Genomic DNA, 72,089 nt, shown 5'->3' with positions numbered 1-72,089 from the left:
GGTTTCAAGTCTCAACAACTTGCATAAAAGTACTTATGTCACAGGAAAGTTTTAACATGAATGCTGGTCTTTCTGGTTTAGCATTTCTTTTGTGTGAAGGAAATAAATAACTATCCTACAAATGATTCTTAGTGAACATCGAATTCCTTTGTACTTGACTCTATATGGAGACCCTGAAAACATAAAGCCGAACCTAAATCTTAAGTCATTTTCCTCAAGGTTCAGAAGTGAGACATATAAGATCCCAAAGATTATATTATCAGAGGCAAGGCTTTCCCAGGTCTGAACCTGGTCCATGAATATATGGGTCCAGAGCAGAAATGGGTCCCTTAGTTAGAGAGGAAGAGTTTCCTTGGTTTGCTCTCTTTAGAGCATACTATATAAATTGATGAGTCTATACCCTTCTCGCATATGGCTCAATTCTGAAAGGACAGGCTTAGCAAACCATGGGATATGTTCTACCCAAAGGACACCATAATTAATCTCCATAATATTATTTTTGTGTTTGAATTCTCTATGATCTTATCTTTCCCGTAATCTCTTCTTCATGATAGATTGTCAGCTCTTTGAGAGTAGGTAGTTTCTTTTTTCTTTTCTTTTTTTGGTCCTTATATACTCCTATCACAGTTCCTAGCATTAGGTGTTATTCCAGAAGTGAAATACTGTACCCTTACAGAAATCTTTTGATGTTATAAGAGGAGAAAATTTTGTAGAATAGAATAACTTAGCCATGGGATTTAATTTTGAATGAATACTTTAAAATTTGAAAAAATAAAACATGAAGACTAATTTCATTTAAATTTAAAGGTTTTTGCATGCTCAGCCACTTGAAAGTATTGGTGGGGGGAAGACAGCTGTCGTACTTATAAAAATGAGTATATCAGTTCTAAAATCAGGTATATGATGTTATCTGAGCTGAGTAAATATCCTGAACTGGAAGTTGGGCTTTCATTATCATAATGTTTTTATTTATTAGATTTATTGGATGTGCCTGCATGGTAGCCCCTGAGCACATTGACAGAGATTAATAATAAGAAGCAGTAATTTATTATTTCTGAAAGCCAACAGTGCACTTTGCATTGTACTAAACATAGAAAATAAAGTACCTGCCCTACAGGCCTTCTTTTCAAGTTAGATGCATTGAATATTTTACTGCTCCTCCTCCCCTTGCAAGTAACCATATCAAATAGGAATAGTTAAATTATCAGAGATGCAAAGCTCCTCAGTTTTAGTTGATAGGGTCTGGGGAGTGATGGAGAGAAGTGGGTAGAGGAATGGAGACCTTTACTATATGATTGCTTTTTTTTAAAGGCTTTCAAGAGGCCTCCTCTTTTCAAAAGGGTTTCAAAGAAAAGGTTGGATTGCCAGAAAAAGTTCATTTATAACCACATAAGAGATCAAAGAAAATCTTTAAGCACTAGACTTAAGCAAATTGGTGAGAAAAACAGAAAATGAAAAAATGTATAGATTTTGGAACTCAGAAACTAAACCCCCTCATTTTACATAGTAGGAAACTGAGGCCCCCAAAAGGGCCTCAACGACTTGACAAAATCACAGAAGTAGAAATATAGTGTTCAAGTGAAGAACTGTGCAATTTTAAAGGTGACAACAAAAAATATCAATTTGATGAAGATAATACAACTGGCAAGATATCCATAAATTAATGAGTAAGGGTAACAAAGATTAAATGACAGAAGATAGTAGTTTTGATAAAGTGAGAAGAAAAATGTAAATTTTTTAATAATCATTAATTAGATGTAGAAATGAGTAAGCTCAATGTGAAACACTAAAAACCATGTACTAGGGATAGTTTTGAAACAGATTATATTTTCTTGGTATTATGGAATAATACCCATATTGTCACTTCAAGAGGTCCTAAGGCCAAGATCTTCCAAAAAACTTAATGCTTCATCCCTTAGAATGGCTTGCCTACTTTGTCTGATCCATTCTGTAATAGCACTATTAGGGGAGTCAGCAAAGGACCAATGAGATTGGAAACTTATCTGAGAAATGAATTCTTTTTTTTAAGATTGGAAATTTTTTTATTTTGTTTTTTTGGTGCAAAACAATGCCTATGACTTTGGAAAAGGTATTTTTATTTTATTTTATTTTATTGGTGGCAAGACAATGTCTATGACTTTGGAAAAGGTGAAAGCAACCCCTCCTTTTTTTTTCCTTTCAGTTAGGAAGATGCACTAACATCAGGTACATGCTGCTGTGAATGCGTCACTGAAGCAGTGGGATACTGAAGGCAAAGCAGTCCAAGCAAATCATTTACTTTGTTGTCTCCCTTGTAGACAAACATTATGAAATGGGTGGATTGGGGGTGAGGCAGGGAGAAAACCTCAAAATATCTTGGATTGCAGAACACAATGTGTTTAGAAAGCATGTACCTCTTGTAGACATGTCTGTGTTAGTCACTTTAGCAGTAGGAAGGATGTCAAATCTATACTTATTGAAATAATGTCATCAAAGGAGAAATAAATATTAATGAATGAGGAGGTGGATTATATCTCTTAACTTAAATATTTAGTTCAGGAAACATTTTCAAAATTAAGTCCAAACTGGCTTTGTGCTTCTTCCTCAAAACTACCACATGCTACATTTCTGTAATACTGGCAAGATGTCTGTAATTTTTGCTCTTTGTTCCCTTTTCAGCATGATTTCTCTGCCAGAGAGCTTTTGGGGTAAGGAACCTATTAAAACTATTTATCATATGAATTCTGATTTTGGCTTTGGAGTACATTATCTCATTAATTAAGAGGCAGAAGACTCATTACTTTGGGTCTATCTTCACTGAAGTATATAAACAGCAACTCGTCATTACAAAATCATCTGCTATTTTTATGTTTCTCAAGATCTAATTCTCACATTCATTATTAAAATGTAACATAGTACAAAAAAGTTCAATATAGTGAATAATTTTACTATTGGTTTCTTCTTCCAATCCCTTTATCCCCATCTAATCTCAATTCCTAATATTGTTTAGCAATATACAAAGACAATCTTATAAGGTGACATCTGTGATATAGAAAACACATTGTAAAGTTTGATACTTTGCAATGCAGATGTATTTCAATTAAAAAGAAAAAGCTTCCTTCCTTGAGGAATACATGATAAATTAAAGCAAACAAATGAGTGCAGGATAGGTTATTTTGATAGCCACATAACTTCGGTTTTAGTTTCTGATCATTAGCTTTGGCAATCATTAGCTTAGCTAATGAAAAATAAAATATTTATGATACTGAAAATGTTATAAGCCCCTAATGTCGGTGAGTATTTGTGTTCCATGAATATCGATTCAGGATGGATCAAGTATAAGCAAGCTCCCAGACTCTGAAGTGGGCTTTCAAATTCTCTGACCCTTCGACCTCACACACGATTGCCTTAAATCTTCATAGGCTCAGTATAGTCTTTTCATTCCTCCAGTGGAGATAAAGGAGATTGATTCCATAGCCAATAAATTACTGTGCAATATTGCACAAGGGTTGAGGCCTTTAACACTAATCTCCTGAATGAACCTAAAAGGTCACAGCAATACCTTTGTGGACCTCACAATTTCAATCGATGTTTTTGGTCATTTTTTTCCCCCTTCTGATGGCTGTACAATGGTCTCCATTCATCTGGGTATTGCTTTTCACCATAAAACTCATTACATTTCAACTAAACTCAGCTCAATTCCATTTTTGGTTTATGAGCCATTAAAATGATGGATTAAATGTGGAAGTAAATTATGATTCTGTATTTGTAATAAACTTGACTTTAACCCTGGGATGAAGTTTCTTGTTCCTTAAGTCAGATGTGGTTGGGAGTTCAGAATAGGCAAGGTCAATCAAACCATGAGTGAGTCCATAGTCACAAATTATATTTATGTAGCAGAGGTTATATTATTTCCAGCTAGGGATCATGGGCTTTGTGTCTCCAGGGGCTCCTACATCCAAAATATTTCAGGGTGGCCATGCCCATTAAACTGAAATACTTGAAAAAATAGAAAAATTATTCAGGGGAGGTATGATCCAGACATAGCAGCAGAGAGAAGCAGGTGGTCTCTTTTCTTTCTTTCTTTTTTTTTTTTTTGCTGAGGCAATTGGGATTAAGTGACTTGCCCAGGGTCGCAAGCTAGGAAGTGTTAAGTGTCTGAGGCCATATTTGAACTCAGGTCCTACTGACTTCAGGGCTGGTGCTCTATCCACTGTACCACCTAACTGCTCCAAGGGTTTCCAAATGACAGCTAAGTGAATTTATTTTCCTCCTATTGCCTGTTTTCTGTATAATTTATATATCAAAGTATAAAATAAATATAGTTTATATATATAACATAATATAAAATAAAAAATTTTAAAAGTATAAAACTTTGATGCTTTTAGATTCATGAGGCAAAGAGTTATAGAATCATAGATTTAAGCCTGGAAGAGGCATTAACAGTCACAGTCATTAAGTTTGAGCCAATAGCTACTTTAATATTAGATCAATTTCTATTGACCATTCCCCCTTAAATGAAAGCAATGGGCACTGCTATACAGAAAGAGGCAGAGCTGGAGAAACATGTTGCCAGTTCTTTGGGTACCAGAAAGCTTGAGTGTAAAGGTCTGAAACTCTGAATATGTGCACTTGAATCAGACAACCAAGCACTTAAGGCTAATTGCCTATTGAACAATAACTATTATTATCTATTATCTATTATCTAGTTAATGCTAGCTCAATGCTTGGGGTAAGAAGAACTGTGGGAGGGATTAGGAGGTGGAGTGAGACAAGCCAGAGTCACTTTGCAGGAGGACGAGGAGAAGGGAGGTTGTGGAGAGTTTGTGGCAGTTTTGTCCATCCCCGTCACTTCTCCCCCTAAAGACCAAGGACTTTTGCTCATCCTGACTCCGGCTGATTCTGAGCCCTCCAGGGAGCTAGCCCGGAACTTACATTTGAAATCCCCTTAAGTTCTTTGCAATGCTAGGTAGGGATGATGCTTGAATGGAGTACCTGAATAATTAGACTCAGGTACCAGGACTAGCTGGGGGTCACATTGGCAGTCACATCGCTAATTTTATTTTAGCCCTATAATTGTGGATATATTATTAACCCCATTTTACAGATTCCAGACCACTCTTTGGAGATGAGATGCAAACACAGGTATTCTCATTCCAATTCTGGAACTCTCTCTACTGGACCACATCATCTTCTACAAAAAGTTTCTGTCTGGCGGAGAAAGAAATTTCAACATCTTTACCGGCAGTGGTGACTTGACTTTATTAACCATGACACAATCCAATTTGGTTGTTAAGATGACTGAAATAACAGACTCAATGTGTTCCAGTCTGGTGATTTCAAACCATAAAGCCTGTGCCTAAGTGTGTTTTGCACTGGAATATTTCCTCACATTTCTCCACAGTGGTTTCTCTGGAGATTGAGCATTAGCCCTGAAGGAAAGTTCAGGTTTTAGTCCTTTTAGGTTAATCTGAATCATTCCCATTTTCCAAAAAGGCTCTCAAATTTGGAAAGAATAAGACAAGGAGAGAAGGGAAGACCTTTTTATTGTTTTCCACAAAATCCACTTATTTTTTATTATGCAAAATTCAAAGAGGGTAAGTTACATTGTTAACTGGACCATCATTAGCTAGATAATTATCTTTTGCTAATATTAGTACCCAACCCTCAAGAAAGAATTACTATTTGTAAAAACTAAAACTTTTATTTTCTCCTTTAGTAAGAAATGGTGATAATAAATGCAAAACTATTGTAGATAAAATCTAATTATAACTTTTTTGAATGTCATATTTCATACCTATATTTTGAAAATTTCCACTTAAGTTGGGGGCTTTCTATTTTAATATTCAGTTTATTGTAATATTTATTTTTTGACAGCTAGGTGATCTTGTGGCTAATGAGGTCATTCTAGTCAAAAAGATCTCCTGAATCCAAATGCAGCCTCAGACATTAACTAGCTGTCTAATTCTGGGCAAGTCATTTGATCTCTACCTGTCTCAGTTTCTTCAACTGTAAAATGGAGAAAATAATCCTACCAATGAGATATTCACAAGGCATTTAGTATAGTAACTGTGGGTGCTTCATAAATGCTTATTCCCCTTCCCTCAAAATTTTTAAACAAGAATAATTATGTCTAAGATATTTAGACATAGATAAAAACTCAAAATATTCAAATGCATCTGTAATCTCATCTGTTTGAATGTTCCCTCCAATAATGCTAATAGTATCTTCCATGCCTAATCATATGTGACATCTGTCCATGTTTTCCTATGGGTTTATCACAGTGAATTCACCAATTATAAGCCTTCCTTGCTTTCTGTTGACATCACAAGAGCAGTAGTGGAGCATTTGGTCTATCAACTTATCATCCATTGCTTTTGCCATATTTCTGATCTATCATACGTTTACCTGATGATGTCCTTCTGTTGTTGTTTGAAATTCTTCACTGAATATATGTTGCATCCTTCTCATACATACTATGTTGAATCCTGCTCACATATACTATGTATGAACTTTTCTGTTGCCCTCTCAGACATTTATTTTTAATTCCTTGAGAAAATCAAGTTTTATTTCTTTATACAACAAAAATGGTAAAAATCAGTTAAAATGATGGGCAATTATTTCAAAAAATGCTTGAAGTAATTAAAGGAGCTATTTGTGAAGACAATCTGACCCTCTTTCCTTCCCTTTTATTATTCTAGGATAAATTCATTGTCCATTTGTACTTCTCATAGATAGACTGATAGATAAATGTAGATATATGTTTTATATGCAATACATATAACATACATACATATATTATGTATGTAAATTTGTGTGTTTGACTATGAATGTACCTAGACACACACATTTATTCTGACAAACAAGTACTTGTAGTTGCCTAGCCAATGAAAGTTATAATCAAGGCAATAGAAATACTTCACTTGATCTTTCTTCTGTTGATAGTCAAATCAAACTATTTTGGATGGTTACCTGTCTTTTCCAAGAAGTTCTTCAGAACTCAAACCATTATTATGAAACAGCAATCATGAAAATATTTAATGCAGGTTAAAAAATAGAAAGTCAGATTAGTGAAATAGATTAAACAAAGAAAAATCAGAAATAATTGAACTCAATAACCCAATATGTGATAAACTTGAAAATATAAATTACCTAGGAAAGGACTTCCCATTTGACAAGAACTCCTGGGAAAACTACAAAGCAATTTGACAGAAATTAGGTTTAGACCAACATTTTCCATCATCCAGTACAATAAACTCAAAATGGCTGTGTGACTTGCATAATGAAGGCCAACACACACACACACGCACACACACTCAAATCAGATACTATGCACACTATGAATAGAAGTTTGAATTCTTCACCAAACAAGGGAAAGAAGCAATTACAAGAGTTAAAATAAATAATTTGATTGCTTGGAATTGAAAAGCTTTTGCAAGGAATTGCATAGAATTAATGAAATTAAGATAAGAGAAATGGTTAACTGGAAAAAATAATTGGATTAAATATCTCATGGGAGTGTGCTATCCAAGATTTATAAACAAAGAATAGAAATAAGGTAATTTAAGGATGCTAATAGGACAACAAAAGAAGAAAAGTGGGAAAAATTTACAAATATTTTAAAAATAAATTATCTTTTTTTATATCTTCTAGATTTGCCGATGTAATCTTATCCTTTATACTTAAAAAAAGAGTAAAAAGAATTCCACAAAATTAATATATCAAAGTTCATTTGTAATGCTACAAACCAATAGTTCCCCATCTTTGCAAAAATAGGAGGGTGATGCTTTCTCCACTTTATTTTCTAAGGTGAAGTATTGTCATGAAAATTTCTGCCATTACTAATATATAAGAAGCCAAAGGATTTGGATTTGATTAGATAATTCACTAAAGAACTAAAGAAAAACCTGCAAGTTTTCACCCCATACCTAGTAAACTGGCAAAGATGACAAAAAAGGGAACCATCATATTGGGAGAGATTCGGGAAAGACAGGTACACTTAAATGTGTTATAAGGATTCTGACATATCCAATCATTCTTTATAACTTTATGAAGCAAGTGACTAAGATGTTTATATTTTTTTCACTTAAGAGATCACACTAGTAGGCATATACCCAAGAAGGTGAATGACAAAAAGAAAAGCATTTATAGCTGCCCTTTTGTAAAACAGAATATTAAATAGATGCTTGTTAATTGGAAAACAGTTATACAAGTTGTGGGGCATAAATACAATTATTATTTTACCAATAGAAAAAAATAATGAATATAGAAATGTACAGGACAGTTTTCATGATTTGGTAAAAGTGAATAAGACAGGAAAACTAGATACTAAAATAATGTGAATGGAAATCTCTTTCCAATATTCTTTACCTTAACTGTTTCTGTATCAAGCAGCGCCTCTTATAATCATATGTCAGCCTTCTTTGTAAAATCTTAGAAATGAGTTTATATTTTAACTTTGTCATCTCTCTTGGCAAGTAAATCAAGTATTTGCTGACTAAAGCAATGCTCTTTTGGTCTCTGAATTGCTAATTAACTTACTGAATTATGAAATGGAATAGGCATTCCTGGTTCTTTGGTACTTGTCAAGAAAATCCATGATGGGACTTCAATCACACTTAAGAAGAAAGAAAGAAAGAAAAGAAAAGAAAAGAAAAAAGAAAAGAAGGAAGGAAGGAAGGAAGGAAGGAAAGAAGGAAGGAAGGAAGGAAAGAAGGAAGAGAGGGAGGGAGGGAGGAAGGAAGGAAGGAAGGAAGGAAGGAAGGAAGGAAGGAAGGAAGAAAAGAAGGAAGGAAAGAAGGAAGGAAAGAAGGAAGGAAGGAAGGAAGGAAAGAGAAAAAAAGAAAGAAAGAAAGAAAGAAAGAAAAAATAAAGAAAAGAAAGAAAAGAAAAGAAAAAAAGAAAAGAAAAGAAAAGAAAAGAAAAAAAAAAAAAGAAAGAAAGAAAAGAAAAAAGAAAAGAAAGAAAAGAAAAGAAAAAAGAAAAAAAATGTATTGTCTGCTTAAAGAAGTCTCAGCCCAGAGGCAAGTTAAAGAAAGGGGGAAAAAAGGAAATTGACCGCTGGCAGTTACTAGACGAGGGACAGGATGCCTTCAGTGGTCACTGCCAGTATCCTACGTGTGAGCACCCTGCTTCAAAGGAGGGAGATCCTTAGAGAAGTGGCAGCAGAATAACCTGTATCCACAAAGAAACAAGATGCTCCTGGAGTTTTATGATTTGGGATCTTTTTTCGATTGATTGTGAAAGGGAAAAGCTGCAGAAACACGTGGATGAGTCAGTTTTAAAGGAAACCATTTCCTTGCAAGTAAAAATAGGGTAGGTTTGGGGGTGGATTAGAAAAAAATTAGCTGGACATAATTAAGAATGCTAGAAGCAAATGAGCACTGGAGTTCCAATAAACTCCAAACAAGCAGTTAAGGGGACCTTTGGCGTCACCAGATCCAGAGTAGTTTTAGAGCTTAGTGATTTTTCCATGTCTAGAAGTCCTGGAGGCGGAGCCATAGCTAGGGAGCAGGAAACTGGGGTAATTGTCTCCCCAAGATTCTTTAAAGAGGGAGCTTCACTGCTGAGCAGAAACTACGGGAGGAGGCCATTGGGTAAGAGGCTGGCTTGTACATGAAAGCCTAAGGCTAATGAACACCCTTCTGTAGTCTCCTTCTAAGGGGGCTCCACCAAAAAGAGCTGCCATCACTTTGTCTTTATAGGTGGTCTTGGAGAGTTGCTGTGGCTGAAAAATTAATCCTTCTGTTACTAGTGTGACTTTGTCTCTCTGTCTTTGTCTCTCTCTCCCTGTCCCTTTCTATCTCTGTCTCTCTGTCTCTGTCAGTCTCTCTGTGTTTCTCTGTCTTTGTCTCTCTCTCCGTCTTTCTGTTTCTCTCTGTGTCTTTGTCTCTCTCTCTCTCTTTTTCTTGGTCCCTCTCTGTTTCTTTCTCTGTCTTTCTGTCTTTGTCTGTCTGTCTGTCTGTCTGTCTCTCTCATACACACACACACACACACACACACACACACACACACACACACTGCCTTTGAAGATTATGAGTTACCTCCATAATGAGGCATGAAGTAGGAAAGATTTTTCCGGGAACTCAATCCCCTAAGGGCTCAAATCCTGCAAAGGACAATTGATAACAATGCATATATATAGCATTTTGAGATTAACAAAGTGTTTTTCTCCCAACAATACTGTGCATTGATTAGTGACTACTGTATTAGCTCCATTTTAATGATGAAGAAAATGAGGTTCAGAGTGCCTAAATGATTTGTCCATGGTCACACAGATAAGTTTCAAATCAAAATAATGTCTCCTGACTCACGGTCCAGTGTTATATCATTATCTGCATCTTTATATTTCTGCCTGGAGAGGTTAGTAGGGAAGTAAGGCCATATTGATAACATTTAAAGTTTAGTGAAATAATCATCATTATTTATTATTGTATACATTTATATTTTAAATATCCTATCTCCTAACTTGAAATTGTTATATAAACATTAACATTAATATTTAGCAAGTATATGTAGAAATAGTTATATAAAATATATAGAAATTTTAAAATTAAAAATCCAAAGTGATAGATATAGCACAATATTTTTATTTGTGCTCAGTTTTTTCCTGGCTGGGAAAAATCTAAACATTGGATATAAGCAGACAAATATAAAACAGTTAGTGGCAACTACAAAATGCAATATAAACTAGGAGGAAATTAGGTTGATAGTGCAGACTTAAACATACAAAGCTATACATCTCTACCTGCTGTCTATTCTTCTATTACTTAGGCTTCCTTAATTTTTTGAAATTATGGCATCATCTGTTTTTTTGTAATTAATTTACTATGTATATTCTTTGCTCTTTGCTTGACTGCTCTGGATCCCCCTCATTTGTCCTACAACTCAGATTTCTTTTCAGCAAGGATTCCAACTCTTTCTCCTTGACTTAATTCAAGGGTTCTCTTCCCCTATATTTCATTCTTTGGGAAATAGGCCAATGTATCTTAATAATAGGACTAGGACAGAAATATTTGGTCTTAAAAGATTTCATTAATTCTCAGGCACAATGAAAGTTATATTAGATGAAGAAAATGGATATCTGCTATGTTTTCCATTTAAAATCAAGAAATACTACAAATGATGTATTTTTTTAAAGAACTCTTCAGATAAGTGGTTTTACATATAAACACTAAACTGAATTTGACTTAAGAGATGAAACAGTACAAATAGCAGGGACTATTCACTGGTGCCTATTCATCATTCCCCTAATATATATTCTCTCTTCTTATTATAATGTAAAGTCCTTAAGGACTGTATTTTATATATTTTTTTATTCCCAGCACTCAGGATTGTACCAGACATATAGTTAGCATATAATAAGTGTTTTTCATTCATTCTTTTCAAATTTTAAAGTTAAAATTCATTTTACAGTATCATGATATTTTTACTTTTCTATAATGGAGGAAAATTGGTTAATCCAAACAGATTGGATCAATACTTTTAAGAATACGATGTTTCTATTAATCAGAAAAATGCAAATTAAGACAATTCTGAGACACTGCTTATACACCTCTGAGATTGGTTAAGATTTTAGGAAAAGATAATAACGAATATTGAAGGGGATGTGGGAAAACTTGTACACTGATACATTTTTGGAGGAACTGTGAAAGGATCCAGCCTTTTTGGAGAGCAATTTGCAACTATGCTTGAAGAGTTATCAAACTGTGCATACCCTTTGACCCAGCTGTGTTTCTCCTGGGCTTGTATCTCAAAGAGATCTTAAAGGAGGGAAAGGGACCCACGTTGTAAAAATGTTTGTGGCAGCTCTTTTTATAGTGACAAGAAACTGGAAAGTGAGTTGCTGTACTGTCATTGGAAAATGGCTGGATAAGTTATGGTATATGAATGTTATAGAATATTATTGTTCTATAAGAAATGATCAGCAGGATGATTTTAGAGAGGCCTGGAAAGACTTACAAGAGCTGATGCTGAGTGAAATGAACAGAACCAGGAGATCATTGTATACAGCAACAGCAATATTATATGATGATCAATTCTGATGGACATGACTCTTTCCAACAATGAGATAATTCAGGCCAGTTCCAATTGTTCAGTAATAAAGAGTAATCTACACCCAGAGAGAGGTCTGTGAGAAATGAATGTAGATCACAACATAATATTCTCACTTTTTGATGTTGTTTACTTGCATTTTGTTTTCTTATTCCTTTTCTTTCCTTTTTGAACTGATTTTTCTTGTGTAACAAGAGAATTGTATAAATATGTTTATATATATTGGATTTAACATATATTTTAACATTATAACATATATTGGATTGCTTGCCATCTAGGGGAGGGAGTAAGGGAAAGGAGGGGAAAATCCGGAACACAAGTCTATGCGAGGGTCAATGTTGAAAAATTATCCATGCATATGTTTTGAAAAGAAAAAGCTTTTTAAAAATACAATACGTTTATTTTGGTTGACATTAAAAACTGATTTTTGTTGTATTAGTGGAATAAAAACACTTGCTATTTTAAAACAAATGTAGAAGATATATACTGAAAAACACAGTTTTATTGATGTTTTTTGGTTTTTACCACAACTACAATACTTCAATTTCTACTATAACATCAAAGAAAGAAAAGGATTAAACTGGTATTAAATTGCCACCTACTGGACAAAATAGAAAAGTTACGTTTTTTTGAACCTGTAACAATGAAATTATTGTAAATATTATCATGGATTATTGCTAAAATGGCTATCTAGAAAGCAAGTTGTAACATAATCTGAAATAAATAAGTTTTCTTTCTAAAATATTAGGCTTAAAATGTATTAAAACTGAAATTATTGTATATTCAAGAGTAATATTCTCTTGCCAAATATTTTACAGAATATTGGCACTAAATGAAAAAAAAAAAAAAACCAAACAGAATTATACACCTAGTTTTCAAAGTTCAGCATTTAGCTGAGTTAAGTTTCTGTATAAAGGGGTCTTTCCCAGTCAGTCCATACATGTAGTCTAACAGTAGATAAGGCTTCTTTATAAATAACTCAGCTGAACAAATCAGTAGAGTCCCCCATCTACAACTCAAAATTTCTACACATACTCTTCTACCACATACCTGTTCTCAACTGCAGTGCCTTAATTAAAACCGAGGACTCGTTTTATTAAAAGGGAGGAAACATTCATTATGTAAGTCTCTCTGAAGGTAAATCCAACTGTTTTGGTAATTGTTGTTTATCCTTCGTCCTCAAAGACAACTATGACATCAGGAAGATGAAGCCATGACTTGCAAGTGAGCTGGATTTATGTGAGGGAGGCCTGATCAAGGTCCCCTGCCTCACTTTCCCCTCCAGAGCCACCTGGGCCAGATGCAGATCAGGAGACTGGAGATGGCCCTGGATGCAGTGCGAGACCTTAGCCTTTTTAAGCTAAGATCTTACCCAGGTCTCAGTGTAACTGAAGCAACACCCATTCAATAATTAAGACTAGCTAAGAAATGATAAATCCTAGATCCAAAGGTTTTTTTCCCAAATTATTTTGCTGTAAGTCAAGGATGGCAGACACTGTCCCCTGTATTCTCAATTTTGCCAGAATCCTGTCTTATTCTCTCATTCCTATGCATCTTCTTAGTTCTTCCACTGTTTTTTCCATCTGTTGAATATTCCACTGCCATTGTCTTCTTTTCGCCTGAAGCTTGTTCACTTGACAGTGTAAGCGCTTTAAAATAGCATCATACCTTTTATTTTGTACCTATTGAAACAAAAAGTGCCATTTAATAGGATGTATAATAAATAATAAATATGGATATAAAAAGCTATCTACTTTAGTAAAGAAGTCTTAGCAATAAGCAGTACAGTCACGTACTGTGAATTAGTACAGGATTGGAAGCAAGAGAGCTGAGACCTGAATTCTTCCTCTACTAATTTCTAGCGATGTGACTCTGGAGATGTCATCTGATTTCTATAACAGCTCATCTATAAAATGGGGATACTGGAAGAACTGATTTTACAGGATTGTTGTGAGAATTATATAATGTGGAGGAAAGTATTTCGGAACACCAATTTGTTGTTGTTAGATTATTTTTCAGTTGTGTCTGACTCTTAGTGACTCCATTTGCGATTTTTTTTGGCAGGGATAGGAGTGGTTGCCCATTTCCTTCTCCAGTTCTTTTCATAGATGAGGAAACAGAAACAAAGAGGGTTAAGTGAGTGATTCAGGGTCACATAGCTAGCCAATGTCTGAGGCTGCAATGCCAGAGAAATTGAGGCAGGATAGAGATTAGAAAGTTTGTAATAATTTATTTGAAAGAGAGAGATTGTACTGGGGGCGTGCTGCCCCTAGGGCTGATGTCCAAGGCATCCAGTATTTAATGTGTGCTTCTCAGGAAGTATATATGCATGTGGCTCTAAGCTACCAAGGGCAGAGTCAGAGCACTGAGAGCAGGAATGGACAATCAATCCAGTTCTGACAGGGTGGGGGGAGGCACTGGACATTCTGATAAGTTGGAATAAAGAAGAACAATGACAGAATGGAGGAGGCATCAGACATTCTGATAAGTAGGGAAGGGCTGGGGTCATGATGTCTAAGATAGAAAGTCTTTCTCCTTATCTGGATCATGATGATTAGGAGAGAGGGGTGGGTGTTGCAGGATTGAGCAGAACAATTAGGAACTGAGGCAGAACAATTCAGGGAAAACGAGGCAGGACAATTTAGGGAAACTGAGTCAGAACAATTAGGTAAACTGAGTCAGGACAATAAAAGGGAACTGTGGCACAACATTCCACACTCTCTTTTTTCTGAATATTCAAATCATTGACTCACCTTCCTCTTGATACCCGTAAGGTCTAGCACCATAATTTTGCAACAACCCTTTGTGAACCAAAATAAAACTAGAAAAATGCAAGGTCTTATGGCAAGGACAAGTCTTTCCTTGATAACCCCAGAGTTAATCAGCAGTACAAAGGCTTCCTGTTGCAAGCACGTCTGGTTGGGGAGCATCTCAGCCAGAGAATCCAGTTTGAGATGGACAATTCACTGTGAGTTAGGTCTGTGATCATTTGTGAATTAAACTCAGCCTCTTCTTACAGAGCAGCAGGGCTCAAGGACTGAAGACCCATTCAGAAGGGCGACTCGCTCCAGGGGAGAAGGAAGGATAAGGCTTGGAGTAGCTCCACCTGTCCCCACCCAGAGGAACAAACAGGGCTGTAGAAAGGATCCAGATTTCTGAGTAGAGTGTCAGAGTATGCAAAGTTAGATCAAGGCAGGCAAACCCCGAACTTTTAGAGGCCTGGCACCAAACTGCAAGATCCTTTGAGATTGCTAAAATATTAATTAAGGAACAGGGTTTACAGGACTGGAGAAACAGATCAAAGAGTCCCAAGATAGGTGTCTGATTTCTGGTTGTTTCTAAAAAATAATCCCAAAAACTGAGTCTGCCAGGGCAATTCTAACAGAATAAGGGTCCCAAAGCTAAAGCATAGTAAAAATGAAAAAAAGAAGACTGCCAGAAAGCTTTCAATTCAATCTGAACTAGTGAGATAAGGAGTATGGCAGAAGTGCCTAAGGCAAACTAGGGGTTCCCATTCTTTCAGGTATTGAGAAAAATCCACCAGTTTCCCCTATTTCCTATCTCTTCCTTCCTTTTTTCTCATGGAAAGGAATTATCAAATAACCATACCACATACATAAATCCCAAGAATGCCTCAAAATTCCTATACATAACAGACTAGTACAGTAAGTTTCCTAAAAATCCTCCAAATATAACAACAATGGTTACACAAGTTTAACAATTTCCATCCCAAATCTTAAATACACAGTAATAGCTGACCCACTGAGGGTTTAACAGTCATTCATCAAGCATTCCCAAATTCCTCATATCAGTCCAAAGTATGCTAGGAGCAGGGGCAATGGTCTCTCATTCAAAACCTGCTTCATGCTGAGGATGGGCCGAGATGCTCAGTCCAGGGGTTAGGTGTGGTGTGCTGCCTGATACCAAAGCCTAAGATAGGCTGATCCATGTCCCAGAAGCAGTTCAATAATCTGTAATTTGACCAAAATCTAGAACAACAACAACAAAAAAAATCTAACAAATAAAGGTTAGAACAGTCTGAGATAGAAAGATTTGGTTCACCAGACTGCTGCAAAACGTGAAGAGCCAGCAGCTTCCTATGTGAAGAGATGAGTTTGCTTCACAGGATAGGCAAATGGCTGTAGTCCCAATAAAAACAGCAGTTAGGTTTCACAAACCACTGTTTATTGTCCTTTAAAAACACTTAAATATCCAGACACAATATCCAGTACAGATAGATGATCAGGCTAAATACTTATTTGCCCAACTATTTAGGATATAATGATTATATATAACCAGATTGGAAATAGCAAGGTATGACATAATTGAATGCATTAACAGTTTCTATTGACCATTGCTCTCATTAGAGAAGTCACAGAAGGAAAAAAAAATGCAGGGACATAACTATTTTAATTGTCCCACTAAATGTCAGAGGGTAGAGCTTTAAAACTCTCAAATAGCATTAACTGTAAGCACAAGAAATTTTACCTCCAATAACAAATCCCATTAACCAAACTTTCAGAAAAATCCCAACCAGGTATTTAGCATGACCTTATATTGATAACAGTAAGAAATTTGTCCCAGTAAGTTTACATTTTTCATACCCAAATAGATATACAAGTTGAACATACAAATCATTGTTTTAAAAACACCCAATTCATAGAAAAAATTCCAAATTGCATATTGTCCATAACAGAAACATTTCCAAAAGGACTAAGAAAAAAAACTATTATTTTCAGAGGCCCTTTAAATGACTTCAGGATGACTCAATACAATTAATTAAAACTTATACAGAATATCCTAAGACCACATAAGAGAATCTGAAAGATTCTTATAAATATCAATTAAACTTTTAGAAATAACTCTATCAGATTATAGATCACATTTATGACCATATTCCTTAACCAAGGAAACCATTATGTAGCAAAAGAAACAAATATTTAATCAATTAACTTAAAAGTGGGTCTATCTCTTAAAATCACTTGCCAAAGCCAAGCCTATAAAGAAAGTGGCTGGAACACACTTAGTGGAGGGGAAAGGATTCCACATGGCCACTCTTCTATATGAGGCTTAATTGGGGGAAGGGGACTTCACATAGCCACCCTTCTGCCTTTCCCCTATTCCATGTGGACTTTCTCCTAACTCCACCACACTTCCTGATCCTCTGCTCAACTTCCTCTTTCCCTCTTGCTACATACTTTAACCAGTTCCCAACAACCTTTCTAACTAGAAGCTCCATTGCTCAAGTAGCAGAAAGCAGTGGAAGAGGGAGTTTAATCTTAACCTTCGAAGACAAAAGATCCTCTCCCGTTTCTCCCTCCCCCACCTCTTCTTTCTCTTTCCAAATACCTTCCTAATACTTTCTCTTACTTCCTAAAGTCATGCAAACCTTTAATTGCTCATACAAATCAATTCTTCATAAATCACTTTCATTCTCCTCTCCTTTTCCCTTCAAAACTGTTAAGATTCACAATACAGTGAATAGCTAAATAATTCCATAAAACCCATATATGTCCAGCAGAGCTGGATTTAAAGCATAACTTATAATGTTAACGAATTATCCAAAGTGTTTCAGAAGGTAATATACTTTACCTAATTAGAGGCACAGCACCCCTTTCAGGCAAGTTAACAGAACTTCTTTTTAACAAGCCTTTGTTTTTAAGATCTTATACTCAAAGATAACCAAATCCAGCCTGCATGGGCAACAGTAAAATTATTTCCCACAATTTCAGAATCATCCTAAAATTCCTAATCAAATGTTTTCTCCTGCCTGAATTTCAATCAGATAAGGTTATATTGCCCTTTACTCTAGCAGGCTTTGAAAACCTGCTCCAAGGAAAAACCGTCTGCCAATTTTAAAATAGCCAAGCTTTTCTATTCCTTTACTTACAAATTAGTACAACAGGTAAAAAAGTTTAAAATTACAAGGAAATTTTATACTGAAAACAGTTGCAACATTGAAATAACCAATTCTTAATCACTGTTCTTAAAACTTAACAGAGCTCTTGCAGTAACAAAACAGATAAGTCACACAGAACACAGACTGCACAGTTACAACATTAACCAAAACATTTAACACATATAACCAGAGAGTTCCCCAAAAGGCGCTCAGAGTCAGCTCAGACCAGATGTGTCTTAGAAGACAAAAAACCAGAGGGATCAGCCAGCATCCTGGAATGATACCCTTCTCAGAATTTAATGCCCTTCGGTATTTTATTATTCTGAGAGTCCAGATGCTATAACAGATAGATCAGATTATGTCCTAAAACATCCAGACTTAATTTTCCTGTGGCCAAAATGGAGTGTCCACTGTCGGGCATGGCTGTGGCTGAAAACCTGTTCTCTTTCCCCTAGACTCTAGAGAAATCCAGAGGACTAGCTTCTCCAGGCCAAGAACCCAGATCCTCAACTACCTCAGGCGCAAGGCAGAGACCTGCTCTCATCTCTCACTGGGGTCTCCAAAATCCAATGCAGGAGAAACTGAGGCAAGATAGAGATTAGAGAGTTTTTAATAATTTATTTGAAAGGAGAGATTGTACTGGGGACATGCTGCCCCCAGGGGCTGATGTCCAAAGCATCCAGCAGCTCATGTGAGCTTCCCAGGAAACATATATACACACATGGCTCAGCTACAGGGGTAGATTGAGACTGGGGCAGAGTCAGAGCACTGAAAGCATGAACAGACTATCAATCCAGTTCTGACAAGGTTGGGGGAGGCACCAGACCTTCTGATAAGTAAGGAAGGGCTGGGTTCATGATGTCTAAGATAGAAGGTCTTTCTCCTTATCTGGATCATCATGATTAGGTGGGAGGGGTGATGCTGCAAGATTAAGCAGAACAATTAGAAACTGAGTCAGGACGATTTAGGGAAACTGAGTCAGGACAATTAGGGAAACTGAGTCAGGACAATAAAAGGGAACTGTGGCACAACAAGGCCATCTTTAAATTTAGAAAAATGAGTCTTCCTGATTTCAGGCATGATACTCTATTCACAGCTGCCCCACAAACATTAAAGTGCTTTTGTAAATGTAAATTACTAGTCAACACTATGTAGGAAAGCCAGAGACATTTTTCAAGGAAAATGAAAGTGATGAAAACAAAAGTTAAAAATAAATTATATTTACCCAGCCTTTACTTTTCCAGTATTCTTACATTTGATTCCTCTCCCACTCCCTCTAGGTCTCTTTTCTTTCCCTCACATACATCATTCCATCTCAGGCATTCATGCCTTTCCACTGGCTGTTCTTATGCCCCAAATCATCTCCCTAAATCAGCCTCCAATTTCTAGAGATCCTAGCTTCCTATATAACTCAGCTCAAACATTGCTTCCTTTAGAACAGGACTTTTTAAACTTTTTCCACTCTCAACCCCTTTGTGCTGGAAAATTTTTTACATGATCCAGGTATATACATTTATAAAATAGGTATACAAATCAAACATCTGCTGATAACAAATCATTATTTCATAATCCCCACATTCAGTTATGAGACCCTATGTGGAGCTGTAAATCCCAGTTTAAGAAACTGGGCTCTAGAACGCCCTTCTATCTGCCAGATATTAGTACATTCCTCTGCCTATTGTCTCTGAATTTATCTTGTATGTCATTTTATATATGTTGATGCTCGTTAAAATATAAACCCCTTGATGGCAGGGACTGTTTTTTCTTTGTATTTCAAGCCCTTAGCAGTGTCAAGCACATAAAAGGACAGGGAAAGAAACTAGAACTCTGATTTCATTGGTCTTAGAAACTTCCTCAGAAGAGGTTGACTCCTTCATCCTAATTAAGATATATAATTATATATGCACATATGTACTATGAACCTATATGTACACATCCATGTTTCTATAGCATATATACATATATTTTGACATAGCATGTTATACAAATCTTGTAGGTATGTATGCTTATATACATATATGTATTATATATGTATGCATATTGAGAAAAAGCACAATCCAAGTCTTCCTTGTTCCCACTGTATTCAAAGAGCCCTACCAGCATCTGTGGGAAGGTGTAAAAGAAACACTAGACATAGTTTGTGCTTCAACAAACTTAAAGACTAAAAGAGGCAGGATTAATATAATTAAAAAGAACACAAAAATTCATAGAAAAATATAATCAAGTATATGACTAGATAGCATAAAATACCTGGGAATATACTAGGCAAGACAAGCTCAGGAACTACATGAACATAATTATAAAACAATTTTTATACAAAAGAGAGTCCAATTAAAATAACTGGGGAGATGTAAATTCTTCATGAATGGACAAAGCCAATATAATAAAAATGACAATTCTATCTAGTCTACTTTATTCAATGCCATCCCAAATAAATGATCAAAGAATATTTTATTGAGCTAGCAAAAATAATAGAGAAATTCATTCAAAAGAATAAAAAGACAAGAATATCAGGGGAATTAATGGGAAAAAAAGTAAAGGAAAGAGATTTAGCAGTACCAGGTCTTAAACTATATTATAAGATAGTAATTATCAAAACTACTATGATATTGGCTAAGATGAAGAAAAGTGGATCAGTGGAACAGAGTAGACATGTAATACTTAGTAGTAAATAATTATAATAATCTTTTGTTTGACAAATGTAAAGATTTAACCTTTTGAAATAAGAATTCACTCTTTGATTAAAAAAAAAAAAAAAAAAAAAAACTTCGTGACACAGTGGTTAGAGCACCAGCCTTGAAATGAAGAGGATATGAGTTCAAATGTGACCTCAGACACTTAATACTTACTAGCTGTGTGATTCTAAGCAAGTCATATAACCCCGATTGCCTCAAAAAAACAAACAAACAACCCCACCAAACAAAAAAAAATTGTTAGATAACTAGAAATCAATCTGACAGAAACTATATAGAGATCATTTTTACACCATTTACCAAGATAAGGTCAAAATGGTTAAACAGCCACAATTTAAAGGGAGATATCACGAGTAAATTAGGAAAAAAAATTAACATGTAACATATTACCTAACAGACTGATTATTAGATGAATGAATAAGAGACAGAAAGCATTGTGGTGTGTGATTATGATGGAATATTATTGTTCTATGGGAAATGAGAAAAATGATGCTCTTAGAGAAACCTGGAAAGTTCTCCTTGAACTCAAGCAAAATGAAATGTACTGTACAAAGTAATAGCAATGTTGTGGGATGATCAACTCTGAATGATTTTACCATTCTCAGTAATACAGTGATCTAAGATTGCTCTGAAGAACTTATAATGAAAAATGCTATCCATACCCAGAGAAAGAATTGATTGAAACATTCTTAAAAAAAAAAAACAACTTTATTTTTCTTGAAGTTTTTTTTTTTTTGGGGGGGGGGGGTTGGGGGATGGAATTAGGGAGGTTTACGTTTTCTTTTCCAACAAGAATATAAGTCATTACCTAATTGATAAACAGTCAAAGTGTATGAATAGGTGGTTTAGGAATGAAGAAATCCAAGAAATTCAAATATGAAAAAATGCTCTGAATCACTATCTATTAGAGAAATACAAATTACAATGACTTTAACATGTCATCTCACACCGATCAGATTGGCCAAAATGATAGAAGGAGAAAATGACAAATGTTGGAGAACATGTAGAAAAATTGGGACACCAACACACTTGGTGAAACTGTGAACTGATTCAACCATTTTGGAAAGCAACCTGGAATTTTGTACAAAGAGTTATAAAACTGTGTAGACTTTTTGACAAAGCAATACCACTATTACATCTGTTTCCTAAGGTGACCAGAGAAAATGGAAACTAAAGTATTTATAGCACCTCTCTTTACAGTGGCAAAGAACTAGAAATTGGGGAATGGCTGAATAAATTGTGGTATGTGATTGTGATGAAATATTACTGTGCTGTAAAAATGATAAACAGGTTTGCTTTAGAAAACCATGGAAAGCCTTGCATGAAATAATGAAGAGCAAAATGAGAAGAAGCAAGAGAATGTCATATAGCATAACAGCAATATTGTTGAAGAATAAAGGAAGGACTAAGCTATTCTAAATTATAAATATTCAAATTAAATACAAAGAACCTATGAAGGAAGATGCTATCTCCAGAAAAAAACTGATAAGTAGGCATAGAATGGTTTTCTATATATAAAAAAGGGATAGAGTAATGCTGTGAGATAGTAAAGTAGGGGAAAAAAAAAGTCTACCACCCTAGAAAGTAGAGTACTAATCTTGGTCTGTGACAAATTAGCTGGGTGGCTTTGTATAAATCACTCAATGTCTCTTAGCCTCACCTATTCCTTCTATAAAATGAGGAACTGGTGAACTCTGAGGTTATTCCTGATTCTAAAAATCCTTTTTATAATTATTATAATGAATTCAGGAGACTTAGGGAAGGTGGAATTGACAATTCTTGCCCCATAAATTACATCAAACAAGCTAGTGATAATAATTAAAATCTGTAAGTGTTTATCATTTTCACAGATTTGTAAGAAAAGAGTGGTTTCAAACAGCAGTTTTGCTTTCAAGGTTGTTAAAAATGTTAAATAATTATTCTCCACATGTTGTATATTAATTTTAGGTTATCTTTTAAGAATATGCATGCACCACACATACTTGGGATTAAAATGAAAAAATCCAACTTGTATAGGATAAATCACAGTGTGTTTTCAGAGACTTGAAGAGAAACCTAAAGCTCCCTGATGTTGGTACTGGTTATTTAAAGGACCTTAACTGTTAAAGGATCATGGAGTTAGTGGGGAGTTTGAAAGCTGATCTAATTTACTACACCAGAACATACCTAAACTTGGATCATAATGATGATGTGGGAGGCATAGCTCACACTATAGGTACAGTTCTCTGAAATATATAATTTTGTATCCTGGGTATAGGTGGGTTGACATCCACATCAGTTTCTTGAACTAATTAGTGATTGTGATGAAGGGTCACAGGTAGAACCAACACAGTGGAGTGATGTGATACTCTGGTCTAATCAACTGTTTTGCCCAAGCATGGTTTACAACGGACTAACCTAGGTGATCTCAATTAAGTTTAAACATTTTTCTATTTTAAGTATTCAAAAGAAAGACTTTAAATGTTACTTTTTCTTAATTTTATTATTACTTTCAGTTTCCTTGTTCTATGCATTAAGAAAGGAAGAAATAAGATATTCATTCTATATATGAAGTCATATTTTATGAACCTATTCTAAGGGGTTTTTATTCACAATCTTAATGAACTCTTTACATGCATCATGAAATAATGAAAAGAAAACTATATTAGGAGACATGAGAGCTGAGTCCTAGTCTTAATAAGCCAGCCACTGTACTAAGCACTGGGAATATAAAGAAAGGTAAAAAACAGTTTTTGTTCTCAAGAAGTTCACAGTCTAATGGGGGAGACAACAAGCAAATGCAGACTACATGAACTAGCTACATACAGGAATAGTGGGAAATAATTAATAGTGGACAGACACCAGAATTAAGAAAAATTGGAAAAAGTTTCCAGCTTTAGGTGGAATTTGAAAGGGACTTGAAAGAAGTGAGAGAAACTAGGAGGTGGAAATGAAGGAGAACATTCTCTCATGAGCAGATAGCCAGAGAAAATGCCTGGAGCTGAAAGATGGAGTGTCTTATCTGTGGAATGGCCAGGAAGTCATCATAACTGAATTCAGGAGGATGTTGTGAAAGGGCCAGTGAAGAGAAGATTGTGTGTGTGTGTGTGTGTGTGTGTGTGTGTGTGTGTGTGTGTGTTTAAGAAGAATGGAAAGGTTGGTTTTTTTTTTTTTTTGGGGGGGGGGCTGGTTATAAAGGGCTGTGAAAGCCAAAAAGAGGATTCTGTATTTAAGTTGGAGTAATAGGAGCCTCTAGAGTTTAGTGAGTATAGTGAGACCAGAGCTACAGGAAAGTCCCTTGGGCAGCTGGATGAAGACGGCCTGGATTGGGGTGTGATGTGCGGCAGGCAGACCCACCAGCCGCTCTGACACTTATAAGGCTTAGAGATCAGAGGACCTGCATCAAACACTGTATTTGATGGTCCTGACCTAGGTGACCTTGGGGAGTCACATAAACTCCCTCATCTGCAGAATGAAGGGTTTGCATGAGATGGCATCTGAGCTCAAGAGTAGGACATTGTGAATATTTCTTTTATGAAAAATAGATGAAAAGTATCTTCCCACAAGGTCAGGAAAGGATGGCTTGGAATAAGAAAACTTCTGAAATGTGTAGTTGTAAATATAAAAAATTTGCATGATTTCCTCTTGTCTCTACTTTTAGTAGAAAATATTTGGTCCCCACCTTCTGTTTTCTGTTTGGCTATACCTGCAACTTCACTGTAATGGGGAACTTTCTCTTCAGAGCCCACCTACGTCTTCTCCATACTTAGAGTATTAGAGAGACCTAGGCACTGAGAGGTGAAGAACTTTGATCTTGCAGCCAGAATCGGGAAAGGGAACCTTAAAACCAGGTCTTCCTGGTACCAGTGTAGACTCTGCCCTACTCCCTCCTCCCCCTTTCTGAAGCGACGTAAAATCTTGATATACTTTAAGTTTCAAATCACCTTGATAGTTTTTCCCCTTAAAATACTTTAAATATTATTTTCCAAATCCTTAGTCACTTTTGTACTTATTCTTAAAAAGTAGGTTAAATATACTCTCTTAAACTCTAGGAGCTTAGAGTTAATGAATGTTCTCTAATTTCTCTATAGTCTTTTTAAGTAAGGGAGCCCAGCACACAAGCAAAAATCCTTTTTTTATACTAAGGACCTAGCTGTAGGAGTACAGTACTTCAATGAATCTGTAATTTCCAATTAGTGCATTCACTCCCTCCAATTGAACAGAATATAATATAACACTTGTTAGAGTGAGGAGTCATTCTTTTTTATAGATTACAATAGCCAAAAAAATTAATCTCCTGGTGCCCAAGTTTTTGTTCATGGGTCTCTCTGAGAAATTTGCTAGTCCTTAAATGACAACCATATTCTATGTCACTGGACACATTATGTGTCAAATCTTTACAGCTTGATAAGATAGACCTTCTGGATGCTCTACTGGTAGAACCTCTACTTCAGTTTCTGGATGTAATAAACCCTTTGTCAATTAAATGATTCCGGTACTCAAGTATAAGACATTTGAGTAGAAATTTCATGAAGGCAAGAAATGAAAAAGAAACACTAATAATAGCTGACACTAATGTAGCATTTTAAGATTTTAAAAGCTTTTATGTACATTATCTTATTTAAGCCTCACAATAACTTTGTAAGTTATTATTCACCACACTTTACAAATGTGAAAACAGAGGCTTAGAGAGAATAAATTACTTTAACCATAGTAAAACATCTAGTAATTGTCAGAGGCGTGCTTCAAACTCATGTACTACCTGATTCTAGCACACAATAGATAATAATGCTTGTTGCTTGATTTCAAGTCCAGGGCTCTTTCCACAAAGCCATGTAGTGTCTTACTAAGAGGCAAAAGGTATAATGGGCAACACAAAATTATTTTAGCTTTGAAACTAGCTATTTAAAGAATACTTCTTAATGATGTTTTACTGAAATTTCTTCAAAGAAGAGAAAAATTAGTGGATAGGATGTTTTCAAGCTTCTATGATTATTATTGTTATTATATAATATAATATACATAACATAAAATATATTAATCTTTATTTTTATAACTTAATCTTGAGGCACCTAATTTTTAAAGTTTTATTTTTTCAACTTTAATATTATGATAGCGTTAACACAGAACTACTTTGAATGTATTAAAGGTAATAAAGCTAAAATTATAATGGAAAAGATATTCTTGACAAAACTGGCTGTTATAAGGCTTTGAAACAGTTCATTAATTTTCAGTGCAGCAAGTTATCTGCTGAAGTGATAAAAAATGAAAGTCTTAGATTCATCCACCCTTCCATCTAAAACTAAACATCAATGCCATTGAAATAGACATGAACCCTTAAAATAGAAGACTTAACATCTGAGAATATTAATCTTGGCCAGAAAAGTAATTTTTATTTTTATCTCAGTGAAATGTAAATTATACTCATGGGATGCTGTGTAAGAGCATTCCGTTTGTATCTTGATATTGTTCTGAATTAGATGTAGTAAGTTAGAAACAATAATCCATTTCTAAATTAATATACTTAAGATGCATTATTTTTAGACTTGTAGTTTCATTGTAGATTTTTATTTTTAATCTCTTTTCTCTCTATTCTAAATTTCTTTCTACAACCATGTGAACATGAATTGTCACTAAGGCCTCTCTCTATGGTAATGTACTAGTATAAAATTCAGTCCTATTTGAAGTTTTATATGCTCTATAAAAAACAATAGAATAATTATTTTTCCATTAAAGCCCAACATGTCTCCTTGGGGTATGGAAATGTCCTTGAGCTTTCCAAAGAATGACTAGTACAACACAAGCTTTATTTGTTTCTTATAAGCTGGATAGTTTTAGGCATGTACCTCTGGTGTCTAGGGGACCAACCTCACTAAGTTCAGAAAGACTCATCAACAAAAAGTTGGCTAATATGTGATGAACTTTTAAGAAGAAGTTTGGGATAAGCCTTTACCATTTCTGGATTGATCCAGACCCCTTGCCTCAAGCTGCCATTACAGGTTTACTTTGGGAGTAGTAATCATATCTACTACTATTACTGGAAATGAAGTATTATTGAATACTTGAGCATTTATTAAAAGTTTACTAGGTACAGGAGCTTAATAATTATGAGGACACAAAGACAGACAAAAATATGTTCCCTGACTTCAAGGAATGTAGCTTCTAATAAGGGGACAAGACTTGAACAACTCTGTACATACTTGATATGCACAGTGTAAATGGGCAGTGATCTTAGAATGATGGCTCTAGCTGGACAAATGGGAGGAGATGGGGAGAAGGAAGGAAAGATCCCTTACAAAAAGTAGACTAAAGCTAAGTAATTTGAAGGAATTTAGGAAAGCTAGTCCGTAAAAATGGAAAATCATAGAAGGGAACTGGCAAAAAGACACTGTCAGATATGTGAGAAATAACAAGAAGGCAAGTATGACTGAATACAAGGAGGAGAGTAAAGTGTAAGACTTCTAGAAAAGTAGGAAAGGGACAAAGTATGAGGGACTTTCCAAGCCAAATTAAAGATTTAATATTTGATGCGGAGGTAAGATCATTCTGGCAGTTAAGTGAGAAGGGATTTGGGTCTGGGAGAACAGAATTCGCAGACTATGCAACAGTGAGTTGGGAGGGGAGACAGACCCTAGAGATGTGGTAGGTAGAAACGACATGACAGTAGCAGAGCACATCTGCTGGGTGAATGTAGGGGGAAGAATGATACCAAGTGTAGAAGCCTGGGAACCTGGGAGAACAGTTAGACTCAGGGGTAAGATGGAGAGAAAAAGATAATGAATCCCACTTGGACACATTATGCTTGAGATGCCCACAAGGCAGTCTGATTTGTTGATGTGAGGTTGGAGGTCATGAGAGAGAATCATCAGCAAAATGATCAAAAAATGATCACTGAATCCATTTCAAGATGAAGAAACTATTTGTTTTAGTTTTTGTAATGCCAGGGTTTAGCACGATGACTGAAAAATGATGAGAGCATAAGAAACACTATTTTCATTCATATGTTCATCTATCCATTCATCTATTCATTTGCTTAGTCATTTTTTTAATTTACTAAGACATGACATTGATGGAATCCTTTTAGTTCTGAAAGTATGATAACTACTTCTTGTTTTTTCATAAACATAAGCATGAAATCACAGAATAGTCATTTCAGGAATCTAGAAATATATAATCCTCCAGAATGAACAGTACAATGAGTGAGACCAGTTACACCAATTCATATGTGCTTCCCACCTCAGAGGTTCACTATTTGTAGTGTCAATCGCCTAATCCCTCTAAGAGCTTTCTTTTTGCATCATGCTTGTTTTCCCTTTGCTTTTGTTGCTGGCTTCCCTCAGCATCTCAAACTTCTATTCCCTCTTTATATTCCTGAACTGATCATGCCTGATATTCGCCCTCAAACCTTAACAAGCCTACAAAACAGATCTTGCAGCATTCATGGGAAAAAATAAATAGTAACAAAACTCAATTTTTAAGGGAAAGGCATCAAAAGGTTTTTGCTTGGAGACTCAAGTCTGTGAAAAGGAAGTCTAAAAGGATCACAGATTTAGGGCTGGAAGGGAACTTAGAGGTTACTAGGTTCAACCTTGCAATTTATTAAACATGGAAACAATTTCAAAGGGACTAAGTGAAATAAAGAAAATAAATGGCACAATCAGGATTTAAATTCTACCTCTGATGAGATATGCCATATCATATCTTGGGAAGAAAAATTTGGTTTTGAATCCTGGACAGGTCAAAATTGAGAAAGAAGGCTGAATAAACATTCATAAGACATTATGGGATTGGCTTCTCTAGTTCTCAACTAAAGGCCTAAAAGAAATAACATCAGATCAAATTCTTTACTGTAGACATTTCTGATCAAGACTGCTGCATTGCCATTCTCCAACTGATAAATGGTCAAAGGATATGAACAGACAATTCTCAGACAAAGAAATTCAAACTATTTCTAGCCATATGAAGATAATCCCAAGTCATTATTAATCAGAGAAATGCAAATTAAGACAACTCTGAGATACCACTACACACCTGTCAGATTGGCTAGAATGAGTGGGAAAGATAATGCGGAATGTTGGAGGGGATGTGGGAAAACAGGGACACTGATACATTGTTGGTGGAATTGTGAACACATCCAGCCATTCTGGAGAGCAATTTGGAACTATGCTCAAAAAGTTATCAAACTGGGCATACCCTTTGATCCAGCAGTGCTACTACTGGGCTTATACCCCAAAGAGATACGAAAGAAGAAAAAGGGACCTGTATGTGCCAAAATGTTTGTGGCAGCCCTGTTTGTAGTGGCTAGAAGCTGGAAATTGAATGGATGCCCATCAATTGGAGAATGGTTGAGTAAATTGTGGTATATGAACGTTATGGAATATTATTGTTCTGTAAGGAATGACCAGCAGGATGAATACAGAGAGGACTGGCGAGACTTACATAAACTGATGCTGAGTGAAATGAGCAGAACCAGGAGATCATTATATACCTCAACAACGATACTGTTTGAGGATGTATCCTAATGGAAGTGGATCTCTTCGATAAAGAGAGCTAATTCAGTTTCAATTGATCAAGGATGGACAGAAGCAGCTACACCCAAAGAAAGAACACTGGGAGATGAATATAAACTGCTTGCATTTTTGTTTTTCTTCCCGGGTTATTTATGCCTTCTGAATCTGATTCTCCCTGTGCAACAAGAGAACTGTTCAAGCTCTGCACAGATATATTGTATCTAGGATATACTGTGACATATTTAACTTGTATAGGACTGCTTGCCATCACGGGGAGGGGATGGAGAGAGAGAGGGGAAAAATCGGAACAGAAGTGAGTGCAAGAGATAATGTTGTAAAAAAATTACCCAGTCATGGGCTCTGTCAATAAAAAGTTATAATAAAAAAAAAAAGACTGCTGCATTTTAGATGGACATTTTGCATTTTCTTAGTCTAGCGCTGATCAGATAATGTCCTTGAATTCCTCCACATATAACACTGTGTACTTTTGAGGCTACTTCCATTTCAAACAGGTAAAAATATATAAATATACACATACCATTCCATGGTTAACAGAGCAGCTGTATGAATTAATGAACCACGGCTTGGAGACAATGATAGTAAAAATGAGCAGAGTCACCATATCTTTTGTGGTGAAGTTTTATAAATCTCCAAAAAGTAGGATTCCCATTTCAAAATCCAACATGTAACTAGATTTTTTTTTACATTTGGATTACTGACTCCTTTGCCTTCACTAGAATGGATAACTGACAATTAATTGCATTAAAATTATTATGTGATATAGACCTGAGATTTTTAAAAATTAACTCAAATATGTAAAACTTACCTCTATTTCTTTTATCAGTTTTTCATGTACTTTTTTCTCTTCCTCAAGCAAATTATTTTTTGTGGAGATAGATGCTGCTACAGTTACAATTTTATCTTTTAAAATCTTAATTTCTTCCTATATATAAAATCAAAAGTACACGGTTCAATTGAAAATGACTACTAGTACATAAAATCTTAGACAGAATCATCATTGTGACTTAAAAAAACATTACCCAGAAGCTTTTAAGCAACATTTAAATATTTCTATTCTATACAATTGAAATTAACAACATCCCTTAAATTCTGAAAAAGAACCAAGAATCAAATGGAAAGAAGATACAAAGATAAGTGGCATTCTTAGTGACTATTACCCAGCAACAACACTAAGAAATGACCAACATCTTAAAAGTTTGTAGCTCCCAGTCTTCAAAGAACAGCAGGAATAAGAAGACAGCTTAAGGTGCAATCATTAATTCATATTATTTCCGTATTAGCATTAGGCATTCTAAATTGATTTCAGTTGGTTTAGATCTAACAGTCTGGAACTAAGTGCTTCAGCACTTCTTTGGATCACAGTTTTTAACCACAAATGGATTAATTGCTCATAGGATTTTTGTCCTATATATTTTTATAAATCTGATTTTAGTTCATTTTCAGATATTCCTTCACATATTTGGCACTGTTGTCACTCATTTCAAACATCTGATAAAGTTGAGAAGAATTATGAAAGACATCTGAGCAGCTTATAGACCTATTTAAAACAGAATTTAACAAGTAGGATGACTGCTTAATTATGAATTAACACTTCCCTATCAGCTAATGAATTATATAGTGCTTGCAAAAAATAATAAAAAGGAATTCTAAAAAAGAATATTTCAAACCTGTGCTTCTTTTATGTTTCCTTCTGGATTCTGGAGATCACAAATCAATTCCTTTTTCTTTGCTATTAATTTTTTAACTTGTTCTTTTTTCTGATGGAGTTCAATTACAAATGGCCATTTATTTTCTGCTTTAGCAATATCTTCTTTATATATTCTTATTTTCTCATCATATGTTTTATTTCTTAGAAGGTACTCTTCAAACTCTTCTTGTGCAGTTTCTATGGAAAATTTGAGCTTTACATTTTCTGCATGTAAGGATTTGATTTGAGTCTTTAGGCTTTCACAATGAAGCTTGGTTTTTTCTATTTCACTTTCTTGCTGACAGATGTGCTTTTCTGTTTCTTTGGTCTCTGCTATGACAGATCCTATTTGTTTTTCAAACTCATGGACTTCATTCTGTAATATAGTTTAACATTATCATTATTAATTCATGTTATTCAACATCAGAGAAAAGCCATTGTTTTGATGCATAATGCATGCAGGAAAATCACATTAACAACCTGAAAAAGATGTGTTTATCAGAATTGGAAAAATTGATGTAGAAGAAAATGAAAAATAAAATGAAGTTTCAAAGTGATTTTTAAAAAATTCTTATAGAAGTTAGAGCTCTATTTTTTTTAAATTTTCACTTACTTCTAAACACTTGTCTTTTATTATTGGTTGTAACATTATATTTTGACAATGTGTTTAAAAATTTGTGTTAATAACAATAATTCTATTTTGGAGAGCTGTTAGAATTAAACAAGATAAATATGTGAAAGTGATTTAAAGAATGGAACATATTTTTATTATATAATTAAAAAGTCTATTGCTTAACAAACAAAAAATGTTGGTCTACTGATTATCCATGTCATCACAATATAATTGATGCCTTGATATCAATGCTTAAATCTAAAACTATGCTAATTTATATTATTTGGTCAAAGACTGAAAGAAAGGAAAAATATTACTTGCTAAGGCAGAGGTGGGAAACATCTAGCCCATGGGCTACATAAGACTTGTGAAATCATTTGCTAAGGCAATCGCAGTCAATGATGAGCTTTAAGCTAGATACATCAACCTCCCACTGCTTGAGTTCTAAAAGTTGATAATTTTTTATGGTCCACAAATGATGTTATAAATATCCAAAAAGCCCTTGTGAAAAATTTCTTTAAATTATTTCAATAGTATCCAAGTCTTTCTGATACCATTTGGAGTTTTCTTGGAAAGATACTGATGCTATATTTGTCATTTCCCGCTCCAGCTAATTTTACAGATGAGGAATTGAGGCAAACAGGGTTAAGTGACTTATCCAAGGTCATACAGTCAATGTCTGAGGACAAATTTGAACTCATGGACTAACTGAACTGATGCTGAGTGAAATGAGCAGGACCAGGAGATCATTATTTACTTCAACAACAATACTATATGATGACCATTCTGATGGACCTGGCCATCTTCAGCAATGAGATGAACCAAATCAGTTCCAATGGAAAAGTAATGAACTGAACCACTTACGCCCAGCGAAAGAACTCTGGGAGATGACTAAGAACCATTAATTACATTGAATTCCCAATTCCTATATTTTTGTCTGCCTGCATTTTTTATTTCCTTCACAGACTAATTGTACAATATTTCAGAGTCCGATTCTTTTTGTACAGCAAAATAACGGTTTGGTCATGTATACTTATTGTGTATCTAATTTATACTTTTATATATTTAACATCTACTGGTCACTCTGCCATCTAGGGGAGGAGGTGGGAGGAAGGAGGGGAAAAATTGGAACAAGAGGTTTGGCAATTGTCAATGCTGTAAAATTACCCATACATATAACCTGTAAATAAAATGCTATTAAAAATTTTTTAAAAAGATTTGAACTCATGAAGAGGAGTCTTCAACTCCAAGCCCAGTAGTTTATCCACTAAAGTACAGAGCTACCCAAGTATATGAATTAGGAAGTCTAAAAACATGCCTAAATTACTCCAAGTTAGTTAATTTGGACAGGTAAGTCTTAGCATCCATTTAAAAAAAAATTGAAAATCACTGACTTTATATAAATACATGGTATTTGTCATTTTTTATTATTGTTGTTGTTGGATGTGGTGATGGTGATGATAGTATATTTTCAAGTTAAAATGTAATTCTTGAAGATCTTTGTACTAAAGCCATCATTTAAAGGCTTAACATGACATGGAACTGATCTTGGGTTCAGGAATACTATGCTAGTGGAATTCAGGTTCTTTTTGAACAATAAGATATCTGAGTTTGCCATAAATCTTATGTAGTAATTTGGAAACAAGGCAGAAATTTTAATTGTAACTACAGATTAAAATTAAATAAAAATCTTTCTGCATAAAAAATTTTTAAATACTTTGTTCTTTGTATATTTGTCTTTTTAGCCATACCCATGAAGTGTAATCATTTCAGCTCTTTTATGCTTATCAATCAATAGAGTAATAAATATTCATTAAACACCTATTATATACCAAGAACTATTAAGTGATAGGGATACAAGTACAAAGAATGAAATGATACCTACTCACAAAACACTTACCATTCCAGTGAAGGAGTATAAAAACATGTGTTATAAATATGTTTACATACATATACACAAAGTAATTAATACAGGGTACTAAGGGAAGGAGGACATTAGGAGCTGAGGAGAGTCAGGAAGGATCAGGACAGGCTTCATTCAGAAGGCAGAGCTGTATTTTAAAGAAGGAGAGGGATGCTATAGGTAGAGGTAAGAAGGATATACATTCCAGAGACAAGGGAGGCAACCAATGCAAAGGTATGAAGATAAAAAAAATGGAGTGTTGTGATGAACAGAGAGGTCAACTTGGCTAGATAGCAGAGTGTGAGAGAAGAACTAGTGTACAATAAGCTTAGAAAGATAGATTGGGACCAAGTATATAGTACTTTAAAAATAAAACCAAGGAGTTTATATTTTATCTCAAATCAATAGGAGTCATTGAAATTGGATCTGTACTTAAAAAAAAATACTTTAGCAGCAGTGTGCAGAATAGACTAGAATCATGAGTGATTCGAGGCCAGAAAAACCACTGAGGCTGTTGCAAGAATATGGACAAGAGAGGCTAAGGGGCTTCCTCCCTTTGAATGTCTGCTGGATGGGTGGCTGCCCTTCTCACGAGAATGTATAATAAACTTTGCTTTGCTTCTAGAGATCTCTCCAGCTTTTTTTTTTTTAATTAAATGGTGACCCTCACCATTTCTGAACCACACAGTGTTGGGGGCTCGTCTGGGATCACACTACTTGTGGTGAGTAGGTGAACCCTTGGGGTGCTAGTGGGGTGGTACCCTGCCCTGATTTAGGCAGCCCGCCAGCATCCAGGGGTTTCTCCTTGCTCCCCAAGGTAAAGTGGGCCCGAAGTGGAGAAACTCGGAGCAAAGCAAAGGGAAAAAACTCCGTGGTAAAATTCCAATCGGTTCAGTAGAGAACAGACCAGTCAAGTAATTTGCTGTGCAGCAACCCAGAGGTTTCCCTGTTCATAGAATTCAGGCTGGAGATTGGGCGTTGATCCATTCCTGGAAGGATGACTCTGTGCTGGGTCGGACCCTACCAGATGACACTGACCTCAGACACTGCTATTCATACCCTCGTTCCTGGGCCACCTTTATCCAAGTGGACAGTTGAAGATGGGGAGACCTCAAATTACATTTGAGGAGGGGACCTCTACTGAATGGGAACACAAATTCTGAATCCAGTGCATTGTAACTGTATGACTTTTGTTTTCTTACATTAATTACTTTGGGACTTACTTTGGGAAACCCTCATGGGGCTTTACCTATTTCCTCATGACAGCCATAGAAACCAGATCTTTACCTTCCAGAGATAAGAACCAGTTTCTTCTGCTCATGCAGAATATAGGAGAACTTTTAATTTATCAAATTGTTGGATCTGTGGTGGATCCAACAATAGAGCCAATGGCCATGGGTACCTATCCCCTTAAGCCCAGCCTGGATTCTTAGTAACTGATCCCAAATTCCTAATGGGACTAATTTCTGGAACTTAGAAGAGAAACATTGAGAGAAAGTAGGAAAGGGACATACTGCTTAAATCAGACAGGGCAAAGTTTGAAGCTGGGAAATAGTGTATGTGAATGGACTTAACTCTGGACAAGGTAAAAAACTTTTTCTTTCCTTATCTTGTGGACACTGCATTCAAGAGGACGACTTGCAGTCGTCGTTGGAGCTCTAAGCTCTGGCACAATTCCTTAGGAATTGCTGTGGATTGACAAAAGGCCTTCTTTTGTCTGGCTCTCTGTCTCTAAGAGATACGAGGGAGGCTGCAAGGATTTGGAAAACTAAAAGTTTTTACCTGTCTAGACATCAATGGGGTTGGTACAATGTCACCCCAGGGACACCTGGGAAACATGGGATTCTGTTTCCCACATTTTGGAATACCTCTTACCTAATAGGTCAATGGCCAGTTGCCAATTATAGTTGGAGAAAGAAACAAGATTTATGGAAATGTCAGTATGTCACCTTGGTAGGGGAAGGTCCCCTCAGGACAAGAGACCATCAATATTACCCTTTTACAAGGAAGAGTTCAGACATATTTTCGAGGGAACAACCTGCTCTAATGGGTCAATATTGGATCTGTGGCTTAATTGCTTATACTCACCTACTTCTTAATTGGACAGGGATTTGCTATATTGGACTAATGAGGCCAAAATTTTTCTTTCTTCCTGAATAGGCAAACCAATATTTAGGGATTCAGTTGTATGGTGATTTGGGAAGAGGGAAATGGGGTTTAGATACCTCCATTACTCAGACTGGAGATGCAAATGGTGGGATGATGCCTGGCCTCCAGAAAGAATAGCTAAAGAGTATGAGCCAGCCACCTGGGTTCAATATGGAAGTTGGGGATATAGAACCCCAATATATATGTTGAACAGAATAATTAATCTTCAAGCAGTTATAGAGATTATCACTAATCAGACGGCTGAGGCACTAGATCTTTTGGCTGACCAAGCTCCTCAAACCAGAGAGGCTGTTTTACAACATAGACTTGTGCTGGATTATTTGTTGGCTGAGTAAAGGGGAGTTTATGTGAAAGTAGATTTGTATATTTGTTGTATAAAGATTGATGACAATGGAAATCTAGTAAAAGAAGTCACTAAGAACATTAAGAAACTTGCTCATGTTCCTTTACAGACCTGGACCTCACCGTTCAATAACTTCTTGGTGGTCCTGGCTTGGGGAAAGCTGGTGGAAGCAGCTCCTTTGGTTTCGCCTTATAACTCTCAGTAAGAGAAAACTGAAGGGTCTGTTACATTGATGGTGTTAAAAGGACAAGGATGGGAGCAGGTGGTCCAAGAGGACCAACAGGAGCCAGAAGGGGATGAGGAATTATATAGGGAATGTGAAATTATGTTACAAGAATTTGAAGAGATCTAAGTGTACAAATAAGAGGGGGGACTGAACAAGATGATGTGAGATCTTTCAAGACAGTTGAGAAAATTGAATAAGGCTTCATCTGCTTCAGAGTTTGAATAGGCCTGAAGGACTTTAAGCATTCAGTCAAGAGCATACTTAAGTCCCCTTCCTGCTATCCTCCTATGACATCAGTGTCTCCCTATTTCAGTCAAATATGGGCAACTATGTAGTATTGGTCAAGTTCAATTTCTTGGGTAGTTCCCGCATTTAGAATGTAAGATCCTCAGCCAATAAGGATGAGGATCAATGGTGGGAATGGTGGGAAATCCCTATTTGTGTTAGGGATTAAAAGTGTTGACCCTGCCCTCCAGCAGTGCTTCCTCCCTTCTGCTCAACAGGCTTGCAAGAATGTAAAATAAACTTTGCTTTGCTTCTAAAAAGAGAGAGAGAGAGAGAGAGAGAGAGAGAGAGAGAGAGAGAGAGAGAGAGAGAGAGAGAGAGAGAGAGGATAAGGACCTAAACTAAAGTGGTAGGTCCATGAAAAGAGAAATTGGCTCATATGTGAGAAATACTGTGAAAGTATAAATGGCAAGGTTAGGCAACTGACTGGGTATGGAGCATAAGGGAGAACTGAGAGCCAGGAAGGTGGACAAAGTAACAAACCTGAGACAAGGAAGAATGGTGGCACCTTTGTCAGAAATAAAGAAGTCTGGAAGAAGAAAGAATTTGGGTTGGGGGGAGAATAAGGATTTCACTTTTAGAAGTGGAATTAAATTTAAGTGATAGGTAATGCAGTGGATCAAGTGCCAGACTTGGGATCCAAAATACTCATTCTTGTGAATTTAAATCTGACTTTAGACATTTATGAGCTGTGTGATTCTGGACAAGTCACTTAAGCTGTCTGCCTCTGTGACTCACCTGTAAAATGAACTGGAGAAGGGAATACAAACTACTCTAAGCATCTTTGCCAGGAAAATCCCAAGCGGGATCCTGAAGAGTTAGACCTGCCTGAAAACTGCAGGAATGATTGAGTTTAAGGAGGACTGAATGAGCCCTTAGGAGAGAGCATTAGGCTGATGATAGGCATAAATGATAAAGTTAAACCCATGGGAGATGAGAAAGTTCTTAGAGAAAGGAGTGAAGATGACTGAGCTTCCCGACAGGTAGAGTCTATGATGTGCATGATGAGCCAGGAAAGGAGACTGAGAGGGACTACCCATCTAAATAGGAGGCAAACCAGGAGAGGAGAGAGAACATCACAAAAAACTGGGAAAGAATATCCAGGAGAGGCTGTCAACTGTCCCAAACCAGATATTCGGGTCAAGAAGGTTTGATATTGAGAAAGGACCTTCAGTCTTGGTGATTAAAATAGCACTGGTAACTTTGCAGAGAGGAGTTCCAGTTGAGAAGTGCACCAAAGGCCAGACTGTAAAGGACTGAAGGAGAGTCAGGGAGTACACATGCTTCCTTTTTCCAACTTCAAAGATGAAGGATAGCTCCCAAGTTCCATCCAGATAAGAGTCATTAGTGCTCTACAATTTTGAAAATAACTGAATTAATAAGCATTTTAGGAACCACAAAGAATTGCTATACACACACTTAGGTGAACCCTAAGTTGTATAATAACTAGTATTTAAATAGTACTTTTAAGGTTCTCAAAACATTACCATGTTAACTCATTTGATCCTCTTAGCATCTCTAGGAAGTTTTACATCTGAGTGGTCACATAGCTGGTAAATGTCTAATGGAGAGATCAAACTCAGGCCTTCCTAATCCAACTCTTGCACTGTACACTATGCCTTCAGTGGCTGCTTTTATGGAATATTTCAATATTTTATACTAATTTTATGCACAGAATGACACATTTTCCACATGATTAGAATGTTCATATAAATAAAATTTAGATACAACTGAATGGTTGAAAAAAGCATCCTAAAAAATGAAACATCATGTCACCTTTAATCATTTCTCTTATATTAATGCAGTAGTTTTAAATACATTTAATGTTTTACAAAGATATGATGAATGAAATTACCTGCAATTGGAACAGAATTTTTTTGTTTTTCTCAATTTCAGATGTTTGGGATTGCTGTTGCTCTACAACTTCCTTGACAACGTCAGAAAATGAAGAATCATTTTTCTGAGCCATATCTAGAGGGAAGAATTAGATTTATTTTGAAATTAGGAATTAAACTACAAATGATAAAATAAGATAATAGTAAAGTACTTAGCACAATGTCTAGTAAGACATCATAGAAATGTTAGCTATAATTAGATTGCTAAGAAATTTCATTTTCTTTCTACTAAACTCCCAAGTTTCCTTTTCTCCTTAAGTTCATAAGATTTAAGACCAGTAAGCTTCCTTTCTATGGACATAACTGAATCCTAAAGAAATTATGAAAACCATTTTTAACCCTCCACATGGACTTCTGATGCAATTATCCCTATTTCCTTATTGAACATGATATCATTTTCCTATTTCATCAGTCCATTTCTAAATGTATTATAATTACAGGCACATAATAAGAATGTCCTCTAAGTATGCTTGATGTACTTTATTATGTATACATATCTTAACATATATATCTTTTCTAAACACTATGCAATCCTCTTCCTGGCAAATTTAACATCCTCTCCTCTATCTACTTTGATGTTGCTTTTGACATAGTTATCCCATTTACAATTACATTGCTTGCAGTGGCATTGTTCTCATCCTCCCACGACTTCTGCTTTGCTATATCCTGTTTTCTTCTTTGCATTCCCTCTTGGTTGGCACAGCGGAAATTTCAGACCACATCATCTTTTTTCTTCTAACTCAACAACATCCCATTTCTCATCCTCTGGCTTCTCTGCTTCATTTTAATTAATTGATTTGCCTATTCTAGATTGATATTTCTTAAATTTTTTCTATTTTGACCTACTGTCTACTCTTGAAGTTCACACTAATTTTCAAAAACCCTTCAGGATATTTCCACTTTACCTCAAGTTCAGTGGTTTAAAAATAGTATTTTGATCTTTGCTATAAAATCCACATATCTCTGTGGAGCAAGTAGGGAGATGAAAAAGATAGACATAGCATTGAATTGTTCTATCCCCAAGAGCATGCACATGTAGCAGTATTAAATAAATCAATAGGAAATGAAGAGGAAATTCTGTTTTTACTGACTCACTGACTCATTGCTTGGTACATTTATATTTAAGAATTTTATCAGTTACATTTTATACTGCTTTACCACTTCCATAAACTGAAAAATTAAAATTAAATACAAAACAAGAGGAATCCTTCCAGAAAAAAAAATGGTTCAGGAAGGAGGAAGGGATTGGACTGAAAGTTACAGATAGGATTTTCTATATCTGTACAATCTATAGCATAGTAAGTTGATTATACAATAAATGCTCTTTTGCTAACTAAAGATACCAAATACAAATAACTCAGAGAAAACATAAGAAAACAGATATAAAAGAAAAATTTAAATAAATAAGTAGTACCTCTTTAAACATGACAAATTAAGAAAAAAATGTGAACTGTCAGCATACAAATGAAGGCAAAACCATTATTGAACAAAAAATTATCTTCTCAGGAAATAGACTAATTAACTGTTTGTCGTATATCACCCTATACCTCTAAAATCTGATATAAAAAATATAAGAAAAAGAAAGCTAAAGGGAAGGAGGCCCCTTGGATTAAGAGAAATACTAGGAATTTGGAAAGACTGGGATAAATTATATAATTCTCCCATTTCCTATGTAGAAGAGGCTATAGGAATGCCTAAGTCCAGTCCTTCATTATGTAACTAATTGTTATCCTTATGCAGAAAATTATGAAGGTTATGTTAGCATCCCACAATCACTGAGAAGTTAAAGCCACATGCTTTTTTCCCCCAATCAATCCAAATTCCTCTTTCCTTTCACCTGTACTCTAATCTCTGCTGTGAAAGATTCCATCCACTCTTTTCATTCCACTATTTTATGTTCCTTCTCCTTTTGCATACATAAATAATTTATAATTTATTGGTTCAGGTGTTTACAGCAGCACAGGGCTAATGAAGCCAAGATCACAAAATCTCCTATGAATTCTATTGGGTTCCTGTGGTGATAAGTGATGTCTCCAATCATAAAATGAATGAATCATCTAGGCCAGTAGTTCTTAATCTTTCTTCTCACTGACTCTTTTGGCAATTTGGTAAATCTCTGGGTTTTCAGAATTCAGAATAAAAGCTTAATATAAAATAAATAGGTTGCAAAGAAAATATATTCTATTGAAAAAATCATATATGTATATGTGTGTGTGTATGTGTGTGTGTGTGTGTGTGTGTGTGTGTGTGTGTGTGTGTAAACAAGTTCGTGGTTCCTAATCGATCTAACTTAATATTGGGGAGGTTGAGTGATTCACAAGGTTTTGATGGGAATAAAAAGAATTCAAAATCAAATTCTGACTTTAAATGCAATGTTCCTTCTACTGATCTGTATTTTCCATGTTTCTTGACTTCAGTCCTTACATTTTCACTTCCTATTTAAACTGGATTGCAAACTACTGAAGGACAGACTAGCTCTTTTGGGTCCTGCACAATGTGCAGAACAATTAACTGCTCCCTAATACTGTGTCTAACTAAAGAGAAAGTCTAAGAAAACAGACTGATGACATGAAAGATAGTTTTAAACAAATTAGTGGTCACTCAGACCAGATAAAACATATTAAAAACATAAAGACATGTAGCTAATGAGAAAAAAACCAGACATTTCAATCAGTCCTGATAATCAACAAAAGAATGAAGAAGAAATCAAAAGGTTAAAAAAAAGACAAGAAAACCTGCCATCTATTGTTAAGGCCTTGGGATTCCACATATTAACAAAAATCTTGAAGGGATTCAACAGTGTTGACTAATTCAGATTTCTAAAAATTAAATCTTTAGACATCCGGCCAAGATGGCAGAGAGAACACACACATCTATCTAAGCTCCTTTTTGCTCTCAGAATACTTTATTTCATGACAAGGCCTCAGAATTAGTGCTTGACTGAAAAAACCCACAAATAATTACCAAGCAGAGATATCCTCGAAATTCAGCAGAAAAAGTCTGTTTTTGCTCGCAGGCAGGGACAGTCAGATCTGGCGCAGGCTGAGGGCAGGTTGTGAGAGTACGGCAGGCAGCTCACGCTGAGCAGACCAGAGGGGGGACCTACTGAAAGGGACCCTAAAATCAAAACTCCAAGAAATATTGTGGCTAAATTCCAGAACTATCAGACCAAGGAAAAAATACTACAAGCTGCTAGGAAAAAGGGTAAAGTGGGGGTAGTACATCTCATGAAGAGGCATAGGAAACCTATTATATCTGAGAGAAAGAATAGAGGGGATGAATATAGTGGGTATTTTACTGCCTTCAGAATTGGCTTTAAGAGAAAAATTTTAGACATATTCAATCTATGGTGAAACTTCTCCCACCTCATTGAAAAGTGAGAAGGGAAAAGTGGAAAGGGAAGGAATAAGCTAAGCGGAAGGGAATACGGGAACTGGGAGGGAAAGGGGTACGATAGGGGGAGGAACTCTAAGGCGGGGGGAGGGATACTAAAAAGGGAAGGCTGTGAGAAGCAAGTGGTGCTCACAAGCTTAATACTGGGAAGGGGGGGAAAGGGGAAAGAAGGGGGGGAAAGGGGAAAGAAGGGAGAAAAGCATAAACCGGGTTAACAAGATGGCAAGTAATACAGAATTGGTCATTTTAACCATAAATGTGAACGGGGGTAAACTCCCCCACAAAGAGGAAGTGGTTAGCAGAATGGATTAAAAGCCAGAATCCTACAACATGTTGTTTACAGGAAACACACCTGAAGCGGGGAGATACATGCAGGTTAAAGGTAAAAGGTTGGAGCAAAATCTACTATGCTTCAGGTGAAGTCAAAAAAGCAGGGGTAGCCATCCTGATCTCAGATCAAGCTAAAGCAAAAATTGATCTAATTAAAAGAGATAAGGAAGGGCACTATATCTTGCTAAAGGGTAGCATGGATAATGAAGCACTATCTATATTAAACATATATGCACCAAGTGGGGTAGCATCTAAATTCTTAAAAGAGAAACTAAGAGAGCTGCAAGAAGAACTAGACAGCAAAACTATAATAGTGGGAGATCTTAACCTTGCACTCTCAGAATTAGATAAATCAAACCACAAAATAAATAAGAAAGAAGTCAAAGAGGTAAATAGAATACTAGAAAAGCTAGATATGATAGATCTCTGGAGAAAATGTAATGGAGACAGAAAGGAATACACTTTCTTTTCAGCAGTTCATGGAACCTATACAAAAATTGACCATATATCAGGTCATAAAAACCTCAAACTCAAATGCAATATGGCAGAAATAGTAAATGCATCCTTTTCAGACCACGATGCAATGAAAATTATATTCAATAAAAAGCCAGGGGAAAATAGACCAAAAAAATTGGATATTAAATAATCTCATACTAAAGGATGATTGGGTGAAACAGCAAATCATAGACATAATTAATAACTTCACCCAAGAAAATGACAATAAGGAGATGTCATACCAAAATTTGTGGGATGCAGCCAAAGTGGTAATAAGGGAAAATTTTATATCTCTAGAGGCCTACTTGCATAAAATAGAGAAAGAGAAGGTCAGCAAATTGGGCTTGCAACTAAAAATGCTAGAAAAGGAACAAATTAAAAAACCCCAGTCAAACACTAAACTTGAAATTCTAAAAATAAAAAGAGAGATTAATAAAATTGAAAGTAAAAAAAACCTATTGAATTAATAAAACTAAGAGTTGGTTCTATGAAAAAAACCAACAAAATAGATAAACCCTTAGTAAATCTGATTTAAAAAAAGATAAGAGGAAAATCAAATTGTTAGTCTTAAAAATGAAAAGGGAGAACTCACCACTAACTAATTATTAGAGCAATAATTAGGAGTTACTTTGCCCAACTTTATGCCAATAAATTCGATAACTTAAATGAAATGGAAGGATACCTTCAAAAATATAGCTTGTCTAGATTAACAGAGGAAGAAGTAAATTGGTTAAAAAGTCCCATCTTAGAAAAAGAAATAGAACAAGCTATTAACCAACTCCTTAAGAAAAAATCCCCAGGACCAGATGGATTTACATGTGAATTCTACCAAACATTTAAAGAACAATTAACTCCAATGCTATATAAACTATTTGAAAAAATAAGGATTGAAGGAGTCCTACCAAATTCCTTTTATGATACAGACATGGCACTGATATCTAAACCAGGTAGGGTGAAAATAGAGAAAGAAAATTATAGACCAATCTCCCTAATGAATATTGATGCTAAAATCTTAAATAAAATATTAGCAAAAAGATTATAGAAAATCATCCCCAGAATAAAATGACTATGACCAAGTAGGATTTATACCAGGAATGCAGGGCTGTTCAATATTAGGAAAACTATTAGCATAATTTACTATATCAATAACCAAATTAACAAAAAACATATTGTTAGGATTCTTACAAGGTGCTAAGTCAGTTATCTAATTTAGCATGGTACTTAACAGCTCTCTAGTTCACTAATGTACTTAGTACTTATTAGAGTTCTACAAGATTCACACCTTTAAGAGAGCATATATAAACTAGGAGTCTCAACCAGGATTCAGTCTGGGACATTCAGAAGTCAGAGAGGACAAGCCCACTCTCGGAGGCGAAGATGGATTCATTCCATTTTCCATCTTTGTGCTGGCTGGAGGCTGAAGTACAAACCTTTGGATTCGGAGATATTTGGAGGGAGCTAGAGACAGAAGCTAGCAGAGGCAAAGCTAACTAGTGGCAAGATCCAGAAGGCCTCCAGAAAACTAACAGAGCCCCAAGTGAAGGAGATAAGATTTTGACGGAAACAAAGGATTTGGACTTTAACTCCTGCCTGAACTGAAAGGAAGGCTACTCCCAGAAGCCCCTCCCCCCCAAAGAAACCTGCTCCCAGATAACATTATAATTTAGAGAAGAATGGCTAGAAACTGGAAAATGAATGGATGTCCATCAATTGGAGAATGGTTGGATAAATTGTGGTATATGAATGTTATGGAATATTATTGTTCTGTAAGAAATGACCAGCAGGATGAATACAGAGAGGCTTGGAGAGATTTACATGAACTGATGCTAAGTGAAATGAGCAGAACCAGGAGATCATTATATACCTCAACAATGATATTGTATGAGGATGTATTCTGATGGAAGTGGATACTTTTGACAAAGAGAAGATCTAATTCAGTTCCAATTGATCAATGATGGACAGAATCACTACACCCAGAGAAGGAATACTGGGAAATGAATGTGGACTACTTGCATTTTTGTTTTTCTTCCCAGGTTATTTTTACCTTTTGAATCCAATTCTTCCTGTGCAACAAGAGCACTGTACGGATCTGCACATGTATATTCTATCTAGGATATACTATAACATATTTAACATGTATAAGACTTCCTGCCATCTAGGGGAGGGGGTAGAGAGAAGGAAGGGAAAAATCAGAACAGAAGTGAGTGCAAGTGATAATGTTGTAAAAAAATACCCATGCATATGTTCTGTCAATAAAAACTTATAATTAAAAAATTAAATATTTATTATGTTATACAATAGATCACATAAGTATTTATATGTGTATATAAATATACATATGTGTATATATATATATATATACATATACATATACACACATAGGTTAGCTGCAAAATAGTTGGTTAAGTCATTCAATCTCTCTGATTATCTTCTCATCTAAAATAAGGACTTCACAGGGGTGTCGCTTGTGGCAAAATCACTTGAAACAATAAACGTAAAGTGCTTTGCAAATTCTAAGGTGCTATATAAATGATAATGATGATAATAATAACAACAAAATAATAAGTAGAAGTAGTAATAGGAGTACATAATTGGTTCCCAAAATGTGAGTCTCAGATATTGGGGGTGGGGGTCCTTGGAGTTATCATCAAGATTTTCCAAGAATCTGTGTATTCACTAAGCATTTTCATTTTGGTCTTTTGTGTTCTCTTTTAGGTCTCGCTTAAAAGTCCTTTATTTTCTGAAGCCTTTCCTTAATCCTTCTGAAAATAATCTTTCCTTCAAGGGGTTTTATAGTACCCTATACTCTTATTTATAATATCATAAATTATTTATGGCCTAGCATTCTTATTTATTTTTACATTCCCAGTGATTCTTAAGAGTACACTGCACAAAGTAGTTGCTTACAAATCTTTCTTGAACAAATATATGTTTAATTTTCATTTAACTGGGAAATTGAATGCTTTGAATCTAAGATTTCAAAACTAAAGCTGATACTGGAAGGGAAGCAAGGTAGTTAGTAATAGGTATTTAGGGTGGAGATTATTTAATGGGACTGAGGAAATCAATTTTTTTTTTAATTTTAAATTTTCAATAGATTGAGGAATTTTTAAGTACTTTGAAATGCCCAGCAAAAACTTCACATAAATAGGTATGAAGTAACTCAGTTTAAGTAAAAGTTGGAGTTACTGAGGCAGAGTCATAGATCTAAAGGCCTGACAGATCCATAAATATGGTTCTGAGATGCTAACCAAAAGTAGACAAAACTTAGCGGAAAGAACCACTGATCTTTTGAGGTACATATATTAAAGAAAAGTTATGTTATCATTGGTATTTTCTCCATTGTGAAGGGAAAGAATATGTAAATAGTATATAAGAACATCTTCTTTGCCATGACAGCTTTGTTGTTTGAAATATTCCTTTTCTGTTTTCTCCACTGGCTGGTTTAGAAAGGAAAGGAAAATTAATTCCTACCTTTGACTATAAAACACTGGTACTTTTTACACTTGCTTTGTAAACTCCTATCTCAACTCTGTGTGAAATCACATTTCAGACAGAGATAGTCCTGCTACCTTGTGTTTACTGGCACAGTTGGATGATATCTCATCCTGGATTCTTAATCAGTATATGAAGTAATGGAAATGAGAACCTGGGGGACTGTCTGACAGAGACTCGAGTATCCTCCTGTAGTGAAAGATATATATGACCTGTAAGATTCCTTGCAGTACTGAGTTTCTGTGCATCTTTCCCCTATTCATCAGCTAAGCAAAGGCACAAGATCATTCCTAACTATTTTAAACTGCAACAGAATCTCTGCATCCCAATATTCTCTCTCATTCATTTTAAGCAAAGGCATAAAATCATTCCTAACTATTCTAAACTGCAATAGAATCTCTGCATCCCAACACTCTCATTTATTTTAGGGATCTTTATGCTTTCTAATCCCTATATGATCAAAGAAAAAAAATTACTTAAGTCATTTAATTCAAAGATAAAGCACTCCATTCTTTCTTTTTTGTTTTTTTTATTTTAATGTTTTTATTTTCTCAATTATGTGTAAATTTTTTAACGATTAAAGTTTTGAGTTTCAAATTCTCTTTCTCTCTTGCCTCCCTCCACATTGAGGAGGTGAGCAATTTAATATAGGCTATACATGGATAGTCAAGCAAAATATTTCCATGTTAGCCATGTTGCAAAAGAAAAAAAAAGACAAAAAAAGAATAGTTTTTGAAAAAAAAGTATGCATTCAGACTTCATCAGTTCTATGAAGGTAGACCATATTTCCTTTGAAATTGTCTTAGATCATTGTGTTGCTGAGAATAAGTCATTCAAAGCTGATCATTCTACAGTATCGCTGTTTCTGTGCACAGTGCTCTCCTGGTTCTCTTCATTTCACTTTTCATCAGTTCATGTATGTCTTCCCAGATTTTTCTGAAAGCATCTTGCTCACCTCTTATAATACAGTAGATTTCCATCACAATCATATGCCACCTCTTATTCAGCAACTCCCCAATTAAGGAGCATCTCAATTTCCAATTCTTTGCCATTACAATAAAAATTCTTATATTTTTTTTTACATACAGCTCCTTTTTCTTTTCCTTTTATCTATTTGGAGTACAGATTAGTGGTAGTATTGCTAGGTCAAAGAGACTCCATTCTTTCTTACATTCTTTTTAGACTGGATATTTGGTTTTTCTGAAGGAGCAACTTCATTAGCCTTTTCCTCCCTTAACCCTTTTCCCAAAAAATCTTTCACTTTTTTTTAGCCTCATTCCTGCCATTTCAAACTAAAAGAGGTTTTTTGGGAAAACATTGGGGGCTTGACTGACACAGAGGAAAGATGACAGAACCACTGCCAGTATTTGGCAAGTATAATTACCCCCATGGACTATTTGAAGAGGGGTAGGGCTTAAAAAAAAAAAGAGCAATATTGGACTAGAGGTCTTTCATGTGTATGACCAAAGAAAGGGAGGGCTGAGTATGCTCTAGAGCTATCTCAGAAAGGAACATATTGTTTAATCCAAGACATGAAATTATAGAATATTAATATTGGAAGGGACCTCAAAAGTCTAATCCATATGTGAGCAGGAATCCTATTATATCCCTGATAAGTCATGCAACTTTTATTTGAAGATCTACTGTGATAAGGAACTCAACTATCTCTGGGGATAGCCCATTATCCTTTTAGAAGTCTCTAATGGAAAGGAAGCTTTCTCTTAAGTTGAAATGTCCTTTCCTTCAACATCTACCTCTTGCTTCTAATTCTGCTCTATAAAGACAAAGAAAATATGTATATGTGTGTCTTCCATGACAGCCTTTAGCATCTCATCTCTTCTTAAGGCTAAATAGCCAGTTTTTTCACAGGAACTTCCTCCAAATGAATGTAAGCTTCTTAAAGGCCAGAACCATTTCATTTTTGTCCTTGTAATGTGACCTAAGGAGGGTAAATGGTGTGAACAAAGATGTGGAGATGAAATTAGGTAGAATGTGTTCAACTAGCAGTGGTTAGTCTATCTTGGCTAGAGCAGAGCATGTGGGGAGTCATGAGAGGTCTATCTGAAAAAGAAAAATTGGGACCAGATTATAAATGATCACTAGGCAAAGGAGTTTAGCATGCAATACTAAGTCTTAGAGGGGAAAAAGCAAAGGACTGATTAGTGTTGTATCTGATTCTGGTAGTCAGTCAGTAAGCATGTACCATGTGCCAGGCACTGTACAAAACAATGTGGATACAAAAAAATGGCAAAAGATAGTTCCTGCTTTCAAGAAGTTTAGATGCACTGGAGTATCTTGAAAGAGTAAAAATATGAATACATAGTGGAATCTACTGCTATAATCTAGGTGGATAATGATGAAAGATCTATACTAGAGTGCTGGCAATGGAAATAGAAAAAGAAAGAATAAATTACAAGAAAGACTGTAGAAATATGGATGGGACTTGATAATTACATGTAGAAAGTGAGGAAGAAGATAGATAATACCGAGGTTTTGAAAATGGAGTAAATGACAACAGTATGGTGAATGATATGCCAAACATGGTACCACATATAGAAAATGGGAAATCAGGAGAATAGGTTTAAAGGAAAATGTTGATTTCAATTCTAGTCAAAATGAGACAAATATTGTGATTTTTTTAATCTTGAAGAGTAAAGAGACTTAATAGCCTCTGAGAGTATAAGTAGGGTTAATTTTATAGCTTATTGTTTTATTTTGTGTTTTATCCTGATACTTAGTAGGGAATAAAAGGCAATATGATATAATAAAACACTGGCATTAACATTAGAGGACTTAAAGAAAATGAACTCCTTGAGGGCAGTATTTATTTCATTTTTTTTTAATCTATATCCCCAACATCCAGCATAGAGCCTGGTGCATAATAATTTTTTTAAAAATTAAATGACCTGCATTCAGAACCTAATTCTGCTGACTACTGATGCGACCTTGGAGAGAAACTTAACTTTTCTGGACCTAAGTTTCCTTATTAAAATGAAATGTTCAGACTATATTATCTCTGGGTTTTGTTTTTTTTTTAGTTATAATTCTTATGATCAAAGAGGGTTTGAATTTTAATTTAAGGTATGTTAAAAAAATACTTGACTGAGTATGCTTAACATTAGAATAGGTTCTAGAAGGAAGTACAGCAGACAGGAAATTTTGCTGAATTATTTATATAGAGACAGGCTGAATAATAGGTCTCTTAATTTAAGACACGAAACAACCTTTATCTGAACCCTACCTTGGAAATTCCCTTGTCTATCCTTAAATGTTAAGTAAGTGCTAAACTATTGGATGATGATTCCTATTGTGCAAGATTCAATTGCTGAGCTGTTTCCCAGACAAAAAACTAAATTCTGTGCAAAAAGTACATCTATGACCTTGCTCAGAGACGCTTTTATTCAACTCAAACCTATAATTAATGCTTTAAGATGCTTCTACAGCTAATTCCCCCTCCACAGGCATATTATTGGGGTTTTCCCTGGCTCTTAGAGATATAAGCTTCCTTTTCACTTATCTTTTCCTTTTTTTTTTTTGTTATGATGTTTTGACATGATATTTCCCATACTTAGACTCTCTACGATCAAAATGAAGTTTTCAAATCATCTTCACTAGGATTTTTGAAAAACAGGATTCATTCTTATCTGTCCTCCTGGACAGTTTAATCTTAGTCTTAAAGATTGAAGATAATGTAGTATAGTGAAAATAGAATTTGTTGCAACTGTAGTTTTGTTATATTATCAATTCCTAATTTTGGATAAGTCCTTTTTCCTTCTTGGGAGAAGGGCAGTCTCAGGTTTGCTAATCAGTAAAATAATTTGGCAAGATTAAATCTTAACTAAAATCTTTTCTGAATCTAAACTTCTATGATTCTTCCAATTCCATGATTATTCAGATTCTGGTACTTTTTATCTAAATAGTTAACAATCCTGAAGATTATTTTCAAAGATATATCAAACTCACAATATCTTTTAGTCTTCACAATAATTCTGTGAGATGTTATAATTTTATTTTACAGTTGAAGCAATTGAGGCAAACAGATCTAAGTACATAGCTAGTGTTTGAGGTGAAATTTGAACTCATATCTGCCTGACTCCCAGCCCGTCAATCCTCTTTCCACTACATTATCGAGGAAGGAATCTGATTTTCTATAAATTTCACCTTTGATTGCATTCAGACAAATAGTAGTCTCTGTCTGTAGTCTATTTGTTTTACTTTTGGCTTCAATGGCAATAAATAGGCAGTCCTTAGATTGCTATATATTAAATTGAAGTAAAATGGGCTGAGGGCTTACAGTAGAATATTCTAATTCCATTGAAGTCTTGCACTCATGCTTCCCCAAAATATGGAGGTGACTGTAGGATATGGAAAGACTCCAAGCAAAGTACATGACCTGACAGGTCTTGAGGAAGGGCTCCAGTTGTCTGAGGGTCAAACTTGGTTAAGTTCAAGAAAATTCATCATCAGATTATCACAGCATGATCATTTTTTTAACCACAATAACTGTCAAAGTCTGTTTACTACAGTATAAAGTATTTGCTTTTTAGTGGAGAAAGTACTGAAATCATATATTTAGGAAAAATTTATATATATATGCATTTTAAAAATTGTTTTAAAATGTTTTCTCTTTATTTTTTAAGTTATACTGATATCAAAAAGGAAATATTTCAACTGATTCAATTAAAAAAGCTAATAGCTAACATTTCTATAGCATTTTAAGGTTTGCAAAATGCTTCATACATCTCACCTTATCTTCCCAATAAATCTTAGAGATTAGTATTATTATCATCTTTAATTTATAGATGCAAAGATGGGAAACTGAGGCTCAAAGAAGAAAGTTATTTGCCCAGTCACATAGCAAGTAATCATCTGAGAGATGATTTAAAATTAGGTCTTCCTGAATTCAAAATCAACATTCTATTAACTGCACCATTCTTTCTTCCACTTGGAATACCAAGAACTGCATTTTTTCTACATTGCAACTGACTTCAATTGATAAATGGGAAATTGAAGTCAAAGTCAGTTCAAAATGCCACTTTCTTCTATGCAGTTTTTCTAATTTATATAAAATCCCAAAAGCTTTCCCTCCTCTGACTTTGCATAATATTCTGATTGTACTATGCTTATGACATTTATTACATCTTGATTTAGAATATATTCAGGACATATTTTCTCTACTCGATTGAAAGTACCATGGCAATAGGGCCAGTTTTATATATTTTTGTACATCTCAAAAGACTCCATGTTTGCATTACATTACATTACAATTACAATCCTGTAATTACAGGATATTAGAGCTGGGAAGGACCTGAAAAATCATCAAGTCAAACTGTCTCTTTATAATATAAATAAACTGATATTTGACGGGGTGCAAGTCAAATAGTAACAAAGCTAGAAGTAGAACCCAGGTTTGCTGACCTTCAAATAAAACTTATTTCTGGGGTATTCCATTGTCTCACAACTGGAATCTCAATAAATATTTCCTGAATGATTTGAGATGTTGACAATAAATGAATGACAGTTAAAATAGAACAAATTTAGCAAAATCATAATCTTTTACACAAGATAAATGTGGGCTAAGCAATACATTATATCCTAAGATAAATTCTAAACTGATTTAAGGATCCCACTCACAGAACAGTTATTAATGTGCTGATTTCAAATTGGAGGCATATATATATACATACATATATATGTACATACAGTGACTCTGCTATGTGACCTTTAAAATCTTTTTCAATTAATAGTGTTTTATTCCATTTTAAGTTAGCTATACTGATATCAAAAAGGAAATATTTCAATTGATTCAATTAAAATAGCTAATAGCTAACATTTCTATAGTATTTTAAGGTTTGCAAAATGCTTCATACATCTCACCTTATTTTCCCAATAAATCTTGGAGATTAGTATTATTATCATCTTTAATTCATAGATGGAAAGATGGGAAACTGAGGCTCAAAGAAGAAAAAGTTAGGGATACACACACACACACACACACACACACACACACACACACACACATATAATGGGATGTCATGCAATCAATTCTTGGCCCTGTGTTATTTAACATTTTAGCAAGGTCCTGGATGAAAGCAAAGATAGCATGCTCTTCAAGTTTCTGTGATAGCTAGTCAGTATCCAGTCTATAATATGATATGCATAATATATAGCATTATGCATCATAGAACGTCTATATAGATCTATGTATGTTTCTATACCTATGAATATTTCCCAATTAGAATATTGGGTAGACTTTTCTAAGATGATTAATTCAAACAAACATAGACACTTACAGCTAGATTCAAAACATCAGCTTCACAAATAAAATATATTAACTTGTGGTTAAACAATATCTCTGTTTTAAAAAAAAATTTTTTTCCATCCACATTCAGAGAAAGAAATATGGAGACTGAATGCATAATATTACTTCCCTTTTGTGATCTGATTTTTCTTGTACAACATGACAAATATGGAAGTATGCGTACAGGATTGTATATGTGTAATCTGTATCAGATTGCTTGCTGTCTTGGGGAGGGGGGAGGAAAGGGACAAAGGGAGAAAAAAATCTGGAATTTAAAATCTTACAAAGGTGAATGTTGAAAGCTATCTTTACATAGCTTTACAAGTAATTGGAATAAAACACTATTAATTGAAAAAGATTAATTTTCAGATGGTTAGTTTTAAAGGGTTGCAGAGTCACTGTAAGTCCCGGGGTAATATGGCTTCCAAAATGGATGATTCTGGGTTTCCATAGCAACCATTTCCATCATTTCTAGGGTCCATAACAATGGAAGGCGCAGTCCTGCTGGACCATGCACTGACATCTAGTGTATCACTAGGTTTAAAAATTGGGGCCGGTGCCAACCTGCACATTGAGGGGCTCTGCTCAAACTACCTTCGGGGCTTGGTCCCTGACATGTCCATGACGTGTTCGCGACATGAAGTAAGCGCTTTGTTTCACAGACGTTTGGGGATTGGGGAAATTTGACACACGTGGAAACTGAGGCTCATGGAAGCGCAAAAAAAGCACTTACCAGCGCTTACACAGTTAGGGTCTAGACCCCAGGTTGGAAGTCTGGCAACACCACGGTTTCCAAGAAATGGCCGCTGTTTGGGGAATTCAAAAAGCTAGTGAGGATTCAGTCAGCTAGGGAAGAAGGCCGCCCGCTCCCACACCTGAGGGGTGGGCTTTTATAGGCTGGGGAGGGGGAGGGACGGGGGCGGGGGGGAGAAGACCCCAAACTCAACCTCGCTTTCTCTTAGGCCACGGGCGGGGCCGGCCCTCCTTGTTCTCGAGATTTCTTCTTCGCTTCGCTTAGACACCTAGTCTCATTCTCGATAGCGTAGCTCCCCCAGCTTATCCTTCCCCCCTCCCTCCCTAGCCCCATCCTCGTTTTCGCCGAAGCTCCTCCCTCTCTCCCTCCTTCTCCAGCTTCGTTCTCGAGACTTATTCTCTTTCCCAACCCCTGGACCACTCGTCTCGTTCTCGCTCCGGAGCTCCGCGCTCCGACTCCAGCTTCTCAGGTGAGTCCTACTGCCCCACTCCCTCCCCTCCCAGGCCCGGCTTCTTCTACCGCTCTCTTCCTCTAGGTTAATTTTTCCTGCCTCATTCTCGGGGGCTTTTAGCACTAGGCCGCGCTTGGGGGTTGGGGGGGTCTGTTGGGGGAGGGGTGAAGTGAGGGGGCGCTGGGGCCCACCCCGGAAACGCTGCGACATCTCCACCCGGGCGGTCGCACTGCGCAGCTGCAGAGCCGTCTTGTCCGCGTCCCCAGGACGCAGTGGAGCCGATTGCGCAGGTTCTTGCGGGTGTCTCGAGAAGCTCGCCTGGGGGATTCTGTAGGGAGGACCCCTATCGCACGTCCTGGGGCTGTAAGTATGGGGGGTCCGTGGGTGCTGATCCAGTAATAATGGAGAATTTCCATGAACCCCACTAATGGGGGGCTGCTGCGAATCCTGAGGACGATGGCCTGTCAGCCCTATTGCGGCTTCTGCGAGAGCCAGCCCCACCCATAGTAGGCCTGCGGGGTGGGGGTGGGGTGGGGGAAGGAGCTTAAAAATTGGAATTGCCTGGTTTTCGATGCCAGTAATTCGGATGGAGGAGTTCAAGTTCAAGGTCAGGCTACCTTAGCTCCGACCTAATGATCAGAAACCTCTAGATTGGCGAAGTATAATAGACTATCTGTAACAATATGTAATCTGTAATGGCTATATCGCCTTAATAATGTTCTATAATATTGAATAATATCCTATAATTAATATTCCCTTATATTATGTTAATAATATAATAATATTCTATAATATATATTTACATAGAGCTATAGGTATATACTCATCGATGTGGCTCTATGTATACATTATATGTATAGCTATGTATTCATACGTAGATATAGATCTCAGTGTATAAATACTTCGACATAGAATAGATCTATATCTGCATCCATATTTATATATGTATCTATTTCTGGGTATATATACATAGACATGGGCTAGAATAATATCTATATGTAGATATAGCTCTGCGTAGTTGTGTAAATTCCATTGAGCTATATATTTTGGGGATATGTAAGACCAGTCGCAGTTTAAGAACAATAAAAAAGGAGGGGGAGGGGAAGGAAACTGAGATCGCCATTGATTCCTTGATGCTGTAGGAAAAGGAAAAATGCAGCAGAAGGCAGCAGCACTGGCTTTGAGATTTGGAGGAACAAATCACTGTGCCCATTCTTCTTCTTCCACCTTTCTCCCGTTTGTATTTGGTTAAATCTATTAAAAATTAGCACTAGGGGTGTTTTTAGATAAAGAATGAAAAGTATAAATTTTAAGAACATTAGAAAATAATCAGCGCTGGGGAGTATTAGGTGGGGAGAGATGTTGAAAAGGGCATAGCAGCATGGAGTCTAAGGAAAAAAACTAGGGGCGGTCTGGTATTGTGGCTTGAGCCTTCAATAAATGCCTTGTTAGTGGTTGAAGGAAGAAGAGGGCGTTAGTATGTTTTTTTTATTTTTATTTTTTTATTTTTATTTTTTTTTTTTTTTATTAAATGTTTGTTGTATTGCTATGTAGCTGTACAATTCTCTCTATAGAAAACAAAAAATATTTCCTTATTAGCTATTGTCCTTTTAAAGAAAGATAATAGGCCACAGAGATGAAAAGACTTGGGTTCAGCTTCTAAAACTTACACTTACTAACTGGGTGATATGGAATAAACCTGTTCACCATTTTGGGTTTCATTTTTCTCATTTGTAATATGAACATAATGGCACACCTATCTCACTGGTTTTCTATGAAGATCAAATGAGAAGATCATATGTAAAGCACTTTGCAAAACTTTAACCCCCTGTCGGCTATTATTATTATGGTGAAGCTGCTTTATGAACTAGTGATTTCATTGAAGTTTAATTAATGCATGCTGTTAATACAACTGGTTGGTACAGTTGGATAGAGCACTAGACTTGGAATCAAGAAAACTCCTTTTTTTGTGTTCAAATCCAGCTTCTGACACTTGCTGTGTGACCCTGCAGAAGTCACTTAATTGTCTGTCTCAGTCCCTATGTAAAAAAAATGATCTAGAGACGAATATGGCAAACTATTCTGATATCCCTGACAGAAAGCGCCCCCCCCCCCAAAAAAAAAAAAAAAAAAAAGGATCACAGAGTTGGATGCAACTGAAATGGCTTAATTGCCACATATAACTTTTGATTTACAAAGCTCTTTATTATTTTATCTTATTTGATCTATATTGCAACCCTCTGGAGTCCATATTTAAAATATTGTTTTGTTCATGTCAAAGATAAGGAAACTGAATCAGTGAAATTAAAATGATTAGTAAATGACAAAATTGGAACCTGGTTCCAGGCAAGAATTTCACATCAAGGAATATGATGTTATGTTTCATTCTTATCAGTTTTTAAAATATTGCCTAAGCTAACTAGGTATAGTGGAAAAAAAAAAAAGAAGTTATCTTAGGACTCTTCCTTAATTATTTTTAATTCTTCTATTGTAAAACACTGCTTAATAAAAATATTTGTGCTTCAAAGACATACAAAATTTTTACGTGGAAAATAAGGAAGACATCATTGGTCATATTATTTGATAGATTTTTGATATGGAAATCTAATTTTTAAAATGAAATATGACACATTTTTATTGTAACCATAGAGAAAAGGTGATATAATTTATATGTTGATATTATATTTTTCTTTATAGGCAGTTTATTTGGTGCAGGATTCTTTTTGAGGAGCTTTGTACAGTTCTCGGGTATGGCAGAAGCAGTATTGATCGATTTCTTTGGTTTGAAATTGAACTCTCAGAGTAATTGTGTGCTACTAAAAACATTGAAAGCTGTGCAAAACCTCCATGCCACAAATACCAAATTCCTTTGCATAATGCATTGCCATAATCTCAGATGTGAAAATAATGGTGAACATGATGATAATAAAAATGAATTGATTAATAGTTTACCAATCTTTCCAGTGGGTTTTGAGGTTATAAGTAATTCCAGTATGGCTGCTATCTTATATATAATTAAGCAAAAACTTGATGAAAAAAATTTGACTAGCATTAAAATAATGACAACACTGCAGAGGAAAGCACTAATGAAAGTTTTTATTCATCAACTCTTCACTGATGTTTACCATTTTGAGTTTGAAGACTTACTACTAGATTTGGGAGAAAGTCATATAAAAGAATCTATTGAAATAAATACTATTACAAACCAAGAATTAGAAGAAATCCAGAATGATATCAAAACATATTTGAGAAGTCTACCAGGACTGAAGGGGGAGCTCACCATTCTCACATCTTCCTTTATCCCAGGTATTTTAAGCTATATCCATTTATTTTTCAAGTATGCATATAGTCAACTCTTTAGGCACTCATCTAACCTGTTTCACTCTCCTCTACTTGATTTCATCTCTTTTTCATGATTTATTAGTGTGTGTGACACACACACACTCACACACCATACAACCACACACATATATAATCTTCATTGATATTCATTCACTAAGTTATTCAGCATCACCAAAAAAAGCATCTCTGTGTTTGGTTTCATTGGTAGAGGGAATACTCAGATCAAAAAAAGAATGATAATATACTTTAGAAAAAGTGAGAATTTTCTGAACATCTTTTATCTCTTGTGTACTGACACAGCCACCATTTTAGTTCGGCTCTTCTCATCTACAGCTTTGGTTATTGCAAGAACTTCCTGATTGGTCTCCCAGCCTCAAATCTCTCCCGTTTTCAATCCATTTTTCACATCCTGTCATAGTGATTTTTTTCCTCCAAAAATAAAGCATTATACTTTCTAGCAGTTATTCAAGCAAAACAAATTCCCACATAGGCTATGTCCAAGTATCTGTGTCTCATTTTCCATCTGGAGTCTTATGGCCTTTATATCAGAAAGTAAGTACGCAATTGGTCATCTGGAATTATGCTTGGTCATTGCATTAAAAGTGATTTTCCTAAAGAGTTAGTATGATTATGTCACTTCTCTACTGAATATATCTCTGTGTTTCTCTCTTGCTTCTAGTGTAAAATATAAAATCATGTGGCACTTAAGGCCCTTCATAATCTGCTCCTAATCTACCTGTCTAGCTTTATTTTGCTTTATTCCTTTTCCCATAATCTTTGGTTGATCCACTTTTAGATATTCTTCATCCTGTCTCCGCTTTTGTGCTGGCTTCCTCATTCCTGGAATTTACTCTCCTTTCATCACTTGTTAGAATCTCTTGTTTTCTTCAAGTCTTGGTTAAAATTAATCATCACTTGAAGCTATTCCTGCTCTATTCTCTAGCCCTCTCCCTCTCCAAAGTACTTTGTATAGCTTTTGTATATATTCTCTAGTTACTGTAGATCAAAAGATCATAGATTTAAAGTTGAAAGGGAGTTATAGACCATATAGTACAATATCCTTTCTCCCCCCCCCCTTATTTTAATAATAAGGAACTGAGCCTGAGAGGATTCAATCATCCAGCTCACTTTTCACTGTATAATTATCTGTTTTTATCTTTATATTCCTAGTGATGGACATGTGTTTGGCATGTAAATTCTTATTGATTACTGATAGCTTGACTATGCAATTGTATGTACAGTTTTATCATAATCTTCCTAGCAAGCAAATCATCATAAGCCATATTGACATTTTACAAATGGAAAGTTTATGTCATTGACAAGCATAGAAATAATTTGGCCTATTGATAATTTTGCTACTATAGCAAGATATGATAGTTAACATACATGAGAATAAATATAGCCTACTTGTTAAGATTTCATAACTCTTTCATACCAGAACACTTTTCTGGGTATATTCACTTTTATGGTTTTTTTTCCCTAGAATTTAAATCATTTATTTGATAAAGATGGTAACCTTATTAGTAGATGAATAACAGTTAGCATTCACTTTTTTTTTTTTTTTTTGGTTGAGGCACTTGGGGTTAAGTGACTTGCCCAGGGTCACACAGCTAGGAGGGTATTGATCTCTCTATCTATCTATGAGGGTGTCTTTCAGAGGCCAGATTTGAACTCAGGTCCTCCTGACTTCAGAGCCTGCAATACATTTGGATCACTGACTTTGTGAGATCTTTTTTTTTTTTAAGTTATAACAGCCTTTAAAACTAAATTTCTCAATAAATTGACCTTAAAATCAGATTAGTGAAGTGCTTTTATACAAAATGATAAATACAAATATTCAAGATCAATGAAGCATTCATTAATTTTGCTCTCATTAAATTGATCATTTTAAGAGATCAAAACGAGTTTTTATATTTTAATAAATAAAATATTTTCAATTTCTGTTTTTATATTTATTTTGTAATGTATATAAAAATACTTCTGTAATTTATAAACAAGTACATATACATATGCTGGGGGCACATATGTAATTTTTTTTGAACTGATATAATAGTATCAAAAAAGCTTGATACTAGTTTAAAATATTATCTGACAATTGTTTGCTTCTGTAGAACATAGTATAAAGCAGTTTCCATGTAAAAGATATAACCACATTTGTCTGCATCAGCATATCACATCTAGTTTGGGTAAAGTCAATATCACTCTTGATTTAGCTGGAGAATAGTTAGTTGGTCAAAATACAAGGGGAAAGGAGACAAAGAATTTTTATCATATTTGGGAGTAGATACTGTTCTCTCTCTGGTTTGAAGGAGAAAATAAGTATCACTAAGGTAAGGATCCCTAACTATGAGACTCTTGGCTAACAAGGACATAGAAATAAAACCTATTGTTATTAAACGTGTTAAGTTTTGTTTCCTTTTTATTGACATGCTTGTCTCATGACATCAGCTATGAAGTCCATGCTGTTGATGAGGTTATTGTGGGATCCAGATTTTAAGTTGGAAATACCCTACTTGTCCAACTTCCTTTTCATCGATGACACTGAGGTCTAAAGAGAATTGTTAATTGACTTGTCCATAGTCCCTGATAAGTGACTCCACTAGGTAGTATGATTATCAAGTTTAGGTGTCTTTGTAGCATACCATGCTGCTTAAGTCAAAATCCAAAAGAATATTTGTTCTGTGGTCTAAGATATATTTTTATTCACTATTATTTAATGTTACCCTACCTTTCATAACTTATTGCAAAAAATAAATAAACTACTATGTGCTCTGATTGTGATGAAGCATATTTTGCTCTCCTGGTGTTGGCTTTGCTTATACTGTTTCTTATTCCTAAAATATCCTTCTTACTCTTCTGTAACTTGTGAATTCTTACCCATTCTTTAAATCCAGTTTGGATGCTCACTCTTTTAAGAAGCTTCTAATACCTTTGGTGACAATCTTTCCTTTTGGATCATAATAATATTACATAATATTTGCCTTATCTCCCTAATAGACTATGTTTCATGTGAAGAGAAACATGGAGTATGTGAATCAAGGAGCTAGAAACTAAAGAAGAATTAGATGAATTTGGAAAAATAAGAACCCAGCAAGAAAAAAACATTATATTATCCACTTCTCTGACTTGGCTTTAGGAAAATTACTACACTGCATAAACATGAGCTCTTTTTAGAAGTATCTGGGCTCTCATCCCTGTGAATTAGGTAGCACTCACATCTCAGTTCCTTATTCTAACACTATTCTCTATTCCATCTGTTATTGGAGTAGGGGCACAGGATCTGAATTTCCATTGTTTGGGTCTCTATTCTACAAAATTGGCTTGGCAGAAACTATTATAACTGGCCCGTTTAGCCAGTTACTACAAGATGTGTAAATTACTTTCAGAGATTGCCAGTATGAATCATGATTGGCAGCATAGTAAAAGAATCCTTGCTAATATCTTGATTACTGCCTCTTATCAATATCATCTAACAGGAGCATTGTAAAATGTTAGTTTTTGTGCATGGAATTTATTTTGAATCTTTTACTCAATTTTTCATCAGATATTTTCATACATGGCTTCACTACCAGGACAGGTGGGATATCTTACATACCCACTCTCAGTTCTTGCAACCTCTTCAGTAGTACTAAGCGTAGAGATCCCAAGGCTGTCGTTCAAGAAAATCTGCGAAGATTGGCTCAAGCGGCAGGCTTTGACCCTGAAAAATTTCACCGTATAAAGGTATTTTGTTGCTTCATGGATGAGAAAATCAAAGTATAATTATTTGACCATGTGACGTTTGATTAGGCTACTTTTTGCTTCAGCTTTTCCACCTCTAGTATAAGGATACTTTTGATTTTCTTCAGCAGACATCTTAGACCTCATAGATAGGTTATGTATTATTTATCTGCCCCTTAAAGTGCCTTCTAAAAGTATTATGGTACCATTACTGGTTGCTGTAGGACCTGATCCTCCTGGTATATAGCTTCACTGATGAATCTTTTTGATTTATGAGTGTGTGAATATGGTTAAGAGAGGCTATTCAAGTAGCATGAGAAGCAAACAGAATTGTTATTTTTAATCTTTTTTCCTGACAAAGCCTGTGTCCCTAGAAAGGAAGAGAAACAAGCTTGTCTGAAGTACCTACTATGTGCCAAGCATGTACTAAGTGCTTTAAAAGTGTTATCTCATTTGATCCTCACAACAGGTCTGCCAAACAGTCAACCAGGTTAAGTGACTTACCCAGGGTCATATATCCAAGTTTTCAGAAGCTGAATTTGAGCTCATTTCTTCCTGACTCCAAGCACTCCATCTATTCATTGTTCCACCTAGTTTCTTCATTTTGAACTTTATACTTTGGGACTTACTGATTTTCTAATATTCTTTTAAGATTTATGGAGATTTTCTTTTTTTTTTCTTTTTTTTTTTTTTTCTTTTTTAGTTTTTACATGTATCTATATCAGATTGATTGCTGTCTTGGGAAGGGAGAAAAAATTGAAATCAAAATAGTCTAAAAATAAATGTTGGAAAAAAAAGGAAAAAAAATAAATGTTGAAAACTAATATTTTTTAAAGGAGTTTCAAAAATTCTATTGTTTTTATATTTTTAAATTGAGATGTGATAATTTGTTGGTCCAAGGATACCTAATATTTATCATCTGTAGGAGTGAGACATACATTATAGACTTAACAGTTTAATAATAATTTTTAAGATGATAATGTAGTTATATAGTATAATCATTTTATACAACTTTATTAATGAATTTCTTTTTAAAATTTTTTTTTCCTTATTTTCCTTAAATCTTTACTTTTTTATTAGACTGATCATGCTAATGGTGTCTGGATAATGGGTAGAAAAGAGCCTGATTCTTATGATGGACTAACAACCAACCAAAGAGGTGTTACCATAGCAGCTCTTGGTGCAGACTGTATACCTTTGATTTTTGCGGATCCTGTTAAAAAAGCATGTGGTGTCGCTCATTCAGGTAACTAGATTTTATTATTTCAACTCTTAGCTCCTTTTATATAGAGTATTTAAGATTTTATGGATATTGGACAGTTGCTTTTGACATATATTGAGATAGGAGAAGACGCTTAAACCTAAGGTTAAATAATTTAAAATCTAAAAAGCAATTTCTTAATACCAAGGATCACTTGGGGAAATTGGGGAAAATTCTTGGAGGTTTCTTAGAACAGTATGTAGATTCTTATTTGAGTATGGTCTTCATTCAATCAGTAATCCTGTTTTAAGTACCTGCTATATGCCAAGACCTGAGCTCAAAGCTAGGATTATAAATAAAATAATTCCAACAATCCCTATTCACATGGAGCTTACATTCCAACAATCCCTACTCATAAGGAACTTACATTCTAATATGTGAGACAGCAAGACACATTTAAGTATTTACAAAATAAATATAAAGAGAATAAATTAAGTAGTTAAATAAAAGATGGTTGGAGTGAAAGGGAATAAGTGATTGAAAGCAGCAGGATAGGTTTCAGGTACTTGAAGAGCATCTTGAAGGAAAAGAAAAATTCTTGGAAGTGGAGGGGAGTAGAAAGAGTATTCCAGGCATAGAAAACAGCAAGTACAAAAGCACAGAAAAAGAAAGAGAAAGCCAGGGCAAGTCACTTGGGGCTCTAGGCCTTACAGTACTGAGAAAATAAAAGCATTTTAGAATGCTTCTCACCTGCTTATAACAGTAGCATTTCATAGTTTGTAGCCAGGTTTGCTAAATAGAGAATTTTGCTGGGGAAGATGAGTTTACTCTCTTTCTTATTTGCTGATATAAAATTTGGATCCTATTTGTTGCTTCAGCAGTTTAAATGCAGATCAATTCAACAAGTATTAAGTAGTTTCTATCAAGACACTTTTCTTAATGCTAAAAATACAAAGACAAAAACAATATCTACACTCTACTGAAAATTCTTGAGATTTTAAAATATTTAAGATGTAGATCACATAGAAAGAAATAATACACATCCATTTGTACAGTGTCCTTGAAAGTAAAGTCCTTTTCATAGCTATGGAACTGATCCAATTCTTTAAAAGGAAGAAAAGAGATTTAGCCATGAAATATAAAAGAAGCCAGTGGTTTTTTTTTTTTTTTTTAAGAATTTTAAAAGTAGAGTCATAATTAGGACATAGATTTATTGTCTAGGAAATTCACATTAAAAAAACCCAAATCTTAGGTAGTTAGTACTCCAGCTATCCTCAAGAGTAGACCAAAGCACATTATCTATGGGCTTCTGCTAAACTAAACTTTGTTTTTGAAAAATAAATAGTTTCAATGATGAAATAATAATCAAAGGACTTATGAAGACTCCCTGCATTTTCAGAAAATTGTAAATTGGCAAGAAAAGCACAAATTCAGGTCCCTTATTTACATGTTCTATTTTGAAAATAACTTACAATATCTTCCTTATATTTCTACATTTTGAAGCCTCAATTTACCATATGTAGTTTACAAGGTATGCTTTCATGAAATTAGAGACAATGTAGATAATGACTCCTGACAATGTATATAGTAAGCACACAATCTGGATCTAAAGATACAGACTGTAGGAATCGCTGTGTAATAAAATTATATTTTCTGCAACTCTTAGGGTTAGGGTGAGTAAGACTTTGAAATATAGTTAGGAATGAAACTATAGCTGATACTTTTTTTTATCATTAGTTATCTTTTGGTTGTTCTCATAAGCAGTTATGTGAACTGAGAGCATTTTTTAAATGTGGGGGAAAAGTTTACTTAAAAAAAGATTGAAGAGAGAACTAGAAAAATTTTAAACATGATTAAAACATGACTTATATGAGAGCAGCAAGGTCTTGCAGTGGATAGAGTGCTGGGCCTGATTGAGTTCATATCTGGCCTTAGACTCTTATTATATCTGTGTGACCCTTAACAAGTCACTTAATCTTATTTGCCTCAGTTTCCTCATCTGTGAAATGAGCTGGAGAAGAAAAATGACAAACTATTGTATTATCTTTGCCAAGAAAGTCCCACATGGTGTCATGAAGAGTTGGTTACTATTAAAACTACTGAACAGCAGCAACCATGTTAGTTGACAAGCAAAAGCAATTAGTGGACATTATAGACTTCAGTACTGAGCTACCATCTTAGTATATTTTTTGAGGCGGCATCCACCTAGAATAAGGAAGTGTGATAAATTGGAATTAAAACTAGAGCTAAATACAAATAGCATGAGAACTAGACAATATATATAATTGCTTCTAAATTTTCTTTGTTCTTTCTGGGTGATCATCTGTTTTCTGGGTGATCATTAATGGTGATCATCTGTTTTCAATGTACTATGGTAAATAGACTATAATTATAGTATTGCTACAGTACCTAATTTCTGTCGAATCAACATTTTCAATGAATTGATAAAAGATAATAGCTTCTTGTAGTTGAGTCTACATATCTAGCATGCAGCATGTTTATAAAATTGAACTTTATTTCTTTTTGCATTGTATAAAAAAGAGGCAGCATGTAAGTGGGGAGAAAACTGACTTTGAAGCCAGTAAAATTGGCCAAAATATTGACTGCATGGTCCTGGACAAGTGTCACTTACCCCCTTTCTCCCGCCCCTACCCCCCCAAACTTTAGACCAAGCGTTGACCTGTTTTTATAAGGCTTAGTAAAAACTAAGAATTGTTTTTACATTTTTAAGTACAAGAAAAGGTTATTTAAGCACAGGAATTGTGAATCTGTATTTTCATGGGTAAGAGGAGCTTTCTCATTTGTGATTTTCCTTTAAGGAATCACAGGTCAATTCCTAACCCATTTTCTATTGTATAAAACCCTGCCTTATGAAGTTGTGTTCTTCTCTCTTAGACTCTATGGACTGGAAGGGACCTCTAAGATCACCCAGTTAATTGTGTTGTCTCTAGGTAAAACTCCAACTATAATTCCTAACATACTGAGGTGCACATATTTGGCATGTATTAAACATCAACTGAGGTCCTGGCTACCCAGATTATTCTTATTGTCAGGAATCGGGAATCTGTAATATGTCAAAATTTATTTCAACATTAACCAGCACATATAATTAACCTTTTAAACATTCTAATACTATTCTTTCTCTTTTCTTTGTTCAGTTCTTCCTAATCAATTCTAAATAGGAAATAATTATCTTATATTTTTTAAGAACCATCAAATCATTCCATTCTTAATGATAACATATGTGTTTATTTGACTCATTTTGCTCTCAGATACTGAAAGGAGTTCAAGGTCTAGTGCATTCTACCAAAGAAAGGCATTGACTGTAGGCCTGGCTACAGACTGTGTCCAATAATGAGCCTAGCTAAATTTGGAGAGGCCAGTTACCGCAAAGCTGGCCATAGCTTTTTATGAAGAACTTCTGAGATGTAGAAGGGTTTCTAGCTGCATTGGTTGATGAAATCAGTGATCTTCAAAGTCATCAAGTGTGAATATTTGTTTTTGTTTTTCCTCCCCTTGAATCTTGTCACATTTCTGTCCTTAAAGTTATGGTCCAATAAAGATTCTGCAGAGTTCAGAATACTACTTTCATCATTTTTATGTATTATAGTCATATTGTTAAATTGGAATGTGATAGCTTTTCTAAGAACTAGCACTATGGAATTGATTCAGTATTTCAGTAACAAGAGAAATATTGTTTAAACCATATCCAGCACATCCAAATTTTGACTTGTTTTCCTTTTTCTTGTCTAGGATGGAAGGGTACTTTGTTAGGAGTTGCTATGGCTACTGTCAATGCTATGGTAGCGGAATATGGCTGTCGCCTGGAAGATATTCGTGTTGTAATGGGCCCTTCAGTAGGACCTTGTTGTTTTACTCTTCCGAGAGAATCAGCACAGGCTTTTTATAATCTTGATCCTCAATGTGTAAGACTAATTGATTCACCAAATCCCTACGTTGATCTGCGTAGAGCCACTAGGTAAGTTTGATTTCTTTCCTGTAGAACATGAAATGCCTTTTCATTTTATGACCAAAATGGTAGCCATGAGACATTCAGGATGCAGACATCCACTAGCTGAGAACTCACGTCAAAAATCTAGATAAAACATGAAACCTGTTGTTCCCAGATTTTGCAAACCTCTTGGGTTGAAATGCAAAAAAGAAATATTTGGTATGTAACTTAATCTTTTTTTAAGCTCTAGATAGACAGATCAGAATTTAGTTTTAATCCTAGGTAACACAGGCTAAGTTTCCCAAGGATGTTGAAATATTAAGCTGATTGCTATTTATGCCATAAATATGCCCATAACCAGAAAACACTTTTATTATCAAAATTGTTTTTTAAATAGGTTGATATGAAATCTAGTGCTTTTAAAGATATTTTTATGGAGCCTTGCTATTTGAATTCTATTAATAATATCTTTAAAAAGCGGAGTATGATTTGCATATAGCATTGATCTGTCTGTGTTTGATTCTGTTCTTTTGCTTCCAGAAGCAGAGTTATGTGTAAAGAATTGTTACTTTTTGTATACAAACATAAAAATACAACTTATTTCTACACATGGCTTTAAGAAGCAATTTAACTATTTTATAACTTTATGTATTTTACTACTTTGCTAACTAATTTTTTATATTTAAAAAATTCTTTCAGAGAAAGTGGGGGTGGGGGTGGGGGTGGCGGAAGAGATCCATATGATTTTTAAAACAATTCTAAAATGTTTGATCCAGCCTAATGCTATGATTGAATTAAGTAAGCTTTGAATAAAAATACCTTTAAATTTGCTTTAGAAGTATCTCTTTCCAAACCTTTTTATTGTTTGCAAATTTTTGTACTAAAATCAAGATTACAGAGTATAATATTATTGTCTCATGAATTAAGGATATAGCCCCCACTTGGCAGATAGTCTAGGTATCATAATTGAAATTAATTAATTTTCTTGGTAGTTTGTAGACCTTTACTAGAATTGCTTTTTTTTTTTTTTTAACCAAAAATCAACCTCCTCTTCCTATCTAAAATAATGTCTTATACATTTTATTCTGTTATTTGGTTATTAATGTTCAAATTGTTGATGCTTTTCTTTGTTTTTGTTTTTTATTTTAAGGATTCTTTTAGAACGGGGAGGAATTCTTCCTCAGAATATTCAAGGTGATTTTAAATCTGATCAGAATCAAAATCTTGACCTTTGTACATCCTGTCATCCTGAGATGTTCTTCTCTCATGTCCGGGATGGCATTAATTTTGGGTCACAAATGGGCTTCATATTAATTAGAGAGTAAATATGGTAAGTTCTTCTTTCTATCAAACCTGATTAGAAAACATTAAGAGACTCTTTGTGAATTGAGGGTTTCCATGATAGATTAAATCCCTAAAAATTGCATAAGAAATTTCCTTTTATACTTGTGGAATATGCAAAATTTTATTTTGAATTTGCTTCAATAATAGGAAGATCATATTGACAGCAGTATTCATTATTTTCTCCAAGATGGTTTTTCTTAAAAGACAGCTACCTTTTTTCATGATTAATAAATTTTAACAACAATAGTAATAATAACTCACATTTCTGTCGAGCTTTAGGGTTTCCAGAATCACTTCCCTCGTTACCATTCTTTGAGTAGCTTGCCTAGTGCAAGTGTTGTTATGCACAGATGTTAACTACAGATTCCTGCTCACACAGTTTACATTCCTTAAAAGGCACAATTCAGATTCAGGTCTTTCCTGGTGATGCTCTGGCTTTATTTCTACCTGTGGGACCTTAGGCAGATCAGTATCCTCCGTAGATCTCAATTTCTTCATCTCTAAAGAAAAGAGGTTGGACTAGATGACCTCCAAGGTGTCCCATACAGCTCTCACTGAAACACCATACCTCATCTCTCCCACACCTAGGAAAGAGTCCTCAAGAATTATTTGTAAAACTTAACTTGTATTTTCTGGATGTTGGCCTCTTATTCTTGTTTCTTTAAATGTACTGTGTATCTTTTTAATGCATTAATTTTTTTTTTTAAGACAAAAAAAAATATGTAAAGATAAAAGGTGTTAAAAACTTGACTGGTAAGAAAATAATTGATATAGTGGGAAAAGCACTGACCCAAGAATCTGAAGCCTGAGTTTTAACCTAGACTGTTCTGTCACCATTGTGCTTCTTTGACAAGTATCTGAACAATTCTGAAGCCTTGCTTATCTCATTTGCAAATAAAATGAAAGGCTATTTTGGGTGATACCTAAGGTCCTATATGGCTATAAGCCTTTGATTCTTGGAACTAATCATCAGCGAGATTTTGAAGAGCAAATATAGCACTGAAAACAAAGAAATTTGCTCCACTAAACATTTTTTCCATAGTCTGACAATTAAGATTTCTTACAGTTTTAATGTTGTAAAAAATTTATATTTACATATTAATAATGGATCACTTAATTTACTTGGGGTGTGTACTACTGAATGTATTATGCTATTACATTAATTGTTGATATCAAGTATAATTCATTGAGACTGTAAATTTCTCAGGTTTTTTGAGTGTTCATTTATTTTTCTGTTTGCCATTTGAAAGAATAATCTTTGAAGAATTTTTCATTAAAATACTAGATTGGCTGTTATGTAGACTAAGTTGGTAGCTAACTAGATTTACATTAACTGTTTGGAGATAATATTTTAAAAATCAATTTGATTTTTAAAGTTAGTTAGATCTGTTGGAGGAATATGTTCAAACTCACAGAAATGTTTCATCATTTTGACTGCATTGATATTTGTTCTCCAACGAATAGCAAATTCCAGTGAATAGCATTCCATTCTTGTTCGATCACTCCTATATTTTCAGTTGTGAAACAAAAAATAATAACCATGATGAATATGCATCAATATTTTCCCCCACAGTAACTTTTAACAATGTGGATATTTTGATATGCTAACTATTTGTTTTTCCTCTTTTTAATGAGCCATGTAAATACTTAATAGATACAAACTGTCAGAAATTATGGTGGAATGTTTTCCTTAATTTAAAAAAAAAACTCTTTTTTAAATGTTTGATCACATTGTTTTACAGATACAGGCCTGAATGCTTGCCTGGATTGTTTTTTGGCCGCCTGTAAGACCGATTGCAGTATTCCAGTGGTCCTGGGATCTCATCAATGTGAATATTCTTTCCAGTGATATAGATTATAACCCCTTCATGCCTATTCTTCTTGGGGTTTTAATCCTTATATTCCCATAAATTTATGATGAGGCACCTGATAGATGTTCTTCTGGGTATTATATAGATAACCGTATAGCATGTAGACTATCCATTAGTTATCCCTCCTTTTTGCCATGCCAATTTTTTTTCAGTATATATATATACTTCTCTGAGAATTCCTGCATTCCCTTTCTCTTGTATAATTCCTTATTTGTGAAGTGTTAGATTGCCTTTGCACGCCAGGTCCTTCTCCATTTCTCTTTTCCTTGTATGATGCTCTATTGTAATTCCTTGGAGAATATAGCATTTCGTAACTCATAACCTTATACATAACCAGAAAATGAACTTTTTTGTTGCAGAAAGAAATTTGGGGTCATTTAAAAAAACTTGGCTGTTTCCCAAAGGAAATCTAGCCCTGACCTCCCCTCATTCTGTTCAGTTCTGGGCCCAAGTCATTTTCTATTTGTAGTGTTTGTCCAGGGTATATATTGAGGAAGATTCTCTCTAGGTTGTCATCCAACTTCATCTCATGATTTAGATAATAGGCCTTCATTTGAGTTATTCCTCTATTGATTGTTATAACATATTCTTTTAAGTGATTATGGCTTTTATGTAGGAGGCTTTGTCATGTTCTACTATTTGATTCACCCAGCCCTATGTAATCTCCAAATGAGCATCTCCAGAAACTAATCATCTGTAGAGAATCCATCTACATCTTTGACTCTGTTAGATCTCCTCTATGACAATTAGTATATTTGTCAAGAACAGGTTTTTCCGTGTTTTATGACTCATCTGATATTTATAAGAGTTGTTGACAAAATTATCTCTTACATCTTATGTATATTTATCTTATGTATGTAAGGGAAATAAATTGTTTGTTGGAAGAGTCTTTAAGGTACTGTTTGCTTATTGGAATTAAATGTGTTAACTGTATTAAATGTTTATACTCAAGATAGTAAATTCAGTGGAATCTTGTATTCTCTTTATCTTTTAGTCAATTGTGATAATGTAAATGTTTCCTGTGGAATATTATTTGTTAAACAAAATAATAAATAAATAAATAAATAAACAAACAAACAAACAAACTAGTACTGTTCCTTTCGCAATGAATGTGATATATTTTTATCATAAAAATTTTCTTTAGATGGGGATAGTAGACTGTAGATCAATAGTTAATGATATTTACTTGACATTATTTTATGTATTGGGGGAGAAGTAATAATAAGGTTCTGGTTTCATCCATAAATGTCCTTGGAATGACTTTGCTTTTTTGGGTCTTCTGTCTAGAAGAAAAAGCTTAGCTTTTTGATTTTACCTAAGTTAGATGGTTGAAAAATAAATTTGCTTTTACAAGAACTGTTATGAAGTCAATATGATCTAAAGTATGAAAAAAGAAAAAAATATAAGAAAATCGGTGAGAGCTCTTATTAATTGCTTGCTGTGCATAGATCCCTGTGCTAAGTGCTAGGGATACAGATAGAAGAGCTAGATAGATATTTGCTGCTTTCTGAGAACTCACCTTCTAATAGGAGAAGAAAGCATATAGAAGAAATTTCAGCTGAAAGTGAAAAAGCCTCATGTTTCTAATAATAAATATTTAACATCTTTAATATTATTCCCATTGATAAGAAAACATCTCTTGATGTTAAACCTTTTCATACGTGATAAGGATTTTAATGACAGTACCTTTATTTTCTGGGTGTGCTTTATTATACAAAGTAGCATATACCTTTTTTTTTTTCCAGAAGATGAAATTTTTTTTAAATTTTATAATAACTTTTTATTGACAGAATCCATGCCAGGGTAATTTTTTAACAACATTATTCCTTGCACTCGCTTTTGTTCCGATTTTTCCCCTCCCTCCCTCCACCCCCTCCCCTAGATGGCAAGCAGTCCTATATATGTTAGATATGTTGTAGTATATCCTAGATACAATATATGTTTGCAGAACTGAACAGTTCTCTTGTTGCACAGGGAGAATTGGATTCAGAAGGTAAAAATAACCCGGGAAGAAAAACAAAAATGCAAATAATTCACTTTCATTTCCCAGTGTTCTTTCTTTGGATGTAGCTGCTTCTGTCCATCATTTATCAATTGAAACTGAGTTAGGTCTCTTTGTCAAAGAAATCCACTTCCATCAGAATACCTCCTCATACAATATCGTTGAAGTGTATAATGATCTCCTGGTTCTGCACATTTCACTTAGCACCAGTTCATGTAAGTCTCTCCAAGCCTCTCTGTATTCATCCTGCTGGTCATTGCTTACAGAGCAATAATATTCCATAACATTCATATACTACAGTTTACCCAACCATTCTCCAATTGATGGGCATCCATTCAATTTCCAGCTTCTAGCCACTACAAACAGGGCTGCCACAAACATTTTGGCACATACAGGTCCCTTTCCCTTCTTTAGTATTTCTTTGGGATATAAGCCCAGAAGTAACACTGTTGCATCAAAGGGTATGCACAGTTTGATAACTTTTTGGGCACTCCAGAATGCTCTCCAGAATGGTTGGATTTGTTCACAACTCCACCAACAATGCATCAGTGTCCCAGTTTTCCCGCACAACCTCCAACATTCATCATTATTTTTTCCTGTCATCTTAGCCAATCTGACAGGTGTGTAGTGGTATCTCAGAGTTAGCATATACCTTCTCATGATAATGCTTTGAGATTACTTTCATCATTTATTGCGTAAACAAGGTAGCATGGTATAGTAGAAAGAACTTGTATCTTAGATTTTCTAAGACCTGAATTCAGTCTACTGGTTTAATTCTCTCCATAATCTTAGACAACACATGTAATTTTTTTTTAATTATAATTTTTTATTGACAGTACATATGCATGGGTAGTTTTTTACAACATTAACCCTTGCACTCACTTTTTTTCCCTTTCCTCTCTTCACCCCCTCTCTAGATGGCAGGCAGACTTATACATGTTAAATATATTATAGTATATCCTAGACACAATATATGTGTGCTGAACTATACAATTGTTGCATAGAAAGAATTGGATTCAAAAGGTAAAAATAACCTGGGAAGAAAAACAAAAATGCAAACAGTTTACACTCATTTCCCAGTGTTCCTTCTCTGGATGTAGATGATTCTGTCCATCATTGCTCAATTGGAACTGAATTAGATCTCTCTGTCGAAGATAACCACTTCCATCAGAATACATCCTC

At 35.0% G+C, this 72,089-nt stretch overlaps 2 protein-coding genes across 6 annotated transcripts; one reads left to right on the top strand and one right to left on the bottom strand.

Annotated features, from left to right (window-relative positions):
• Window positions 1–12,644: 12,644 nt before the first annotated feature.
• CCDC122 (coiled-coil domain containing 122) lies at window positions 12,645–43,811 on the bottom strand. The gene is made up of 5 exons (XM_051991104.1): window positions 43,757–43,811; window positions 38,217–38,332; window positions 30,803–31,198; window positions 29,941–30,057; window positions 12,645–13,715 (listed from the first exon to the last, which is right to left on the bottom strand). The coding sequence occupies exons 1-5, from the start codon at window positions 43,809–43,811 to the stop codon at window positions 13,566–13,568; spliced, it is 834 nt and encodes a 277-aa protein (XP_051847064.1). The 3' UTR covers window positions 12,645–13,565.
• A 9,501-nt stretch (window positions 43,812–53,312) lies between these two features.
• On the top strand, window positions 53,313–69,990 carry LACC1 (laccase domain containing 1). 5 transcript variants are annotated; one of them, XM_051983855.1, is made up of 6 exons: window positions 53,385–53,493; window positions 60,362–60,540; window positions 61,618–61,783; window positions 65,492–65,717; window positions 66,841–67,020; window positions 68,777–69,990. In XM_051983855.1, the coding sequence occupies exons 3-5, from the start codon at window positions 61,645–61,647 to the stop codon at window positions 67,013–67,015; spliced, it is 540 nt and encodes a 179-aa protein (XP_051839815.1). In that variant the 5' UTR covers window positions 53,385–53,493; window positions 60,362–60,540; window positions 61,618–61,644; the 3' UTR covers window positions 67,016–67,020; window positions 68,777–69,990. The 5 variants fall into 5 exon arrangements, with proteins under 5 accessions (XP_051839813.1, XP_051839815.1, XP_051839812.1 ...); XM_051983854.1 differs by lacking the exon at window positions 53,385–53,493 and adding an exon at window positions 53,721–53,838; XM_051983851.1 differs by lacking the exon at window positions 53,385–53,493 and adding an exon at window positions 55,047–56,781.
• Window positions 69,991–72,089: the final 2,099 nt, after the last annotated feature.

Source organism: Antechinus flavipes, chromosome 3 (genome assembly GCF_016432865.1).
Source record: "Antechinus flavipes isolate AdamAnt ecotype Samford, QLD, Australia chromosome 3, AdamAnt_v2, whole genome shotgun sequence".
NCBI lineage: Eukaryota > Metazoa > Chordata > Mammalia > Dasyuromorphia > Dasyuridae > Antechinus > Antechinus flavipes.
This window is presented reverse-complemented; position numbering and strand designations above follow the sequence as displayed.

Excerpts from the sequence above, each read along its gene's own strand:
- CCDC122 (XM_051991104.1), bottom strand. The coding sequence starts at position 43,811 with ATGTCCCAGACTGAATCCTGGTTGAGACTCCTAGTTTATATATGCTCT. Across the intron at positions 38,333-43,756 it reads TTATATATGCTCTCTTAAAG|ATATGGCTCAGAAAAATGAT; the intron begins GTGTGAATCTTG and ends TCTTCCCTCTAG. Across the intron at positions 31,199-38,216 it reads AAATTCTGTTCCAATTGCAG|AATGAAGTCCATGAGTTTGA; the intron begins GTAATTTCATTC and ends ACTATATTACAG.
- LACC1 (XM_051983851.1), top strand. The coding sequence starts at position 56,226 with ATGGCAGAAGCAGTATTGATCGATTTCTTTGGTTTGAAATTGAACTCT. Across the intron at positions 56,782-60,361 it reads CACATCTTCCTTTATCCCAG|ATATTTTCATACATGGCTTC; the intron begins GTATTTTAAGCT and ends ATTTTTCATCAG. Across the intron at positions 60,541-61,617 it reads AAAAATTTCACCGTATAAAG|ACTGATCATGCTAATGGTGT; the intron begins GTATTTTGTTGC and ends CTTTTTTATTAG.